The 72,089-nt window shown below is 39.3% G+C and overlaps 3 protein-coding genes across 12 annotated transcripts in view; all 3 read right to left on the reverse strand.

Annotated features, from left to right (window-relative positions):
• Window positions 1-570: 570 nt before the first annotated feature.
• On the reverse strand, window positions 571-50,312 carry LOC114554347 (voltage-dependent calcium channel subunit alpha-2/delta-2). 3 transcript variants are annotated; one of them, XM_028576133.1, is made up of 38 exons: window positions 49,938-50,312; window positions 36,180-36,261; window positions 31,441-31,557; window positions 30,667-30,726; window positions 24,284-24,328; window positions 23,936-24,071; window positions 23,676-23,807; window positions 23,480-23,537; window positions 23,328-23,378; window positions 21,339-21,438; window positions 21,042-21,203; window positions 20,796-20,906; window positions 20,604-20,682; window positions 16,442-16,491; window positions 16,166-16,255; window positions 15,947-16,012; window positions 15,242-15,316; window positions 15,051-15,125; window positions 14,783-14,854; window positions 14,492-14,563; window positions 12,959-13,020; window positions 12,749-12,825; window positions 12,576-12,636; window positions 12,392-12,489; window positions 12,209-12,299; window positions 12,018-12,080; window positions 11,811-11,914; window positions 10,868-10,966; window positions 10,592-10,683; window positions 10,435-10,482; window positions 9,426-9,497; window positions 8,861-9,013; window positions 8,707-8,759; window positions 8,460-8,515; window positions 7,904-8,027; window positions 7,690-7,799; window positions 7,491-7,573; window positions 571-6,213 (listed from the first exon to the last, which is right to left on the reverse strand). In XM_028576133.1, exons 1-38 carry the CDS (start codon window positions 50,051-50,053, stop codon window positions 6,118-6,120), a joined length of 3,291 nt encoding a protein of 1,096 aa, XP_028431934.1. In that variant the 5' UTR covers window positions 50,054-50,312; the 3' UTR covers window positions 571-6,117. The 3 variants fall into 3 exon arrangements, 2 of the variants coding, with proteins under 2 accessions (XP_028431934.1, XP_028431935.1); XM_028576134.1 differs by lacking the exons at window positions 571-6,213; window positions 7,491-7,573; window positions 7,690-7,799; ... (4 more) ...; window positions 9,426-9,497; window positions 10,435-10,482 and having other exon boundaries at window positions 10,652-10,683; window positions 10,920-10,966; XR_003692407.1 differs by lacking the exons at window positions 571-6,213; window positions 7,491-7,573; window positions 7,690-7,799; ... (12 more) ...; window positions 12,576-12,636; window positions 12,749-12,825 and adding an exon at window positions 14,647-14,663 and having other exon boundaries at window positions 12,970-13,020.
• Window positions 50,313-55,692: 5,380 nt separating this feature from the next.
• Window positions 55,693-66,219, reverse strand: LOC114554745 (aminoacylase-1). 8 transcript variants are annotated; one of them, XM_028576753.1, is made up of 15 exons: window positions 66,139-66,219; window positions 65,197-65,343; window positions 63,883-63,947; window positions 63,660-63,764; window positions 63,472-63,566; window positions 63,203-63,279; window positions 62,535-62,624; window positions 59,909-59,965; window positions 59,719-59,792; window positions 59,558-59,607; window positions 57,817-57,961; window positions 57,527-57,595; window positions 57,362-57,441; window positions 56,448-56,508; window positions 55,693-56,328 (listed from the first exon to the last, which is right to left on the reverse strand). In XM_028576753.1, exons 2-15 carry the CDS (start codon window positions 65,321-65,323, stop codon window positions 56,164-56,166), a joined length of 1,260 nt encoding a protein of 419 aa, XP_028432554.1. In that variant the 5' UTR covers window positions 65,324-65,343; window positions 66,139-66,219; the 3' UTR covers window positions 55,693-56,163. The 8 variants fall into 8 exon arrangements, 7 of the variants coding, with proteins under 7 accessions (XP_028432554.1, XP_028432558.1, XP_028432555.1 ...); XM_028576757.1 differs by lacking the exon at window positions 66,139-66,219 and adding an exon at window positions 64,682-64,757 and having other exon boundaries at window positions 65,197-65,280; XM_028576754.1 differs by lacking the exon at window positions 66,139-66,219 and adding an exon at window positions 64,667-64,757 and having other exon boundaries at window positions 65,197-65,280.
• Window positions 66,220-71,747: 5,528 nt separating this feature from the next.
• Window positions 71,748-72,089, reverse strand: part of abhd14a (abhydrolase domain containing 14A) — a 7,816-nt gene continuing 7,474 nt past the window's right edge. Inside the window, exon 5 of the mRNA XM_028577074.1 lies at window positions 71,748-72,089. This exon is cut by the window's right edge and continues 1,079 nt beyond it. The gene's annotated coding sequence lies outside the window, so the exon portion shown is untranslated.

Consider the following 72,089-nt stretch of genomic DNA (forward strand, 5'->3'; position numbering starts at 1 on the left):
ATGACATTTTTACTATGACTATACTATGACTTTTTTATGACGTAGCCTACTATGATTTTTCTTCTAATAACGTTTCTATGACAATACTATAACGTTTTAATGACTTTTCTAATGACATACTAGGACTCTATGACTATTTTATTGCATACTGAACTATTAATTTTTTACAACATTTTTAATGGCATATGCATTATGACTTATGATTTTTTTATGACAAACCATAATATGCTTTTTTATGACATACTATACTATGAACCAGGGGTTCTCAAAGTTTTGAAGACTGAGTGCCAATTCAGTGAGCCACCATATGATTGAGGGTTGCACAGGAAAAGTGCATAGGCCTAAATAAAACAAAACATCATTTCAGGGGGAAGTTTGACACAGCAGCCGAGTAATGTATTAAATAAGCTCTTAAAAGTGAAGGTATTGAAATACACCCCGGATGATTAAAATATAATGCATGCGTTTCATGTCACGTTCAGGGGACAAACAAAATCTTTCTGAGGGCCGCCATACTTTAAGAAACTAATAATGGAAAACAATTGATAAAATAAGGAATGAGAGCTGAAGTGAAAAATATCAACAGCATTTAATCACCAAAGATATAAACATTTAAATATCCATTTTTGTAATGTGACTGACAAAATCTTTACAAAGTTAGCCTTCATCTTCTGCTGACTGCTTCACATTGACTGTACAAAAATGAGGTGGCATTGGAGACTGTCCCAGGTAAACATTGTCAGCAAAATGAAAAGCAAAGTTACAGCAAAAAACATTAACATTCTCATGTGTTGATACTCGGTAAATAAAAGTACATGGACATACGGTATATATATATATATTTTTTTTTTTTTTTGTCTGTTTTGCAATTTTCTTTTAAATTGCTTAGTGTGCCCACTCAAGCTTCAAACACATTCAATTCCTTTCTGTCCAATACAAATATTCACAATACCCAAATAAATAAACAGACAAAATAATAATGAAATAAATTAAAAAAGCAACACTTAAATCTATTTCATAAACAAAGTTAATTTATAAAGGAGTGTCCCCACACATGCCACTGCCTTATTTGTCCGTTATACAGCCTTTAAATGCATAAATCATCTCCAGTGTGTTTGTGTCACTTTTTTCCTAAATAAACGACAAAAGTTTAATCAGGCAGTATGTTGCTCATACCTCTAAACTTCTCTGTGCTTTAACTTGCTGCAAAATACCTAAATTAAACACTGACAGTTATTGTAGGCTTCACTGAAGTCAAACTTTCCACTTCGTTCAGTTACACACAGCAAAGAGCTCTGAGGCCTTCACATCACCCCAAATATCCACAGAGGACGCCCTCACTTCTCCCCACAGTACTGGAGAGCCGGAAGTGGACAGGAATGTAAAATATTCATTAGACTATGTACACAAATCTGTAAACTGTTCAAAATATCATGCAAATAAATACCGAAACACTGACCTCAACAGTAATATATTGTAGGCTATAAAGAGTTCCACAAAATGTCTTTCCCTCAATGTACAACAGTGTTGTTGAGTAATGCAAGTAATGTTACTACTGCAGGTCTCAGAGTAAAAGCTTTTTTTGTTGTTTCTTTTTTTAAAGCAGTGTTTTTGCGGAGGTCTCCAAAACGTGATGAGCTTTTATCTGCTTCTCCGCGTCCCCACCATGCTCGGGTACAGCAGAGATGCACAACAGCAGGTATTACTGTACATAAACATTCACTCGTTTCAGTCAGTCCTAATGGAAAAGTACATGTTTTCAACAGGCTTCAATATAGAATATCCAGTGTGCAGATGGGACAAAGTAAATCTATGTCAATGGACAGTGTCTGTGCTTTGATTCGAGGCTTAACCACAGTGTAGAGATAAACGACACGTAGCAGAAGGGCAGCAAGTTTGTTCTCGTCGCTTTGACAAACATCTGTTCACGAGAAGGCAGGAGGGGAGGCCAGCTGCTCGACACACTTCTGTTGAGCTCTTTCAAAACTGTGCTATGCTCCTTTAAAATGCTTCATAAGTCCATGAAGAGCATCTTTTTTTACCTGACCGAGAGATGTCCATTTTAAGCTAGACCATTGCAACCCTTGAAATTCAAGTGTGTCGTTCGCATGGCCCTGCAGGATGAAGTTCCTGCCATCCAAAATGAGTGCAACAAGGCACTGCAGGGTGGAACACCAGGCAGACAGAGAGAAACAGCATTTTACAAATATTTTGTCAAAAAAGGTTTTTAAAAATACCCCCCTCCCATTAACTCTTTAACCAGATCAAATGATCAAAAACACAAGAAGACCTCAGGGGCTGACAAATCACTGTGGGAAAATGTTTTCAGGATTTTATCATGCAACTTCTCACGAATAAGACAGTGATACACTGTTCCAAGGCTCTCACTGTTCAGTCTTCTTCACTAGAATTCATTTTAATAATTGAAATTCCCCTATCAACTCAAAAATGTGTTTAGCTTATTGTCACTTCACTTGGATGCTTCAGCTTCACTTTGCAGAATGATGCATGTGTCGAGTTTTCACATTCATCTGCTGAAAGGGGGAACATTTTCTCTGTGCTTCAATCGGAGTTTACCATGTATTCAACTGTATGTACAAGCATGCTTTGTGACAGCACAAATAGTCAATTCTGGTCCAATATGCAGTAGGAGACATCTTGTGTCCAGCATTTAAACATTTTCTAGATGTCATTTTAAGCATTTTTAACAAGGTCATTTAGCCTTTTCTAACTCAACATATACTTTTTGTCTTAAAACATTATTTTAATATAGCACACTAACCCATTTATTTCCCTAATGTTATGTTGTGTTGAAAACTGTATGTTGTATATGTTCTGTTATGTGCTTATTAAACCAGAACAAAAAGAGTTTTAACCCTGACATAAATTAAATAAATTGTACAATCTAAAACATTTTTTAGTGCAATACTTCTAACTGAAGTTGTAATGACCTCATACAGGACTGGGCAGACATTTCATTGTGACTAACTTACTAAGTGGAATCAGATATCACCGCCACGACGAGGTATGCATGATACAATTAAAATATTTTACCACAGCGAATCATCACTTTGAACGAGACATCAGGGGAATCTCAACAGAGGGCCAAAAAGCATCACATATTGATAACACTGAAAGCTGTTCAGAAGCTACATTCCCCATACAGAAGCATACATAAGTGCATAAATTCAGGTTTGACAAATATTGGTGATACAAGATACAAAAAAGTTACAGAGAGCTTCCCTTCGATCAAACAACTAATGTTTAAAACGTGTCAGCCACACACTGACGTCTGCGCATGTTTTGTCCTATAAGTCTACAGAGATAACACTGCATGTAAATTACTTAAAATCTAAACTTGATGATAAAATAATGGTCATGGTAATTACTGCTAAAAGAAAGTATCAGATTAGCACATCATTATTGCACTAAACCATGCTGTGGTTTGGAGGATTCACTACTATATTTTTGTAACAAATCCCTGTTAACATTTGTTCATTCTGGTCTGTTTGTAACCGATTTTGCACCCTTCAATGATTCTTAACAACTGGAAGCACTTCAAGATCATACAGAGTATCGGTGGAAGCATTTCAGCAAAACAAACCTTGACTTTAACAATCCATTTTTTCCATCATACTGGCTTTTCTCACCTGTGGTCTCATTTGTCAAAGTGCTCTGAGAAAATATTTTTAGGGGAAATAAATACATCCAGATATACTGTATTTAGATTTAAGAGACAGAGCATAGGGAAATCATTCTGGGTCATGTCATGTATGATACAATTTATAGTACTGAAACTGTCTTGGCAAAGATCAGAGGTGGATTGAAAGACACTGAAGTGAATGTGAGGTTAAGGCCCGGATGTACTATCATGTAAAAACTGCTGTAGGTGCAGGGAGCTCCTTTATGTGCAAAGACATGTACTAGGACGGGACATGCAAATGAAAACTGGTGCAGATAATTCATTTTGAATTTCAGAAAGCCAACAAAAGCAGAAGTTGCCGGAAGCAGCAGCATCTGAGCTTCTGTCTATTTACATTTTCATGCTGTAGTAGTTAGCTTTTTGTGTGGTGTGCAAAATGTAAAACTGTCAGTTGTGTAAATGCCTTTGATAGCTTACACCCAGCAGTTGTATGAACATTGTGAATCCATATTAACAGCTAAACTATTAAGGTGGACTGCAGATATAATTATCTAATAAGCCATCCCAAACACACAAATGCTGTTAAATATACAGCTGAAAAGTCATTTAAATATATTCAGAGCTGATCAACAAGGTGTCAGACAGAGACAATGAAAGATCTAAAAACTCAGAATACTCTCTCCATAAAGTTGTTGTGTTAACAACTGTGTTTGGCCAATCACGGAGCTCCTCTGGATAAAACATGTGGTGGTGTGTGCAGCGTTGTATTTGAAGAAGTAATTAAAAGGCCCCCTCCAGCCAGTGTTGCCTGTTTAATGGTTAACGTTCTTTCTCAAACAGAGAATGGGTATGTGGATTATAGTCGGACGTAATCCATAAGCATGGCAAAAAGATTGCAGCTAACAATACAGCATTTTTGAAAACAGTGATATGGCACTTCATTTGATGGATTCACTGTTTATCAGACAAAGAGAGTGAGTGAGACAGTCTATTACTATTACTATTACTAGTACTATTTCTGCCGGTGGAATTTCTTGAATAACACTGCCTTGATTGCATCCATTCACTACACAAAGAAATGCTATTATTAAAATAAAACAACACACTAAACTAAGGTACAACTAAAATATGAAATATCATAAAAATGTAAAAACACACTGGAGGGTGCCTTTAAGTACATTTACTCAAGTACTATAATTGGGTAGAGTGTTGATGTTGCTTGTACTTTACATGAGTAATTATATTTTTTGCTACTTTAATGTACCCTGTGGAGTTTTGACCACTAGTAGTGCAATGAAGATATGTTTTTGAGTACACGCTATACAGTACAGTCAATGGTTTCACACTATTCCACTGACCTACAGGTGGCAGTAACGTGTCAAGAAATGCTGCAATACACCAGAAAATGCAGGGAAGAAGATGACTGCAAGCAATTAAACATGGATGTAAACAACGTGGTTTTAAAATTTTGGCAGAGAGAACATTCAATACGTTTGTTGGAGCTCAAGAATACACATATTGTGGTTTGGTGAAAAACATCGATTTTAAGCAGAACCTTTGTGTTTGCAAGAAAACTCCACAGAGCACCTTAATATTTCGACTCCACTATAGCGTAGAAGGAAATTTTGTCCTTGTTATCCCACTACATTTATCTGACAGCTGTATTTTCTTTCATTTTAATAATTTACATAGAAAACCTATGCTGAGTTTTTAAAATGATTGTTATACATAAAACAACCCAACAGTATATAAAGTAGTAAATATTAGCTCAATTTTGATGAGCTACAACATTAAAATGCATGCTTAATACATTAACAATATAATGCATATTATGATGAGATAACACTGGCAGGACCCATTCTGCTGTCAAATGAGTATTTTTTATACTTTAAGTTCATTTCGTTGCTAATACTTCTCTGCTTTTAAAATCTTGAACGCATGACTTTGACAGGAATTGCTAGAGCAACTTTACTTAAGTAAAAGATCTGACTTCTTTCCACCACTGTGTATTTATCACACAGCATATAAATCCAACTGAGTTTTTAGATCTTTTATCATTTCACCACCACAACTCAACCTAAAATTGTGATTGACGTCTGTTCCTGCTGTGTGATCATTTATTGGCCTGTTAAAAGTACATTTCAGTTGACTCCCTTACTTTTTGGTGGTTGCTTACATGGCTGAGCCCGTGTGCAAAAATGTTAAACATGCTTGTCCTAGTTTAAGTAGCATGCACACTCAACACATTCTCTTCCTATATTTTGCACTCGAGCCCTGAAACACCAACAAATGCATAAGCAATAAGGCAAAAAGCACTAAGAGCTGATCCACGTATTTTTTTCAAGCACAAATGCACTGTGTGCCGTTTGTAGATAAAAAAAGAATCATTTTGCAGTTGCTGTTTGATCTGACCTTCAGTAGATCCGAGCCTAAACCCAATGAGATGAAAGATGTCAATTAGAGTGTTAGACATGTCAGAGATGGAAAAAAGGCAGAATAAGCTGAATGAAGAGAAGGACTCCTATGGAGGACTGCAGTTCATGACCCCGCCCACACTCTGACGCGTTTTCCTGCAACGAGAGTTAACAATAAATAATTCTTCCAAATCTAATGATTCATAAATATGATTGGTTTTGCACTTCATATATGGAATTAGTGCCTTATTTCTAAGTGTGTGATGGGATTTGAACAGAGAATAAATATAGAATAAATATTATATTAAATTATTATAATTCAGTGTAAACCACAATTCCAGCCACAAGTAAAACTGGAGTATGTCGTTTATGATTGGCTGTTTTGTCTCAATCCAATTGCTAGTATAATGATTGTTAGGGTCAGGTTATGCTAAAAAAAAAAAAAAAGAACTACTTTGACAGATGTGTTGTCCAACCACGTCGGATATCAAAAGTGTTTATAGTACACTGGAAGGTGGAGTGAAAAGCTGGTTGTCATAGAGAGGGGGGACGTGCTATCGTTGAAATATGACGATAACGTTGCACATTTTAAAGACAGTCTCTGCTGGCACAAATTCATAGTGTTGCACTCCGTTGTTCACATGAATAGTGGCAGCAGAAAGAGAGAAGTTTAAACTCTGGTTCCTTTCCGTCAATCACGTTGTGAAGTTGTCATATTGTCTGTTTTGGAAAGTTATCAGAAATTGACCGACACGGGGAGTGGGTTCAACCATCTGACAAGCAGTTCTGATGAAGCATAATGGCAGCTTTACTCAGACAGAAGGGAATGAACCTTTATGAAATTCCAGTTAGTAAGTTAGTCTGTGCTTTATTTACCTAGCTATCTTGTTAGGTAGTTAGCTTACTTCTGCCAAATAAGCAGTAGCTACAGTAAGTAAGCTAGTTGGCTTGATAATTGCCAGCTACACGGTATGATGATCATAAATGTAATTCTATTACAACTAATTACTGTTAACCACCTTATATTGTGCTTTTAAAATCAGATGTAGCCCACTCGGTTGTAGCGGCACAAATAAAGTTATTTTTTCAATGAACTATATTAATGATTATAATGCTTTGGCTGTGAGGTTATCCAACTATCCTAGTTAACTACTGTTTATCTGGTGAGATTAGCTAGCTACCGACCAATTGAGCAAGGTAAAGGCTAATTTACAAGTAGAATTTCATAAAGATTTGTGAGTGCACGGAGCAGGGACACCGAGAGGGCACGTTTTCTTTTGTTAAAAACTAATTATTCTTTGTGTGATAATAATTTCTCTACAAAATATAGTTTATGTGCTTGCAAAATGTTTTTCTGTGCTTAAAATGTCCCATTGCACGCTCAGAATTGAGGCACAAATATAATTCCGTACTCATAGTGTATATCTACTTACTAAGGCACTGTAGTCAAAGCAGGATGTCGGGCCTTTACGATATCGCGCGTTGCTCAGTACTTCGCATGGATTCTCCTCCTGAACTGTTTGTTTTTAGTTAAGGGAGTTAGCAGTGAGCTTACCTGCCACACAAGATCGATGAGATTTCCCCCGTCAGCACAAATGAAAGCACCGCAGAGTGTGAGCATGAAAAGGATACATTCTGTCCTGATCCGTGTCAATCTCTCGATCTCACATGAGCTGCAGGGGAGCGTCTCAGCGACCACAAAGAGGAGGTTGGTGTTTTCTATGCGCTTCGTGTGGAACAGCCTGTGGGGAGACAGTGATGGATATTTAGCCAACTTCATACAGTATGTAGAGTGCAGGTATGAGAGCACAAACACATACTGCTGATGCTCTTAAGAAAAACCCACCGTGAGCAGTTTCCACAGTCCTGCAGCACGTTGTAGGAGTTGGTGGTGTTTGTAAAGTAGAACTGGCTTTGGATAGTCATACAGCTGCTTTCCCTCGTCTCAAAACCTTCAACCAGGAGATCATCTAGAACACAAACAACATTTTATATAATGTTTATTCTAAAAGCTCATTTGGATTGATTAATTTTTTAATGAGACTAAGATGTTCTAAAAAGGAGCAAACTGGTTTGAATTGATTTTCATCCAGATTTTATGTACACATTAATCTAAATGTTGTTGTTTCCAGATGCCCTGGTGCAGGAACGCACTTCATTGTTAACAAAACGGGGTCAGCTTATGACATGTTTACGGTAACAGAAGTGTGAGGCGAAAAATAAGGAATGTAAATGAGCTGCTTGTTAGATGTTTGTACAAGTGACTTTTTAAAAAATCTAATTTCTATCATTTTCAACATAAAAACAGAAAATAATGAGCATTAAAAATTCCTGAATCCATTAATCCATGAGAAGATATTCATGTTTGCACACAAAGATTGTGTTAAGATGTACAAATCCACCTTGGTAGAGCCAGCTGTTGTAGGCCAGTCCATACAGTAGCTGCTGGGTCACAGACCTAAAAAAGTGTTCACATTGCACAATGAAATACCATCTGTAAACATCAATAAATATAGTAAACACATGTCACAGCTACAGTAACATTGACCTAACCCCACCCCCTACCCTGGTGTAATGTGCAGAAGTCTGTACACAGTTAAGATTGTTTTAAAGGGCGCACATGTTCTTGGTGTCATCTCAAATTCTCACCATGCAACCGTGGAGCTCCACCAGGCCAAGCTGAGGATGTCAGCAATGGACGGCTGTAGAAACATAGAGTAGTTACAGATGAGAGCTTTCCACCGTATCAAAACAATGTATAATAAAATGTCCCAGAATCTAAAACCTGCAGGTGGTCTCTTACCACAAAGATGCCCCTCGGTGCTGCACCAGTATGGCTGCTGCTGACTGGTTCACATGCAGACTGGTAGTGGAAAGACTGACGGCGAGTAAAGATTGAGCTGTTGTAGAGTGCGTGCATCAGGTAAGGGTCCACATCACCAAAGAAAAGACCGATCTGTCATGGATAGAAAGGAAAGACAGCAACACAGAGGAGAAAAAAGTGTATAAGGGAAATATAAACTTTATTAATGTTTTCACTTCTTTCTATCGTTTGCATTTTGTTTCGTTTCATTTATTTGGCCCTGCAGTGACAACTGAACTGAACTCCTATAAATGGAGGAAAATTGAGATTAATTTAGTTTAGTTAAATACTTAAATGTTCCTGTGAACAAAACTATTTTTGAAATCAGCAAAACTGCTAGGTTGATAAAAACCTCAGAAATTCACATCTGCTTACTAAATATAATTAAGATTTTTATACCTTTATTTTGCATCAATTTTAAAACATAGTGAATAAGACATACTGCATACTAGACAGTGCATGAGATACAATAAAAGAGTAAGCACATTACCACACAAAGACAAACCTTTTTCCAGTGATCTCTCTGATTGGACATTACCAGAAATCCACCATCATCGATGAGGTAGCAGAGGAGGTCCTACAGACAACATGGCACAGTTTACATCAAGTGAGAAATTTTTAACTCTACTTTCATTGAACAGCAGCAGGAAACCGAAAACCTCAAGATACAGGTTTATGTGATCTTATAAGGGGAGATAGCAGACTGTAAAAACCTGCAGGCAAGTGTGAAAAGCTGAAAACCAATACAAGAAAAATATGTCTTCATACAGGCAGAGTACATGAATCTTTTCAATATAAAATACATTAAACTACAAAAAAAACATTTTCTCATGAGTCATTTGGTCTTAAATTAATCATGCTAGACTCCATTATCAAAACAAGCCAATTTATATTATATAAAGTAATAATTTATATAAACTTGGTCCAAGTTTTTTTTTGTAATTTAATGTCAAAACAGAATAAAGCAAATCACTAAGTATAAGATGTATAAGAAACTAATAAATAACCTCACCCCACGGCTGATTTTTCTTTTGCCTTTTTCAAAAAAATATGATTTTAGGGCTCAACATCTGACTAAATTAGTTGTTAAAAGGGAGAATTTTCACAGTGTAATATCCTACACCCCAATACACATAACTCCATGTTTGTCACATTGCTGACTTTTGCTGCTGCTGTTTTGCACACTCATTAGTTGTATTTCATAGTTATTAATAACCTGAAACACCGTCTTAATCTTAATCATGCACACCGGCAGCACTGTGGATTTGGTTAATTACACTGGAAACGTTGCTCGTCTGTGAAGTTGACTGACTGAAAGACAGCGCTGTTCTGGTCTATAAACTGGACGCAAAGTTTCCTCTAAATGCAAGAATACAAGAATATAAGAAACATATTTAACCTCTGAAGAACGCAATTGTGGTCACAAAGCTGAGGACAGTATCTGGCTGTAGTAGCAGGACTGCTACAGTCCCGTGGTTGTGTTAATGTGAGAATGAAACACAAAACATTCTTACGTCAGTGTTCACTTCACAGTCCATCTCGCAGCTTCTGGATGGTCCACACTGTTTTTAACAAAATGTGTTATGAGACATTAATGTCACGTTTGTTACAGTAAATGCAATCTAATTAAGTAATGAGTGATTATTAGTAATTAGTGGCACCGTGCAGTACCTTGTGTGAGCCCTGTCGACTGTCTGACACATTGCTGGCCAGGATCTTAAACTTGTCCACCCACGCCTCCAAGTCCAGCTTCACTCCGACCACTGAGTGACAACATCCACGGGACCAGAGCAAAGAGAGGAAGAAGAGGGTAAGCAACAGTGTTTTGGTAAGAAACAGTACAAAACAGAGGCAGCTGAAACATCTGAGTGATAAAGAGCATTCCTGGGAATCCCACACGACACAGGATACCACATTAAGTTTGCCACATAAAAGTATTTTTCTTACCTGAAGGTTTGAGCAGTTTTCCCCCTAAATTAACCTCTACAGCCGAACTAACCAGAATTCCAACGGTTCCATTTTCTGCGCCTACAGGGTCGTCCAATGCTGTTCACAAACAAAATGGATGTGAGGTCACAGTCTAATGGCACACACATACGAATGCTGAATTATCATTTCACAACCGTGACCCCTGTCTCAGTTCTAAGACGTGATGAAACCTGAGATAGTTTGCCGATTGAAACAGTGAGACTATTTTGTCCCACGTGCTCATCCCAAATCCAGCTTGCTTAAATCACTAAACATTTACAGTTAAGTCTCATTCGATGAACTGAACTCATGTACATTAAACCTGCATTATAGATTTGTTTTGTTTTTTTTTGGCCACTTTGGGGGCAGCAGAGACAAGCTGTGAACAAACCATTGACCAATCATTACAGTTGTGGTGAATTGTTCAAATGGTTGCTTATTCACACATTCAGCAGTTACAGACCAACATTATCATTCATTTAAAGTCATGTTCTTGGTCATTCACTCCATTTCGCTGTTTTTGGTCTCCACCAACTGCAGAGAAGATATTTGGCTCTTTAGCTGCTAAATGCTCATCTATGTTCACCAGCTAGCCTCTAACTTTGTTAGTTTGTCAGTTGGTGCAGAGCATGTAGTGTACAGTGGTTTTTAGAGCTTTTTGTGTGAAAACAGCTTCCTGCTGTGGATGAAAACGATCACAACAACCAAAACAGTAAAGTTGCGGGCCGTAAAACTAAAACAATGAACTAAAAGATCCTATAAAGCCCAGCAGTGCTTAAGTAAACTGCAGAGATTGGTGATAATTCTCTGTGGGTTCATCACAACGACTGACCGCATTCACATACACACAGTCTTTTGATCAATTGTTATTGTAAAAATCTTGATTGTAGCCATTTTAAGGTGTGTTTGCACAGTTACTCACAGGATCTCGATGGAGCTCTGAACATGTAGCCTTTGTTGTCGAGGCTCCTTCTGTAATAATTTGAATTGAAAGGTTCAGGATCCTCATCCCAAAGCTCAGCAGCTCTGTACAAACACAACACAAATCGTTAAATGTTTTCTGAAAACAGAATATCTGTGAAATTACTATATATTTATCTGCTTTATTAAGTGCATTAATCTTACTCACATGTTGGGAAAAACACGTGTTATACCTCCATCAGTGGATGCAAATACAGCCAGGAAGCCGTACCTGTAACAATTTGTTTTTACTTAGCCAACTCTGTGTGTTTTAACTGTATTACCATTAAAGAAGATTGCTGTTAATTTTGGTGAATGACATGTGAGAATCGTGTGTAAAGCAAGAACAAGTTGACTCACGAATTCAAGTCCTTGTTCTTCCAAACACGAGAGGCCAGCTGCCCGATAATCCTAGAATCCAAAATCAGGTTGTGGATGAGGCCTTGGTCACCTGAGACAAAAAACAACAAGTATATTATCTCATCGGTGTATCTGCAGCAGTGGCAGATATCACAAACTACTAAATGCTGTTAACACACTCACACTCATCAGATTCTGGGGAAATGTCCAGCATGAGCGTCAGGAAGTTCTGCAAAAACTGGGTGTTGTTGTCAGAAAGATGCAGACGTTTGCAGTATTCCCTGGAGAAACAGAGGACAGAATGAATAAGAACTTTCCCTTTACTAACAGATTGAAAAATCAAGAGAAAAAGAGAAATGGTAGTCACCTTGGAGCCAGAAACACATGTCCTGAGGATTCAAAGGAGCTGGGCAGCAGCGACTGCATATCTACAGTATAACAGAGGCATAGGGGGATGTTAGTTTTTTTCATCTCCTCTTTGTGTTACATCTTAATCTTAATACACACAGCCTCTTGAAAGCTTTGCCTCCCTGGACTCACACTGGAGCTGGAGCATCACATCACTCAGGTCTGCCTGGATGAAGTATTCATTGTAGGGGGGTAATACCAGACCAAGACTGCAGGTGGTGAGAGAGAGAGGGAGAGAGAGAGAGAGAGAGGGAGGAAGGGTGAGTGAATGTGCGCAGTCCTCATTAGGCCACAGCTGGTTAGTTTTTATCTGTAATTTATAACTTTATTGTAACTGCTCACCTATAATCGGTGCCGTTGATAGGAGTCCAGGTGTAACTTCTGTACACCTCATCAATGTATTGCTATTTAGAGGAGACATTTGAGAACACCCAAAGTAAACAGGCTACAGTTTACCCATTTTACTTTATGTAACGTGTGTGCAATATAGTTTTTGTGAGGTGTTTAGCTATGAGGATGCAGAAGTATACTACTTAGACCACAATCCTCAGAGAGCTCGATTTTATAGTGCTCATATTATGCTCATTTTCAGGTTCATAATTGTATTTAGAGGTTATAGCAGAATAGGTATACATGGTTTAATTTTCAAAAAACACCATATTTTAAAGATATATAACACAATAAAGGAAAGGGAAAAAAGCCAAAAAGCACAATATGAGCACTTTAAGACCTAATCACCACTTGAATTCAACATGGGATTTGAAAACTGTATGACTCTTTTAATTGCGGATCTAACACCAACTAAATTTAATAGCCTTAAGTTATTAACATTTTCTGACACGGACAGTTTGCTTACACCACTATTTTTCGTAAACACCAAAAAAAAAAAAAAAAAAACGGGCCTATATTTTCAACTATAATCAGTAGAAAGAACTGCTACTGAATGGACCTTGTGATATGCAAGTGTTTTTTTAACAAAATGATACGTTTTTAGATTAACTTTACAAATAGAAAATGAAATTAATTCAAATTCAATGCATATGATCAAATTGTCTGGATAAATGGAAGTACATCTCCAAGATATAGCCACTTCCTTTGCTTTAGGAATCAACTACAAACTTAGAGCTGAAAATGGCAAGTTTTGAAGAAAATTTGGATCATGCAATAAGGCAGGCCTGCTTGGTTCTTTCGCGGAATGATTGTAAAGATTTATTAAGAATATGTTTACAGAGGGGCGGCCTCTAGCTCACCCAGTAAGAGTGCTCGCCCCATGTTGGCTGAGTCCTGCAGCGGCTGCGTGTCATCCCCCATCTCTCTCCCCCTTTCATGCCTATCCACTGTCTCTATGTAATAAAGGGAAAAGCCCCAAAAATAATCTTAAAAAAAATAAAAAATAAAAAAGAATATGTTTACGGCATTTACTATCTAACTGGGACGTTTTGGGAAGGATTTGTGGGAACTGCTGTGGACAACGTACACACAGCAATACACTGGTAAGAGCAAATTACGTTTAACCTTGTATCCAGCTATTTTAAATAGCTCATGTTACTGTATTGTGTGAACAGTCAGCCAGACCTATCACCATAGCGCTGTGGAGATAGGTCTGGCAATGTGAGACTAATGGTCAAAATAATTATATCGTAATAAAATAAGAATTGGGCCTTTAAAACAGTTATTTGGAAATAAATACATAGTGAAATAACTTTTAACCCACTACCGCCCAGCCAGAACCCTAACATCAGCTGATCAAAACCTTTTAGCTTTTCCACCGTACAGACTGAAAACAAGGGTGGCCGTGCGTTTCCATGCTCTACACGACGGCTGCAGTCAGACTAAAGAAATGTTTGAATCTTTTCAGATGGTGAATTTACTTGCCTCATCAATCGACTTGACAAGAGTTTTGACCTGCATTTCACCTGGTCTTCCATCAATCATTTGTCGCCGGATCTAGAAAATGAAAATACAAAGCGGTTGGTTTTTTTCAGTCACAAACATGTAATGAAAACATGCTACGTGGGGCCTTCAGTTACCTGGTAGGCAGATTGTCCTGAGACAGATAGTTGTTCACTGGCCCGGTAAGAACTTTGAACAACAGCAACAACAACAAGGAACAGAAAATGCTTGAAACCAGAAACCTTTCAGTTCCACTTTCCACTAAGTGCTCACCTCCTCTTTATTGCTGTCCTCCACCTCTGCATCCAGGAAGTCCAGCGTCACAGGCTCAGGGAGGTTTACCGGCTGAGAGGAGTTGAGTAAGAAAAATCCATTTACATTAACATCAAATGTAGAACAGGTATACCAGCATCATAATTATCTCAAGAATATATAAACAATCAGAATTTGAAACCCCAAAGGGCCTGTATTCTCAACATGCCTTCTCATTCCTGCAACCCGCATAAATAAAATTAAAAAAGGTAAGTTAAATATACCCCACCTTTGGCTGAAGATTAGGGTGAAGGAGAAGATATCCATTTGGATCAATGGCAAATATGTATCCATTGGCTCCAAGCTGTTTAGGAAATAATAAAAGTAAGGAATAGCAGTGATGTGTCAGTCGGTACTCTCCATCACAAGTATAAATAAAGAAAAATGTGACTAATAATGGTGTTAATGTGGTGCACATACATTGTACCGTGGCGTTAGTCGCTTTATCTCATCTAGATGCACATCGACTCCCATGACACCTAATATCAGCTGATTCTGCTTGGACAAAATACATGCAGCTGGTTAAAGAAAGAGTTTGACATTTTGGGAAATATGCTTATTCGCTTTCTTGCTAAAAGTTAGATGAGACAATTGATACCTCATATCTATCTGGTAAATATGTAGCTGGAGCCAGCAGGAGGTTAGCTTAGCACCAAGAAGTGACTGCACCTGGCCAAGAAATAGTCAAGATACACACATATCCCGCCATAACACCAGATAGTGTCGTATCTACACTCACCCACGGGCTTACCACAAAAAAGATATAAAATGTTAAACGGTGAGCTAGAGAAGCAGTTGGATTTTGTTACCTAGGGACAGAGTGAGGCTAGACGTTTCCCCTGGTTTCCAGTCGTTATGCTAAGCTAAGCTTACCCTCTCCAGCAGTAGCTTCATATTTACCGTACAGTCATGAAAGTTGTATCGATCTTCTAATCTAAGTCATAGTAAGAAAGCAAATAAGCGTATCTCCTAAAAAGTATTCATTTAAAAGGTGGTCATTTAGTATTCTAGGATTTTATACAACACAGCTAAATTCTGCTTTTGAAAAAAAAGAAAGTGACCGTAACCTGCAACATGCAAACATAAAATGACCTTAACCTTTCTTATAATAACTAGTCATGTTACCTGTGAGTTTCCATCCATTGTGAGATTAAATACAGGCAAAGTCCCAGTTACTACCATGCCAAGACCCTACAGAGTCCAAAGAAAAAGTCAAAAGAATCATATATACGTAATATAATCGTAAATACGATCATATTTATTCAGCCTGTATATACAGTATGGTTGTTGCATTTACTATATTTGATCACATACAGTACAGCCAACAAGGTCATGCAGTCTCACCAAAGCATCCTGATATACATTGGTCCACTGAACCTGTTTGGCATCGCTGCCTGCCAGAACCATGGGGCGGCCCAGCACGTCGAGGTACTCCTGAGAAAACAAAAGAGATAATGTGACCGGCTGCAGCTTTAAAACAACCAACAACATCAGGCCACGGGGAGAATGGGTTCGCAAACAAATGGGTGTAGATGTTTTTACAGAGTGAGTGAGCACCACAAGGAGAATTCAAAACAGTGAACGGGGATCAGCTGTGTCAGAGGCACTAGACAAACCCACCTGGGTGTTAATCCTTATAGCACAGATGGAACGGATCTCAAAATAGTAACCTGGCAAGGAAGAGAGAAAAAAGACAGAGAAAGAGAGAGAGAGAGCGAGAGAGCATATGTGAGCAATGCCATCAGAAAAAAAACCACAAGTGGTGTTCATAAATATTCCAGATTTTACTAGATGTTACTCGACCAGTGACTCAGCCACTTAACTCCCACAGATAGGAAGCTTAGAGAGGAATACTACTGAGCTTTAAAACTATTGTAACTTTATTTGCACAGTTAAGTCAAGAGTCCAACGTAAAGCTCCTGTCGCTTGAAACCTTATTTCTTAGAATCTGCTTAGAAAATTATTTACTTAAATAAAAAACCCAAAATAAATTCATTTTTATCAATCATATATAATTACAGAAAAGTTAACTATTTGATATAAATTATGCTAAACAATGTCAGAAATTACTGTAGCGTCTTTAAATGACTTGTTTTGTCCAATTAACAGTACAAAACCCAAATAAATTCAGTTTACAATCATATATGACAAAGAAAAGCAGCCCAACAACTAATAAGCTGGAAGTTGAAAATGTTTTGTATTGAATTGAGTATTTTAAGCTATTCAGAAGGAGAATGTGCTTGCCTCATCAATCGACTTGACAAGAGTTTTGACCTGTATTTTACCTGGTCTTCCATCAAACATTTGTCATTTTGTAGTTTAGAAATGTATTTAATTTCTCAGTTATCAAAATAGCGGCAGATTAATTCTATGTTGAGTGACTAATCGATTTATTGACTAATAACTTACTTACAGCTCTACAATGCAATCCAATGATTATTAATATGTACACAGTATTCTGGGTGCCATTAAGTCACTGTCCCTGCATGAGCAAAAAGCATCATCATGAGTTCTCCTCAGTGTCTGACAGTGATGTAGTCAAGACCACCTAAACCGAGACCAAGTCATTACTAAGACCAGAGTGTATCGAGACCGAGTCAAGACCAAGACCACCACAGTCCCACACTGTGCGACACGATAAAATGTGGAAAATGCTTACCAAAGGCACTCCTCAAACTGATCTGAAAGATCCACATTCCCATAAAAAACACTCACAAAAAACAAATTAAGATTCTTCTTCATTCCCCTCTTTTATTGCCATAACATACAGAATATACACAACTAGCTAATATGCATAGATAGTATTCGTTTTCTTTTAGTTGTTGTTTTTGGAAATAAACTCCTTATGGTTTAGGAAGCCAAATTGTATTACCAAGGATTTGGCTGACATATCCCAGGCAGCCAGAGCTTCTTCTCCTGTCTCCTGATGTTAAGCGGGTGGGGAACGGGGGTTAACAGTTACAAATTTCAAATCAGAAATGATCTGATCTGCACGAGTAAAAGTGACCTCTGCGTGAGCAAACAGAGCCTTGTGACAACCAACACTGGTCTGCTCACAGATGTGAAAGGCAACTCCATTAGTAAGGTAAGTGCACTTTACATTAGGCTCAGCAATTTATTTATTTGTTCCTCTGTCTCAGCATTGATTAATAAATATACAGTACACAACTCTTTTAAAGTATGGAGCGGGGCTTTTATAGCAATGAATTTAAAGAGTATCTGCTTAGCTAAAAATACTCAATTCACTGTTGATGCTTTACACAAAGTCCAACAACAATGATCCTGTTTGGACACAGGACAAGAAGTAAGTACTCTAAAATTAGTGCCTGTTCTGACCTGGATTTAACATCTGTCCTGAGTGATCTGATCACAAGTGGACAGGTCTAGGTGTGTGTGTTTTCACCTGTCTGTAGAATGTGTCTCCAAATGCATCCTCAGTGACCACTTATGATCGAAACTCATTTCCCAGCTCTATATGCAAATAAACACGTAGCCTACATAATTTAGTTTGCATTTAGGCTGGTTGTGTGTGTTTATAATGTCAGTTCTTTCACATATATCAAGTGAAAAATGAAAAAGGGCTGCCCACTGTCTGTCTGTGTGTCTACCATAGACTGTATATAAAAGGGTGCCGACATGGATGTCTATTGACGGGAGGCGGGACCTGTGCAGGGGAAAAAAAGAGTTTTTTAAAAGTCTCAGTGTGTTCAGCTCTCAGTACGTTTGTAGCTTCTAACGGAATCTGAAGTTTAGTTTATATTCTAACTGCTATTTTACGTTTCATGTTCATTTAGGTGTTGCGTTACATTACTGCTGATGAAGACCCAACATTTCCTGATTTTTCTGCTTCATAATAAAAGCATTTCACTACCAAAATAACGGGGGGCTTAGAAGCTGCACTGACCGCTCACTTCGCTACTAGAACGTGGACACATTAGGGCTGGGCGATATATCGATATTATATCGATATCGTGAGATGAGACTAGATATCGTCATAGATTTTGGATATCGTAATATCGTGATATGACATAAGTGTCTTTTCCTGGTTTTAAAGGCTGCATTACAGTAAGGTGATGTACTCTTCTGATCTTACCAGACTGTTGTAACTGTTCTATTATTTGCCTTTACCCACTTAGTCGTTATATCCACATTACTGATGATTATTTATCAAATTCTAAGTCTGAAGATATTTCGTTAAAGCACCAATAGTCAACCCTAGAATATCGCCCTGCAATATAGATATTGAGGTATTTGGTCAAGAATATCGTGATGTCTGATTTTCTCCATATCGCCCAGCCCTACCAACGACATATATACAATATTTGCTGATGTTTTAAAGTCAACGTAGGGCTGGGCGATATATCGATATAAAAAATATATCGATATATTTTTAAATTAGATATGGAATTAGACCATATCGCATATATCAATATAGCTCAAATTTGATCCTTGCTCCAAGCAAGCTGCTGACTCCTTTTGGATTGGCCTCTTTCATTTTTTTTATTTAAGATATTTTTTTTTATTTAAATGTGCACCTTATGGAGCTTTGATTTAAAAAAAAAAAAAAAAAAGGTACTCCTGTTGTTATACAGTTTTTATGTTTACATTATATTGTTATTTGAACAGCTGAGCATTTAATCATGAACAAGGTGAAGAAACCGGTTTATTATTTATTAATTTGATTTTGCAACTGTTCACTGAAATAGCCGGTTTCTCTGAAACTACTTGTGACATGTCATTTTTGGCTTTGACTGAACTGCTCTCACTTTGCGGAAAGAAATATCAGGATATATATCGTATATCGATATTCAGCCAAAATATATCGGGATATGACTTTTGGTCCATATCGCCCAGCCCTAGGACACATGCAGACTAAATCACCTTTCAAATGTGTTTTTTGCAATCCGATCTCAATGCGTCCTGAAAGAGTTTTCACCTGTACTGTACTCGGAGCTGTCCCCTTGTGATCCGATCACTCAGGACGGATGTTAATGCCAGAGAGAACGGGGTCCTACCTTTTGATTATTCTTATAGTGTGGTACTGCTAGTGAACTACAGACTGTTGTGTTAACTTCTAAAAACCTATAGTATCTTTATAGTATTCTTTTTATAATATGGGGCAATTCCATTCGTATTGTGTAATTCCCTTGCTCTACTGCAGTGATTCCCAACCAGGGGGGTCCTTGGACCACAGGAGGTATTTCTGCAGTTGCAAGGGGGTCAGTGGAAAGCTCAACTAATTAACCAAACTCAATAAAAAACAGCAATTGCGATATGATTAAAACATACTGTATATCCACATATTTCACTGAAGAAAATAAACAGTCATACAGTATTACAAATTGGTTTTATGCTGGTCTTTAGTAAATTCAAAAACCAGTAAGATGCCCATTAACCTCAGTGTGTGAAAACTAGTTAGCAAACAGAGAAGTTGAAATAGTTAGCTAAAAGTAATGAATGAACTGTTGAGACTGTTAAGTAATAAAAAATTGTTAAAACATCCAACTTCTTCCACTCCACGTGGAACAAATATGAATGCAAACTTGACCAAAGCAACTAAACTAAACATTGACAATTAAATTGTATGAAAAAATAGTTATAATATCCAGTTTTATATAATTAATAGTTTTAAATAACATCCAGATTATAATCCATTAATAAGAACATATTTGAAACATGACGGGTGGTACCAATGAAGTGCTGTTGGGACAAAAAAAGGCTGGGAATAAGTGATATGGGGAATAAAATGAAATGAGTGAATCCCACTAAAACTTCAGCTCACCTTTATTGGTGCATGCGATCCACTGTAAAGGTGTGACATCATAGTTGTGTTGACCCACAGAAAAGGTGAAAACTCGAACCTTGGAGAAAATGAAACACAAAGTTTTCAGAGGATGACCAAATACCACAGTGCAAAAATGCTGGATGTAACTGAAAGGTGTCAGCTCAGAAGAGATGATAAGAATAAACAAACCGTTTTGTTGGGCCAGTTGTACTGCATGAAAACATCCTGAGCTCTGTCTTCTCCTCCATCAGTGAACAGCATGATTATTTTATTGCAGTTGGCCCGAGGAACATTTGTCTTCTGAAAAATACATTTAAAAGGGGGATGAATGAGAGTAAACAGTAGGGTTGGTCAATACAGTAAAATAATAATGAGTGAGTGGAGGCTTTAGTATTGACATAATCCCAAATTGATGTAAATAAATATGTGACTTACATTTAACAGCTGGTTGAAGGCAAAATGAAATCCAGACTTGTAGTCAGTGGTGCCTTTAGCCTGCATCTGCTGCACTGCGTCCTTGAAGATCTTTTTGTTGCGCACGTTAGCCTGGACGAGATGTTTGAAGCAGGGAACCACGGCCTCTGCCTTTTCGTTAAACTGAAACACAGCAGCAGACAGTTTGGGCCTATTATGTAAAGACTGAAGTGAAGGAAACAAGTAAACAAATCTAGAAGGATTGGGAAATTATAGAGTATCAGTGATGAAGAGTCAGAGAGTGTAGCAGAAACTAACCCTGGCCACGTTGACATAGTCATCATCAGACAAAGTGTCCAGCATTTCCATCACTGACGCTTTGATGAGTTTCAGGGTGAGTCCACTGACACTGCCGCTCCTAAGGAAACACACAAGTATCATCCCAACCACATGCTCAAATACATACACAGGGATAAAGGCACACACACAAGTAAAAAAATCATTTCCCATCAATGTCTGCAGAAGTATGCAGCTTGTTTTTTAGTTCAGCAGAGTATTTGCTCACACTGAAGAAGCCCAGTATATGATCCCATCTGCAGTTGATATGAATAAAGTGCTACTAAATATTAGCTCAACAAAAAGATCAGTGGCTGAATTGTAAAATAATCTCATGATTACGGGAAAATTAAGAATTAATGTAGAATATCTTTTGGTGAACTTTTAAAGTCCTTTGATGTGGTTGCTAAAATAGATTTTAAAAAATTTGACGTGTCTATTTTAATAAGTACTTTATAATTACCTGCTTCAATTACAATGCACCCTCTCGCTCTCCCTCTAAATGCCCGACCAAAGTCTTCACTAGTGCTGAGAACTTTACACATGCTTCCTTCAGATTTTCAATGATTTCCCCTGCTGCAGTGATTAATCAGCATTGAAAAAATCCTTTTCAGTGGCTATCTGTTTGTCTTTCCTTCTCCCATGTCTTGCAGTCCACAGAGGAACACACTAACTTTTTCCTAAACACAATTTGTAGCAGCACTGCTAAAATTGCAATCACACAAACACATCTCAGTGAAAATATGGACAAACATTATTTAGTAAATATACCCTGATGTCCCTAAATATTGTCTCTATGACTAAATGTAGTGCGAATGATTTCTTTTTAAGTTGTTGGCCTATAGTTTATTCAGCAGTATTTCTTCACTATGGTCGAATAATAATGCAATACAATTCTAATAATAAAAAAACAACACAAGGGTTTAGAAAATGTCCACAGAAAATGGCTGCCTCAGTGACTATCTTGATGTACATGTGATGAACCACGTTTATGAAAGGTCCTTCATGAGTTCATGAAGTATTTTTCATTCAACACAATAATAGGATTAACCTTGCAAAGAGGAAAGGACCCATTACCGCCACAATGCATAGTATCCATGGAGACAGTACAGTGACAACAGGCTGCTGTACTCGACTATGAGTTGGACTACAAAAAGCAAAACACACTTTAATAACTGATCTACCACAGAAACCGGAAGCAAAACTTGGTCTGATGATGTTTGAGCTTAAAACAATAGTTTAATCTGTAAAAAACTGAACTGTAAAAACGACAACTTGTTGCTGTTTTACTGGGGGGTTTATGTGCCAGACTTTGTCTTAGCTGGGAGCAGTGACTTCCTGGAGACTCTGCAGGCTGGCTGATTCCCCCTGTTCCTTGCATGTTTCCCAAAATGTTGTACTATTCCCTTAAATAATGTCTCATGTCTCATCAAATTGTTTTTTTTGCCATTTCTCCACTTATAGACTACAAAACAACATCTTGTACAAACCATTTAGATTTTGTTCTTGAGTCTGAATCATCTCCAACCTGACCTTTAGGCTGTTACACATGATAAGCAATATGATCTGCACTCTCAGCTGCTTTTAGTGCAGAGTCAGTGCCAGGTGCACTGTTTTTCCACTACAATTCAACTTCAGTCTGGCTTCTTTCTCTAATGTTGCTGGCATATAGGACCAGAAGCACCAAGAAGCTGCTCACTTATGTGAAATAACACCTCAGATGGTCATTTCACTTCAGTTGTGAGTGAGAAAGAAGTGCAAGGAAGGCTGAGGAACACTTTTTTTCAGTTCATTATTTAAAACTGCAAAGTGAGGGACAGTTTTTTGTTGTTGTTTTAATTCACAGGTACATGAGCAATAGTAGAAGCAACACACATGTACTTTTTGATAGTGTACCTACAGCATGCTACATTCACATGTAAGCCAATTACTAAACCAAAGAAACTTTTTTAAACGTTATTAATTACTTACACATCAACAAGAATGACCATATCTTTGGGGGATGAGGCTCCCTGGATGTACCTGTGACAAAGAAAAAGAGAGAATGCACAACGTCAAGCCTGTAAATGTACTGCACCTGTGATAGTCTGGCATGAAAAAATGTTTTAGGCAGCATATTGTACCATGGTCTCCGCCTGACGTCATACAAGTCGATTTTATCGGGGGCTTTCCAAGGTGAAGCTGAAAAAAATGAAAAGATGTTTCCCCTCATACTGTTTATGTAAATAGGAGTTAGCCCTTGTTCAATCCATTTGAAATGTCCCATCACCCTTCATATTCAACATCATCCGGTTAGGAAGGATGGTTGTTAAAAGCTACCTGGGTAGTAGCGAGTGACACCTGTCGCACTCCCAAATGCCTGCCACAGCAGTGACGGATCCTCCTGACTGTTCTCCATGAACACTTTCTCCAGAGCCTGCGTCCAGTTCAACTCATTCAGAATGACTGGAGCTGATGGGAAAAGAGTTAAACTTCTTAGATATGCTCTTTAAAATATGTAAAATAAATCAACTTAAATCACAAGCATATGACATATTTCCATGCTGAGTAATACATAATATAATCAGAACTTCACTTGCCTCCTTTATAAATATCTGTGGGAATCTGAACAGCTGTGTAGGAATAGTTGACATTGTTTTTGAAGTTTGGATCATAAACAAACTCCAGCTTGATATGTGAAGGGTTTTCCACCTCTCCTTCTCCATCCATGGAGTACTACGAGAACATCAGAAAGCACGCATGTCACATTAACCTTCATCTTTTCATCAGCATTATTATAATGATTACTGTAACTATCTAATTGCATTTTGACAACTTTTTGAAGTCTATTTATTTAAATCAGACACAATGAATCATCGTCCTTCTGTCAAATGGCCTCAGTAAATATAAACAAAGCAGACAAATCTGTTCATTTGTCCCATACTCACATAATCCAGCTCAGCCTTGGAGTCATAATAAGCCATGTCGAGCTCCTAGGAGAAAACAAGACACAGATATGAGGAGGCTGCAATGTTGGAAACCATGAAACAACATGAGGACTAGTAGTCATACAGTTTGTTCGTACAGGTCAAGTCAACCTCCAGACACATGGAGGCTACTTAATTATTGTTGCAAATAAAGATTGTTTTGATGAATCAGCAGCACAAAACTGCATTGTTGTATTTAGTAATGTATCTGCCTTTCTCTCATGACTGTAATGCACATGTTCTTTTAGGATAAGCCGGGCTGACCGACTTAAGGAATGTAGAAGTGAGAGTTTGCCTTGAAAAGTCCGGTTACAAAATGCATTTTATTATAATTCTAAAAGGTGTCAAATGTGACTTCTTTTTTTTAAAACTGAGACTATGAGCTTACAACAGCATCATAACCTATAAGTAACATACAGTGGGCTACTATTTACAATAATGATAATGAAATTGCTTGGATGACCATAGCAACACTCAAATATGAGTTACAGCCATGCATCATCGCTCATTTTCTCAAGAACAAGGTCTAGTGTTGATTGACAGTTCATGCGTAAACCTCACAAACATGATGGGACTAACATGGTCAATTTTGAGGAATTAATGAATCGTTCCATCTGTAAAATGGTAACACTCATGACAAATGTCCATCAAAAGTTACCACAAAATAAGTTCCTTATTTAAAAAATGTTTGGTTTACAATGATATAAACCAGAGAAAAGCCTCAAATCATTGCATTTGTGAAGCTGTAACCATCAAATGTTTGCTATTGTTTCCTGCTCATTACTGTCACATTATGTGTGGACAGGCTGTAAGGCTTGGATAGGACATTGCCATCTGTTAGTCTTAGTTTCTGAAGAGACCTAACATACTTCAGAATAAGCATGACATCTACTGACATGCTCCTATTTTTGGCCTGTTCTGATTACCAAATCTTATCTCCAAAGAGTGCCTTAGCCTATATTACATTTCAACTATATACAAGTCTCTCTCTGTCGGCTGTTTGTCTTCTTGCTGTTAGTAATAAGAATCTCCCATCCTCAGAGGAGTACAGCGCTTAAAACATCTAGCCGTTATCAGCCTGTGTTTTTATCAGTCAGTCCAGAGAAGTGACATTGCTCATCCTCCATGTTAACTTCTCCTGAGAGCCATGCTTTTTTAGACCTGACCCTGTTAGCAGTGTTTTAATCCTCTGGAAAATGTTTCACCTGTTGATAAAAATGTATTGATTTATTCTATAAGAACAAATTAGGTGCAGGGATCTTTGGCAATCTCACAATGCTCAAATCCAAATGACTCTTGACGTAATGAAAAGAAAGGGGGACACTGGCTCTTACTGCAGTGCCAAACCACTGACTCCTGTCTGTTCCCCACTGAGCCGCAAATAAAACATAACTGACAGTTGAGCTAACTATTCTTGATTAGGATCATTGTCTGACTTAAAGAAAAGAGCAGAAAAAAGTTTGTGAGTGCATGCAGTTTTTTTTTACTTATTTATTAAGCTAACTGCATTAACCACGATAAGGTGAACCATCACCTTATCGTGGTGGAGAGGTTTGTGTGTCTCTGTGAACCTGAGGGCTGTGTTGTCTGGAGCTTTGTGCTCCTGGTAGGGTCTCCCAAGGCAAAGTGGTCTCAGGTGAGGGGCCAGACAAAGAATGGTTCAAAAACCCCAATGAAAAAGCTAAGCAGAGATGGAGTGACCCTGCCCGGAGGAAGCCCGGGGCCCCCGTCTGGAGCCAGGCCCAGACGGCGGGCTCGTCGGCGAGCGCCTGGTGGCCGGGTTTGCCACGGAGCCCGGCCGGGCACAGCCCGAACAAGCTACGTGGCAACTCCCTCTCCATCCCATGGGCCCACCACCTGTGGGAGGAACCGTTGGGGTCGGGTGCGATGCCACATGGGTGGAAGTGAAGGTCAGGGGCCTCGACGGACCAGACCCGGGCGGCAGACGCTGGCTCTGGGGACGTGGAACGTCACCTCTCTGTGGGGGAAGGAGCCGGAACTGGTGCGGGAGGTGGAGCGCTACCGGTTAGATCTGATGGGGCTTACCTCTACGCACAGTCTTGGTTCTGGAACCATACTCCTGGATAGGGGTTGGACTCTTTTCTTCTCCGGAGTTGCCCAGGGTGTGAGGCGCCGGGCGGGTGTGGGGATACTCACAACCCCCCGGCTGAGCGCCGCTGTGTTGGAGTTTACCCCGGTGGACGAGAGGGTCGCCTCCCTACGCCTGCGGGTTGTGGGGTGGAAAACTCTGACTGTTGTTTGTGCATATGCACCAAACAGGAGTTCGGAGTATTCTGCATGGGGCTCCAGTGTCCTGCATGGGGCTCCAGTGGGGGACTCCATTGTTCTGCTGGGGGACTTCAACGCACACGTGGGCAATGATGGAGACACCTGGAGAGGCGTGATTGGGAGGAACGGCCTCCCTGATCTAAACCAGAGTGGTTGTTTGTTGTTGGACTTCTGTGCTAGTCATGGATTGTCTATAACGAACACCATGTTCGAACATAGGGATGCTCATAAGTGTACCTGGTACCAGAGCACCCTAGGCCGAAGGTCAATGATCGATTTCATAATCGTTTCATCTGATCTGAGGCCGTATGTTTTGGACACTCGGGTGAAGAGAGGGGCAGAGCTGTCAACCGATCACCATCTGGTGGTGAGTTGGGTCAGAGGGTGGGGAAGACTCTGGACAGACCTGGTAAGCCCAAACGTGTAGTGCGGGTAAATTGGGAACGTCTGAGGAGGCCCCTGTCCAACAGACTTTCAACTCACACCTCCGGGCGGAGCTTTTCAGACATCCCTGTGGAGGCTGAGGGCATTGAACCCGAGTGGACAATGTTCAAAGTTTCCATTGCTGAAGGTGCGGCGAGGAGCTGTGGTCTTAGGGTCTTAGGTGCCTCAAGGGGCGGTAACCCACGAACACCGTGGTGGACACCGGTGGTCAGGGAAGCCGTCCGACTGAAGAAGGAGTCCTTCCGGGATATGTTATCCCGGAGGACTCCGGAGGCAGTTGCAGGGCACCGGAAGGGCCCGAAGGGCTGCAGCCTCTGCCGTGAAAGAGGCAAAGCAGCGGGTGTGGGAGAAGTTTGGAGAAGACATGGAGAAGGACTTTCGGTCGGCACCAAAGTGCTTCTGGAAAACTGTTCGCCACCTCAGGAGGGGGAAGCGGGGAACCATCCAAGCTGTGTACAGTAAGGATGGGACACTGTTGACCTCAACTGAGGAAGCAATAGGGCGGTGGAAGGAGCACTTTGAGGAACTCCTGAATCCGACTAATACGCCCTCTATGTTAGAGGCAGAGCTGGAGGATAATGGGGGATTGTCGTCGATTTCCCGGGCGGAAGTCACTGATGTAGTCAAACAACTACACAGTGGCAAAGCCCCGGGGATTGATGAGATCCGTCCAGAAATGCTCAAGGCTCTGGGTGTGGAGGGGCTGTCCTGGTTGACACGCCTTTTCAACATTGCGTGGAAGTCTGGGACGGTGCCAAAGGAGTGGCAGACCGGGGTGGTGGTTCCCCTTTTTAAAAAGGGGGACCAGAGGGTGTGTGCCAATTACAGGGGTATCACACTTCTCAGCCTCCCTGGTAAAGTCTACTCCAAGGTGCTGGAAAGGAGGGTTCGGCCGATAGTCGAACCTCGGGTTGAGGAGGAACAATGCGGATTCCGTCCTGGTCGTGGAACAACGGACCAGCTCTTCACTCTCGCAAGGATCCTGGAGGGAGCCTGGGAGTATGCCCAACTGGTCTACATGTGTTTTGTGGATTTGGAGAAGGCGTATGACCAGGTCCCCCGGGAGATACTGTGGGAGGTGCTGCGGGAGTATGTACAACCAAAGCGAGAGCTGTGTCCGGGTTCTCGGTAGTAAGTCGGACTCGTTTCAGGTGAGGGTTGGCCTCCGCCAGGGCTGCGCTTTGTCACCAATCCTGTTTGTAGTATTTATGGACAGGATATCGAGGCGTAGTCGGGGTGGGGAGGGGTTGCAGTTTGGTGGGCTGGGGATCTCATTGCTGCTCTTTGCAGATGATGTGGTCCTGATGCCGTCATCGGCCTGCGACCTTCAGCACTCACTGGATCGGTTCGCAACCGAGTGTGAAGCGGTTGGGATGAGGATCAGCACCTCTAAATCTGAGGCCATGGTTCTCAGCAGGAAACCGATGGAATGCCTTCTCCAGGTAGGGAATGAGTCCTTACCCCAAGTGAAGGAGTTCAAGTACCTTGGGGTTGTGTTTGCAGTGAGGGACAATGGAGCGGGAGATTGGTCGGTTAATCGGGCGCAGCGGGTGCGGTATTGCATTCAATCTATCGCACTGTAGACGAAAAGAGAGCTTAGCCAGAAGGCAAAGCTCTCGATCTACCGGTCAGTTTTCGTTCCTACCCTCACCTATGGTCATGAAGGCTGGGTCATGGCCGAAAGAACGAGATCCAGGGTACAAGCGGCTGAAATGGGTTTCCTCAGGAGGGTGGCTGGCGTCTCCCTTAGAGATAGGGTGAGAAGCTCAGTCATCCGTGAGGAGCTCGGAGTAGAGCCGCTGCTCCTTTGCGTCGAAAGGAGCCAGTTGAGGTGGTTCGGGCATCTGGTAAGGATGCCCCCTGGGCGCCTCCCTAGGGAGGTGTTCCAGGCACGTCCAGCTGGGAGGAGGCCTCGGGGAAGACCCAGGACTAGGTGGAGGGATTATATCTCCAACCTGGCCTGGGAACGCTCAGGATCCCCAGTCGGAGCTGGTTAATGTTGCTCGGGAAAGGGAAGTTTGGGGTCCCCTGCTGGAGCTGCTCCCCCCGCGACCCGACACCGGATAAGCGGATGAAGATGGATGGATGGGATGGCATTAACTTGGAAGCACTTTACAGTCTTCTTCCTGTACAAAATAACATGAAAGTGTAATCTACTGACCAACATCACCGGTCGAATGTTTTTTTGTAAAACAACTAATGGTTTGTGTGTTCTGAGATAGGAATTGCAGGGAAATATTCTTACTTATAATATTTATTAGATCCTTTTTGGAATCCGATTTTCTGTCATCATAATGTACCTTTACTGTGAAATATAACAGCTGAAAGATAGATGAGAAGACCAATACAGCTCCAGCCATAAAATTGGTTAGCTAAGCTTAGCATAAGGACTGAAAGCAGCTAGCCTGGCTCCATCCAAAGGAAACAAAACAAAACTGGTTTTATGGTGGGTTACATGTGGGACTATTTCTTGGCCATGTGCAGTGACTTTTCAGAGGTATAACATGTTAAGTGAGCTTTTAGAAGTGCTATGAACAGAGCCAGGCTAGCTGTTTCCAGTCCTGATACTAAGCTAAACAAAACTGGCTGCTATGGCTTCATATTTCGCAGACAGGCATGAGAATGGTATTGATCGTCTTCAGCCAGAAACATTTTCAAAAGATTTTAGGTTGATTTACATACCGTACCTACTGGACACGGATCATATCAAGTAGATACTGAAAAAAACTGGAAGGTAGGAAATCAATCTTTTTTTTTATTTTATTAAGAGACATTTTTTGGATATTTCCATCTTTAATGGATAGGAAGCAACGAAAGTGGGAGAGAGAGGGAAATCACCCCAGGTCAGACTCAATCGCTGGACCTTCTGCATCAAGGTATAAACATCTGTATACATGCGCCCGTGCTACTGACTGAGCTAACCTGAGTCGGTAGCGTAGGAAATCAATCTTAAAGCTGATGGTGTACTTTGGAAAATGGTTGACAGAGTTGAAAAGTCTCAACATTTTAAAGAAATTAGCTAAAATGTGCAAAACCACGTGTCTTTTAAAATGACAGAAGCATTCAGCGCCTCAGAGAAGGATGTGAGAGGCCATGTGAGAAGATGGGGTTAACCCCATTTCATTTTGCTGGCCAAATGAAGCAGACCGAGTGGAAAAGTGGAATGCCAATGTGTGTAGGGCTCAACAGAACCACACGGCTGAGTGCACTCAGTCATCTGTTTCACCCAGCTGAGCGCTCAGGGATCTGCTCAGCTGACTGGTGTAAATGTTCTGTCTATTTCAAGTCGTCCCATTTAGAGTGACAACGCTCAGAGACATCAGACCCATCTGGTTTGAATTAACATCATTGGTTAAACTTGACTGCGTAACGTTTTCACTATGTGAGGAAATTATGAAACAAAAATCACAAAAAATATGGAATATGGAAGTTTTTGGGTTTACATACATGAAAAAATTATCAAGGGGTGTCAATAATACTGATCAGGCACAGTATTGTGCTGTGTATCAAAGGCTCTCAATAATGCTGACTATAGTACATATAAACTGCCACTCAGATCCAAATTTACAAATGCATTATTTTAACGACAAATATGTTATTTAAGAGTTTACCTTGATTCCATCCCGCCATTGATGCTCTCGCTGGAGCCGCTCTGCTTCACTGGCTAACCTCTACATGTTGAAAACAGAGAAACACTCAAATTAGAGGAGCAACAATGACAAATCTGATTTATCTAATCAAAGAAGGAGGAACACTGTGAAACATGGTGCTGAGAGTGAGACAGAACTGCGTTTACTGGCTTTTGCAAATAAGGTAGCCCTACACTTTTTGCTACAGGAGAGCTGTTCAGACAATATCAGGGATGCTGTCAATCAAATACTTTTCTATCAATGTTTTTTTTTTTCTAATTTTGCAAACCCTATAGCCAGTAGGTGATTTGTTCATTTTTAACAGGGTCATTCACCCACGACTAGTGAACCGCCCCATGAATGACTCTTTTGGTTCTGTATTTTTTAATACAATTAGCTGTATAGCTTTATATGTTAAAGAATATTATAGATCCAAGACCAAACTGAAGGATGGGAGGGACTCAGAGAAAAAGTCGCAAATACAAATCTGTTTGCTACTTCAGCACCATGAACAGTGCCATGGTTTTATCAATACACAGTTAGGGTTACTGATGTTGCAGAGCCATGGGCGGGGCCATAGATTCTAACTTGCAAAAATCTCAGTCAAGGGGCATGGCATGTTAAATATTAACTTAAAAACTAAATTAGCAGAAAAAAAAAACATTTACAGTTAAAAACATGAAATCATTAGCAGATACAATAGCAACAGTCAATTGTATCAACAGTGTTTCATATTTGTCAGAAACATGTACTTACATCGAGTGCTTTGCGCTTCTTCGCCAGGAGTTTCTCTATATCTGAGGCCGCCTTCTCCACAATCTTCCGAGGCTGATTCTTCACCAGACTAAACCGTCGTCTTTCTTCATTGTATATCTGTACATTTTTTATGAAATTAATTAAGGAAAAAAGTGAAAAACTTCAGAGCAATAACAATTAAGTTTGTTTTCTGCTGACCTAATGTCCTGCTAGTGACTATATGTAACCTTTGACAAATTGTCCAAGCTAATTTAACATCAATCCGTGTTACAAATTAATGCAGTTGATTTTTTATATATATATATTTATATATATATATATATATATATATATATATATATATATATATATATATATATATATATATATATATATATATATATATATATATATTATTATAAATTATATATATATAATTTATAATAATAATAATAATAATAATAATAATAATAATAATAATAATAATTCAAAGCTCATGAATTTGCAAAAGCAAATCCTTTTCATATTCAAATTGTATATTCAAATACTGGACACAGAGGAACAATCACTTGTGTTTGTGTGTTCACTCCAAATCTAAATATGGAGCCTTTATGTAATCTATTCACACACAATGTCTGTTGTCTTTGAACAAAGTTTTCACTGAAGAATCACTTTACTGGAATTATATACCAAAATTGCACAGACACCATGTGGCATTTATTCTCTTAAAAATTAAAAAAATGTAATGTCCGCACAACTGCTTTAAACTCCCATATTTAATATAAAATGCAACGTTTCGACCCTACTGGGTCTTCTTTTAGCCATGAAAAAAATCTAATAATAATAATAATAATATTATTTTACATACAAGAACAGGATGGTTGTTGACAGAACAATGAATGCAATTGCTCTTGAAAGCAGGGCATGGAGCATTTTGGAATTAAAAAAAAATAACTAATTAAAAAAACAACATATTTTGCTGCTACATGTTATTTAACTTGGTGTGAAAAAAATACACTCACTTAAAGCTGTTAACTGTGGCTTTTAACAACAAAAATAACAATGCAGAGACAAAGTGTGACTTTGTCCAATACGTTTTGTGTGAGATTTATTTACAGGATAATTATGATGGTTTGAACCACATTAAAAAGCCTGCAGAGCTAGCCAGTTGATAGTGAGACATTCAGCATTGTTTCCTCTAGTAACAATGTTTCCAGTGAAGTTGAAGATTGAGGTTTATTTTATTTTCTCATCTCTCATCTCACCTCAAAGATGACAAATATTGCCGGGACGCTTATAGTCTATTTAAACCATAATACAACAAAAATCTATTTTAATGCATGTAATGTAAATGACTGTTTGCACTCTTCATTACATTCTGACTTGGGAGTAAAGTTTACAGATTCACCCAGATTCTGTTCTTTATGCTCTTCTCCAGACAAAGTTAAATTAGACCACACATGGAAATGCATCAAAGTTATCTTTTGAAATGTGGCCTTTCAACATCCTTGCAAAGTATTCCTTTTGATTTCTTACACCAGAGAACTTTATAGGTCATCAGCAGACATCTGGGAATGACACTGAGCTGCGTGAGCAAATATCGGAGTATCTATTTTGTTTCAAACTAATTTCTACTTTGTTAGAGAAGGTTTGGTGAAGGGAAAGTTCTGCAACTTTTGGCATGAAATACTGCCTGTTTGCACATGCTCAGAACACATCTATTAACAAACAGGAGCACAAAGGGGAACATTCATAGCTTTAGCTTTGCAGCTGCCCACATTCAGACCTCTCCAAAAACAAATAACACCTTTTATTACATGCTTGGTTTTTCCAGCAAAATCTAACTGCACCAATAGTCTTTAGCTGTATATTATTACACACAGAAACCATGGTGACTAGAGGTTCAAGAGGCTCATCACCATCATCAGATATGCAGGGGACAAGATACCTACACTATCTTGCTATAAGCTTCACTGTCTGGTTTTAGACCATCAGACTCTACCTCATGAGGAAAGATGTCAGGAAGAAGACAAAAAGTGATCTGAATGAATATATTTGGCAAACCTGCTCTATAGCAGCCCTCTCCTTATAAATGCACCTCACCAAATGAACTTCAAGACTTTCCTCAAGCCAGATGCTTTATTGGCCCAAGCCACACAGATGGGAACTGGGTGCTGTCTGGAAAGACCCGTGTGGAATATTTTCAGAATCAAGCCGTACTACTGACGACGTAGATAAAACCTTTAGCAAACCAGCTAGAAGGCTGTTGGTTAGTCTGTCTCATGAACCTACACCCTTTAGTGATCTCCTGATTTTTTTTATCTGGCCCCACCAGCAGGTCAAAATGTGTATTATTCATAGACTGTAAAGAAAGTCTATGGTAGTATCCAGTGAAATATCTCAACATCTACTGGATGGGTTGCCATGAAATTTTCTACAGACATTCATGGTTACCAGAGAATAAAGCCTACTGACTTCAGTGAACAGCGCCACCATGTGGCTGACATTTGTAGTTTTGAGTCTTGACAACAACTGGGTGGATTGCGATGAAATTTGGTACAGATATCCACGTTCCCCTAAAGATAAATTGCAATGATTTGGTGATTCCCTGACTTTTCATGTTGTACCATCATTTATAACCTAATACCTGCAAAACTAATGGTATTCCCATCATCCTCAGCTGTATTTTGTCTTAATGCTAATTATCCAATTTTAGCCTGCTAACACGCTAAACTAAGATGGTCAACATGGCAAACATTAAACCAGCTTAGCATCAGCATGTTAGCATGCAGATACTAACAACTGATTTCCCCAACCTCCAGATAATCATGGTAGCTTTCTTTAGAATAAAAAACTGCAAAATTGAAGTTCTTTGGGATTTCATCGAAAAACAGTCCTGCCAAATTGCAGCCAAGCAGACTAAATGGTTTAAAAAAAAACTGATTTAGAACAGAGCTATATCAGGGTGGCCATCAATCTGCAAATGAAAAATCAGGTCTTTTTATTGGTCAAGGAATTGAAAATGACGTTTCATTTAAATTGCAAGCGTTTCCTCGACAAGAGAAGATTGCACTAAGCTTTCCGGGGAAAGAGGAACGATTTCTTTAACAGATCCAGATTGTTTCAGGAGCATGGAGGGATTAATGAGGACTCAATGAACAAGTGAGTCTCACATCAAGGCATTACTGCAGGCTGCAGGCTGACCATCTGCTCTGCTGTGACACAAACAGAGAGGACACGTGCCGCTGCTCTCTGCTGAGGGAACGCCCCCACACATCTTCACCAAGCAGTCTCTCTTGCCCCCTACAGATGATCTTTGGTCCTGTTTTTTGGCATTCGCTTTCTCAGGGACAACCCCTTATTATCAGCCACCTACAGCAAGGATGTGAAATAACCTTGATAACTTATTGGACAAAACAGGCAAATGGAGATATTTTAATGAATGTGAGTATGCAATGGATTACCAACATGACTATGTTTACATGCACGCAAGAAACCAGAAATCAGGAAAATTGGAAATTGGACATTTACATGCAGCGCAATAGTCAGTGCATTAGATAAGTATTAGTCTGGATCAACAGAAGTATATTTCCAAGATAAAGCCTGACATCTGGCAGGTGGCTCATACGCTGAATGTCACCTTCCGCTCTCTGTGCGTTGCTGTTCTCAAAATCCCTTTGCTATGGGAATCAATAACAAACTTCGAACTAGCAAGCTACATGCTGAAAATGGCAAGTTTTGAAGGCAGGCCTACTTAAAGCTTTAGTGCGTAACTTTTTTATAATAATAAAGGTCCATTACATTCAAGCCATTGCCAAATGAGTTGATACAAAGCTAATTAAGACTATCAGCTCCACACAATTCTATCTGTATTTCTCAGCATGGCTATGTTTAAAAATTGGTGTCTACCGGCGACTTTCGCTCGCAGAAACTCGGGTAAAGATAATAACCTCTTCTGAAGAGTTCATCATGTTTTTTCAATCCTCTGTGTCCTCCTTTGCTACTAGCAACTGCATGGAGGAGGGATGGGGGTGAAATACGATCACGGAAGGGTTGTTTCATTTGGATGCGCTGACAGAATTGTCATTACTTCAGATTTCTCATGAGGGAGATAGAAACTATAGCGACACAACAATTCCAAAACCATTTAGAGCGTGAGAGTCCGATGAAAGATATTGGTGCATTTATACAAAGTAATAAAACCATTAATGTAAGTGTGAATTGTTCCACTAGTAAAAGATAACAGACATTACATGATCAGCTTATGAAAGACTTGAATTAGTATGCATGAATGTAGGTGTTTTTAAGCTCATGACTTCATGAAACATTACACTAGATATTCTATATCTAACCAGTGTAGGAGTGTGTTCAGGCATCTCTTTGGATTTGTAGGAATCGTACAATGTGGGCATGATTGATAATTGTTGCAAGCAATGCACACAATTCACCTACGACCTCTAAAAAACATACATTACATTTAGGAAACTGATGAATATAAAAGCTATTAGAGTTTTATGGAAGAGAAAAACTGAGTTTTTGGCTGCTCATATCTCTGCAGGGAGTCATGAAAAAAAGAAACAAAGTGGTTTCTGAAAGGCAGACTGTAACTGTTTTCTTGTTTTATTCACCTACAGTATTTAGCTATAGCTCCTAAACTTAATGGATTTAAAACCACTTTGCCCGCTTGGTGCATTTCTTGTTGCGTTTATGCAGCACTATGATGAGACCTGTGTACTATAAAAAGAAGGCTACACACTCACCCCTTTCAACTGCTGAGCTCCAGTGATGTGCTGAAAGACTCTGTCAATCTCCTGCTCGATACGCCTGGCCCAGTGCATTATCCTGTGGATAAACAACACAGGCTGACTGTCACACAACATAAACTAGTCAAACAGATATTGTGTGTGTGTGTGTGTGTGTGTGTGTGTGTGTGTGTGTGTGTGTGTGTGTGTGTGTGTGTGTGTGTGTGTGTGTCTCACAGAGGTAAACAGCATGAATATGAGCGGAAATTCTTTGTACAAAGAATAACAGATTTAATGTAGATTTCTTTGATTAAAAGTGAAGTTCATTTTCAGTGTTGGCCATGCAAAAATTGCAATTCTGCTTTAAATTTCACTACAGTGCAATTGCAGTAATGTCATTACTACCTTGTGTGTGTGTGTGTGTGTGTGTGTGTGTGTGTGTGTGTGTGTGTGTGTGTGTGTGTGTGTGTGTGTGTGTGTGTGTGTGTGTGTGTGTGTGTGTGTGTGTGTGTGTGTGTGTGTGTGCGCATCTCACAGAGGTAAGAACTGATGTTGCAACAAAAAAAAGCAATCACCTGTGCATTGATTAAAACACAAATTATGAAAACGTGCATAATTTAACAAAAACTAAAACACATTAATATCTCTACTAAATATTGTTTCAAGATGTACTAAATGAATAAATAAGGTGCCTCCACCCTGCAACCAACACAATTAATAAGGCACCAGGTCCATGCCTGAGAATTTCACACCTTGGGAAAGCAACTCATATTTGTGCAACCCTTTGATAAAATATCTTTTCAAGAAAAAAACAAAAAACAAAACACTGATCACACCAATTAACTAAACAACAGCAGGAAAAGAGTAGAATCTCAGACTGTGGTCGAGTATAAGCCTTGAAATGTTAGCAATGCTACCTAATCAGCTTTGTTGACCCATCATCATAATTTTGTGAAAGGATATTTCAGGAGCAAAGAAAAATACAATTTGCTACATCATTATTATATAAAGTACGTATATATCAGGCACACCCCTGAGTGTCAAAGTATATGGGAGCTGTACCACTTTTAATTTGGGTATGACGTTTAGACCAAAAAGCATGAATTTCAAGTGTTTCTTCAGCCACTTCTTTCTACAACAGTCGAGAACCCTTTTGCAATTATGTAAGCACATAATGTAATCTGAAAACTGCTGCCCTGGTTAAAAAAAAACAATACAACTGATCTCAGCAGGTATTGTGTCTGGAATGGAGTGGAATGGAAATTTCTAAGTGACCCCAAACTTTTGACCGTTAGAGTAAATACGTAGTACATTGATATTCATGAAGAGCAGCAACTGTCTCTCTCATTGGACAACCTTGAACAACATCAAGCCTGTTGCAAGGAATCTTGGCGTCTGGTTTGGCAGTAACTTGAGATTTGAGCAGCATACCACACAACTGGTGCAATCAGGTTTTTATCATCTTAAAAATATATAAAAAATACGACCCATGTTAACTTTTAAAGACACAGAGACTATTTTACATGCTTTTATCTCATCACGCCTGGATTATTGCAACAGCCTTTTTACTGGTTTGAACCATAAATCTGTAAATCGACTCCAGACTGTGAAGAACTCAGCCTCACACGCTAACATATCCTTTTAAATTGATGTGGCGAACATGTTGGCAAACAGTTACTATTTACACATCCAATAGTTACAGAGCATCATTCTCATTAATTCCGAGTCGTGTTTCACTCTCTTTAAGCCCTCCTCCAGCTTTTTTTTTTTTTTTTTCTGGTTTTGGTCTCTGCCAACACCTGAGGTAAATATGTGGCTTTTTAAATGCTCCACTATGTTCACCGGCTAGTCTCTCTGTCTGCTGTATGCTGCTGAGCAGGTAACGTACAGTGGGTTTTAAGAGCTTTTTTGCTTAAAACAGCTGCCTGCTGCACCTGGAAGAAAACACTATGAGAGTAAAAAAACAGTAAAGTTGTGATCCGAACAGCTAAATAATTAGCTGAAGCTGACTAGAAAGCACCGTAAAGCAGAGCTGCAACTTCAGGTGATAATTCTCTGTAGGTTCATTGCTACATGCAACCCCTGTCACACTGTTATTTGATACATTGTTATTATAAAACTATAATTTATAGCTGCTTTAACATATCTTTGTACTACTTTTTTACCCTAGTACCCAGAACTACACAAATCACACAAATTATGCTGTATTGAGCTTTCAAGGTTAAATGTCAACTCCAGAAATCACACCCAGCATTGACTGCACACCAGAACCACCAGCACATGTGGGTCCAGCCATTAATTCCCTCCTAGCCCATGCAAACCAATACTGGTTCTATTACAAAAATAGGATGAGGAGAAGGAAGAAGAATAGGAAGAAGAAGAAGCAATTGAAGATAATGTGTATTATGCTTTGGGACACTTTTACATAGACCTGCAAAGAATCATGCCCAGAAAACTAAATTAGCCTTGTTTAAAGTGTATGGACTTCATATCTCCTTTAGAAACAAAATCTCTTTCCTCCATGACCAATTTCATTATGTTTAAGAGCACAGAGTGAAACATTAAGCAGAAAGGTGTCCTAAAACAAACTTGTTTTGATGAGACTGCACATATGATTTTACCAAGAGAGACATGCTGCTACTGATCAACAAGCTTACGGAATTTACTTTACTCTGCTAGTGACCAGTGCCTGAGGTGAGGGCTCTAAATGATCACTGGTTAAACACAAGCTGAGGTCAGATCAAACTGAGGTCAGATGGCAATGGGACAAAGCAAACAACAGATGGCTGTATTGTATTGAGGAAATGAGTAGAAAACAACATGCACACCACTTGCTTTTTCTCCTTTGTGGTGCAGGGAATTACATAATTCCCCCAAAGATCCCACACATTTTTCACCTGCATTGGTTTATTGGTCATCAACGTTTTGGTCACAAGGAACTTTCTCAAGACATGAATGCAGAGGTGTATTGTATTGAGGCTCATACAATTCGGTCCAGTTTTTAACGTTTCTCTGCACTTTGGAAAGCTCCCTCCAGAGCCACAGAGGACATTATAGAACTGTTTTCATATGCAGGCTGAATGGTACTGCTCATGAATAGTGCCAATTTTAAGTAAATGTTGTGGCTGTCAGTGTTTCCTCTATATTGATTTTATTGTGGCGGCCCGCCATGGTAAAATTTCTTCCGACACGGTATCACGGTAGCCTTGACTTTTAAATGATCAGACATAATGCACCCCCCGTTGGCTGCCGCTCACATTGCAATTTAACAAAAAGTAGAACTATTTCAAAGTTATTGGGCCCGTCCAGTTTAACTCCACATACTGTTCTGTTGCTGTAGTTTATTGTCAAGATGGCTTTGAAACGCAGACACCAAAATCAAGGTAAGAAATAAATAACTAAGGCTAACATTACAAGAAACATAAAAAGGCTAGATAACTTTTCTCGATCTCACGACGTGACTTTTTGCCCAAATACAGCGTTGTGGAGAGGAGACTAGAAAAAGGCGTCCAGGTAGTGTGTCATTAAGATGGCTACAGTAAATCATAGGCTCCTGTTATCTAAAAGATTTTCAATGTAATGGCTCAATAGCTAAATGATTTCGACAATGTGGATGAGGTCGTTATAATTGGATGACCTGCAGCTTCAAGCACAATTTTGGAAGATAGATGGGATTCTGAACAGAGATGCTCGCGCTGCAAGCACATTCATACACACACGCACGCGCACACAACACACACAGCAGAGGTGTATTACAACACGCAGCACATGCACCTGACTGGGAAAGATACCGCTACGCTCGTTACTGTAAGTAGGCCACAATAAAACCTAAAAGTAAATACAGTAAGTATCAATACCCACTCACCTGTCTACAGGCATAAACATGTAGGAAGCGAAATATATAAATCTGATCTGTCTGGGCAGTCCACTCTCGTCCACCATTACACAAACACAGCTCTACTCTAGCCTACTCTAAATAGCGAATTTTGACAAACAAGCTAAAACAAAAGCTGTCGGTTTGTAGTCTAACTGTTTCTTAGTTTACCACAAATCTTGAAATTTGGACAAATTCTTGTAAACTTAACTGCTGGCTAAACTAACCATCCTCTCTGCTGGAGCATTTATGGATGTATTATAAGACCAAAACAAACCAACATGCTACTTAACATGCACGTAGCGTTGTTTTCGTCAACGAAAATTATTACTAAATATTGTCCTAACCTTTATCAAGTGATGAAAACAAGACGAGATGCAACGTAAATGCTGGTCATGTGACGATGACGATAATTAAACGTATAATGCAATATTGTTGACGAATAAAAACGAGACTAAATGTGGTTTACGAAATAAAAACTATGCTAAAATGTCTCTTCATTTTCGTTGACCAAAACGAGACAAGACGAAATGTTATAACGTTATTTTGTCTTGTTAAGTTGCGTAATTATTATTCGGGTCGCGCTGCGCAGACGCAGGCGATGTTACTTCCTCAAGCCCTGTCGCAGCATTATTTAATTTAGAAGATGCAGAGGTGAGTTAGAGAGTGAGACGAGCATACACGAAAACAAACAAAATTAAGTCTGTCACAGAGAAAGCTGGGACCGTGGCAGGCCACCCGGAGTTCGTCTTTGGGAGAAAAAGAATAAACGGCATTTGGAAAAACTTTCATTACATAGAAGTGGAAAAGAAAACGGAATGTGTTGTGGAAAAAGATGGGGAGAAATGCGGCCACAAAATCACAGGTAAAAAACACCACAAACCTTAAGAGACATCTCAAGCCATTCCATAATGAAATTGAGGTAAGTCAAGACATTAACGTAACGTTACTTTCTATTTTAGAAAGCTAATGCCAACTCATGAGGCTGTGGTCAATGTGTCTCATTTTAGGGTAGGGGGGGTTGCTGTTCAGACAGACCTGCCCCCACTGCTAAAAATAAATGCTAAAGGAAACACTGGCTGTAAGGTGGTAGTATAGCAGCTGGTTTCTGCCATCTTTAGGCAGAGTGCAGCGCTCATTAATGCAAGAGGCAATTTAATGTTCAAACATTTGTGTGGAATATTTGTTTGATAAATAGGCCAGCTCACTAATTAATAACTAACAGTATCAAACAACCAATCAGTGAGCAGCTCTGGGGTCACTGCCTTCATTTAAATGAACCCATATTTTAAAGTGCTCATCTTATGCTTTTATGGCTTTTTTCCCTTTCCTTTATTGTATCATATATCTTTTTTGTGCACGTTATAGGTTTACAAAGTGAAAAAGCCCAAAGTCCACCCCAAAGGGACTTACCATCTCCAACAGAAAACATTGTTCACAAACTGCTCCAAACAGCTCTATTGCAGTCCAGCCTTTACTTCAGTGACGAACGTGCGTCTCGTTGTAACACACGTTATAATGGCACGCCTCTGTTTCTGACTGGCTAGTAGTCCTTACCTAGCTACTGCACATGTGCGACTCCTAACAAAGATGGAACAGAAGTGTGATGCCTCACTCTGTAGCTAAAACAGAGAGCTCAACACACAGGGTGAAAAGAGGAGTTACAGCAACATGCAGTACAACAAAAATATGGTGTTTTCTGAAAATTAAACCATGTAAACCTATTCTGATATAACCTCTAAATACAATTATGAATAGGGTTGGGCATCGTTTGGATTTTTACGATTCTGATTCTGATTCCAATTCCGATTCTTCCTTTCGATTCCGATTCTTTGAGGGGTGGAGTTGAAACGCGTCACATACCTATTTTCACAAATAAGAGGAAAGTTTTATTTTGATTCAATAGTGGTTTGCAGTTTTACAGCTTTTTCAATGCAAAATAAAGCCAGACTAGAGCTCCGCTTACTGTGCTGCATGGCTGCAACACAACAAGCGTCTGGCTGCTACAGAAACCAAAACTTGCGCATTAAATTTGGAACCTACAGTATGATCAGATTTCAAACCAAATCCTCCAAACGATTCCAATAAAGAAACGATTCCGATGGAATCATAATTTTTGAAATGATTCCGAGTAGGAATCAGTTCTCGATGCCCAACCCTAATTATGAACTTGAAAATGAGCGTAATATGTGCACTTTAAAGTATTCTTACAGCTGAGTTAGGCACTTTGTTTATGGCGTTGTTGGGCAAAGAGAGAGAGAGAGAGAGAGAGAGAGAGAGAGAGAGAGAGAGAGAGAGAGAGAGAGAGAAAGAGCATTCCTATTGGCTGTTCTACCAATGCAGATGCACGTTAGCCTAAAATTGACTCGTTTGCCATTTTTAGGTTTCCTCTCACACCGCCTCAGGTGTCTTCTCGTTTGGATGGCAGCAGTAGATGGTACCGTGGCTTCGGCCTCTAGTCCTCGTTGCCATCCAAACAAGAAGACACTGGAGGCGATGTATAGTTTAGCCTTCTGCTAACCATAGACAGAGAGAGAGCTACAGGAGAAAGAGGTCTCACTCTACTTTAAATTTACTTCACATGTTTTGCATTCTGCCTCACACAGCTATAACTGATCATTTGACTGAGAAATCTTTCACTCTAATGAGCCTTAAACTTCACTCTAACAGCCACTGGACCAGAGTTGGTGGAATTTGTTTTCAGTACTGCATGGGAAAAAAAACAGTCAGTACACATTGTCAGCAACACAACATATAGTATGCAGTGGCTTAGTAGCTGGGGCATAGTAAAACAAAAATAGGTTTCAAGATTATAAATGCTGTTGACGTCAAATTCCTACCCTACCTATGTTATGCAACATAAAAATGGTAACATCGGATTTTTTATATAAAATAGGATGTAGGCTCTATAGGATTATTTTTTTCCCTTGGCAACTATCATGTTTTTTACTAAACTATGTACAGGTTTTAAAGTACTAATTGTATATAGTGCATATAGCTGCACTGTGAGGATGGGTGGATGCCCCCTGGACCTCTCAAAGTCCTGGATGTTTACAACATCTGGCCCTGATCCTGATAGTATGTGCTCTATATGTATTCTTCCTTGTGTTCTCAGTCATAAACAGCATATCATACAAAACTGCAATTTCAAAGCAGCACATACACAATTGTACACAATCACAAAAAAGCAACATAATGCAGTGTAAGAAGAACTAGTGTCTTTCATAGTGCATCAATGCCATGTTGAACCGTATGCTATTAGCCACAGGAAACATAATTGCTTAAGATGCAAAATATGCTTTCAAAGACTCCCTGTATGCCCAGAATTTGCCACCCTATCCTAAAGAGACCAGGAGGACCACTGAATGAAGGCAGTCTCAATATCTTAATAAAGATATTAAGTAAAGCAGGTGAACATGGGGAGATGGGAATCTTTATTAAGATATTGAGACTGCCTTCATTCAACTGGATTCATTCACAACATGCAATCCTGCGGTTCAGCCTGGCCAAATGGATTAGAGAATATTTTGTGGAGAGGGAAACATTTATTTGAGCTTTCTAGCGAAATTAGTTTGAACCAGGAAATAAATCTCAATACCCAGAAAATGTCCCGAGAAAATAAGTGCCCGAGAGTCGATTTATTATCAGTCAGACAGCTCACAGCAGAGTTAAGAAGAAAACATTGCAGATTAAAGTCTTGTTGGGGTTGCTTCAAGCGTTGGAGGAGCCACAAATCTCAGCTCAACTGTCCAAATCCACAGAAAGATAATCTTCACAATGAGGACCCTATATTTGACTATTATTGATTTACCAGCTTTTTGATTTTATTATGAGCTGAACACAAGAGAAAGACTTTTAGACCTGCTGATGAACAGACATCCCTTGGTATGCATGCTTGACTTTCAGGTAGTCATGTGCCAAGTTAATGGAGTGGCCTGGAAAACTAAGATTTCATGCAGCAACAGGCAGGACTTCATTTTATATTTTATTCATTCTATTGACAACTGCGAAGGTATGAACAATATGTATTTTTTTTTGTGTAAAACACTTTTGAAAATACATTTTGGTTGTCATTAAGCTTCATTTTCTACCAATCTGTCATAGACCAATGTGTTAAGACCTAGCCTGATGTCGTCATACTCAGATTCTAGTCAGAATATGAGTCTGATACTGCTCCATTGGGCTGTGATTATGGGGCGTGTTTCAACCGAGCCAGGAAAGAAAATGCCTCTGTACTCAATTGGATAGACCTACAACCAATCAGCAACGGAGACAGACGTCACAGAAGCTGCAAGTCAAAGGCAGGCTGTGATAGAGCAAAGGCAGAGGCGGCAGTTTCCGTGTCGTGCGGACGGGTGTGGCAATGTGTATACATACGTGATCACGGTTCTCTGTTTCTCTTTTAAAATGAATGCGCTGTCAATATCTTCTATAACAGACGTGATGGCGGAATCTACACATCTCAATTTTCCAGCGGCAGCCACCTTTGTTGTAAACAAATTCAACCCAAGTGCTCTTTGGTGACGTGGTTGATTACGTTACTGTTGATCATCTGTCCATCATCGTATAAAGCCCGCCCTGACTATTTCATTGGTCCGAACAGCTCTGGTTCGAGCATAGTTGCTCCACAACAGATCAAGTCCAGACCAATTTTCCCGACCTCAAATGTTGTGGGCGGGGCTAAATTTGGCTGGCATGCAGGCTAACCAAGACTACCTCGGCTGATCAAATGAAAATGTTTATGAAAATGATAACTGCAGTTCTTCTAGCTACAGAGACACATTTCCGAATATAAAACATTACGCAGGACAACGGTGAGTCAGCATCTTGTAATTCTCACATAATTCTTAAAAAAATATCATAAAAACATCCTTGATAGAAAAAGGCATACTTGCAGATGGAATCTTGGGATTATTCTCAAAACTGACTTTATACATTCTGTTGCTCTCTAATCCCATTATGCTTTCAGATGTGTTTTGGGGATACCACTAGTGATTCTTACAAATGAGCAACACCATAGGGTTAAACATAAATGTACATAGAGCGCACAAGTTCAATGACTTTGATTAAAGTCAAATGTTTATTATTCTTAACAGATGTATGTTGCTCTTGCTTCTTTAAAGTCCAGATACACTGTGCGATAACAGCGTTATCAGTGTTGCAGGTTCATTGCATGTTACACTGTATGAGATGGTTCTCATAAAATATTTGCCACAATCTGTATCAAACTGTAAGAAACAAATTTTGAGGCATTTCAAATTAATGTCTGGTGAAGTGTTGCGCTGATTTAATTTGTTTTAAAGAATATAAATAAAGCAGAGAACCTGATCATCAACTCATCTATCTGCACTGGTCATGTTTTAAAAAGGCAGTAAGCGTAAGTTTACATTGTTGCATTGGCCAGCCTATTCTACATAATTTTATGGCATATTTGAATTTCTCAGTTTGTAGATGTGGTTTATAGCAGCAAGTTACTTCATTAGGAATTTAGTCCTAAATTTCGGACATTATCTGAATTCGGTGGCCATTTTCGGTTGCCAAATCTTTTGAAAAAGACCAGAGTCAAGAAACCTACTGAATCACAAATTAGTTTAAGTGTTGTAAAAATCCTACTGCATAAATAAATCAGGTTTGTTACATGACTGTAGCCCACAGAACTGCAGCTTTCACCATGTGAGTCAGTACAACTGAAGCCCAATCCTAAGTTTCTTACTGTGTGCTCCATTTCCTCTCCTCTCGAGCCCTGTGGGACATCAGAAAACTCTGTATCGCAGTGCTGCAAAGAAGCGGCTGAACAGCACAGCGCGCTTGTGTCTCTACTCTGTTACCTGCTTTAGTCACACACCCCTGGGATGAGATAGAGAGAAGCACTATGTGATGTGACCCATATTCACTTACAGCAGAGAGAGCGAGAGGTTGAGAGGGTGGAGTAGCAAAGCGATAGGTGGCGCATAAGAAGCAGAGAAAGGAGACATTTACAGCTTTATGTACATATCTATCTACATTATCTATCTATCTATCTATCTATCTATTTATCTATCTATCTATCTATCTATCTATCTATCTATCTATCTATCTATCTATCTATCTAGCACTATAGTCTTCTAAATATTCTGTTTATATACAACTAATTTGCAATAGCCAGTATGTGTAATTTCATCTATTTCCGTACAACTAAAGTATGATTAACATTTTTATAGTTATAATTATGCAACTCAAAGCATTTAGCTAGGGGAAGGGAAAGACCATGTTTGGGTTAGTCTGGCTCAACAGATGTGCCTTGCTGGGATAAAGCCTGACATCCAGTGCATCTTTCACGTGTCAGATGTCCCTCCCCTTCCGCTATCTCTGCTATCTATTTTACATGGGCACCGTTGCTGCAGCCCAGGACGGTTGTGATTGGTTTAAAGAAACAAACAAGCCAGAACGTTTTTTCCTTATCCCCAAATAGATAAGCGGTGTAGCCAGACCATACTCCAGCACTGACACAGTGCTGTGGAGATAGGTCAGTATATGCAAGACTACATTTGGGTTAAATTTTTGATAAAAAGCCAACACTGGTTTAAACTGAAAGACTTTTTGAATATTCAACCAAAAACATAGCCTAGAAATGTAGACGTACCCTAGCGGCAGCAAATTTAATTTGCAGCCAGGGGGGTCTAGGCACTCTCCGTTGGCTTGCGAGCTGGAAAAAACAAATTTTGGTCAGGCCAATCACATCGTGTATAGAGTCGGTGGGCGGGCTTATGGCTGCTGCTGCTGCTGGGAACAGCGGACTTCTGGAAGACTTGGAGTTAATCTTTTCTTTGAGAAAAGAACAAAGAACGGCACAGAAATCATTCTTAAAAAAGGAAGATGTGTTCGGAGTTTTGCCGACCGGATACGGCAAAAGTTTAATCTATCAACTAGCTTCGCTACCTTCTTCTTGCTCTGCCTGGTTGTAGCGCTATCCTATTGCGTGCAGAGGGAATTTGAAAGACAACCGTTTATCCCGCCCCTCGGATTGAGCCCTGTCAATGGGGAGTTCCCAGACCCAAAATCTTGATGTGGGTCTGGCTTGTCAGGCTACCAAAAACAAGTAATGCTAAAACAATTAGTAGATTTATTGGTTAGTTGATCATGGGGAAACTAATTGACAGCAGCCAACAAAATGTCCTAAAAGTTAAAGCAAAAGTGGAAAGAAATTTGAGGATCAGCTTCTCCTCTCTGTTTTGGATCATTGTAAATTGATTACATTTGGGTTTTGGTCTGTTGACCCCACAAAACAAGACCTTTGAAGAGTTCCCATTGGGAACGTTCCCTTTTCTTTTATGTGCTGTTTTCTACTTTTTTACTAAGCTTTGCATAGCCAGACCGCCACAGCACTGTCAGCGCTGTCTGTAGAGGTCTGGCTACACCACATATCTATTCTGGGATAGGGCTCTGGCTTGTTTGTATTTCTTTAAACCAATCACAACCGTTCTGGGCAACGCTAAGCCCCAATAGCGAAAACAGTGAGAGGGTTGGAGGCCAATCCATTGGTTCTCAAATGTTTTCTTTAAAAGGTCCAGTGTGTAACGTGTTTAGTTGTTCATTATCAAAATCTGTGTTGCCCGTTCACAAACTTGTCCTTTTTCATGAATATGTACCTCCACCATCAATTCCAAGTATTCCGTTTGTCTTGAAATTTTACATTTGCATTCGCATGAACTGGGGTAGACTCTCCAGATTCATGCGTCATCTTGAAATACGTTAACCGGTAAGGGACATACAGGACATACTGCTCCACCTTTCGCTGTCACATGATAAACTCACAGGTGCTGCTAATGCTGCTAATGGGTATCTTAGCTTCCCGGCCCCGGCAAGTTTGAAGAAGGAAACATGGACCACACGTATTCAAAATCCAAATGTCAGGAACAGGAGTAAACTTCTTCTTCGCCCAGAAAAAGAAAAAGGATATTGAAAAGAGCAAGAGAGCGGCTTTTTGAAGCGTGAAGGCTACCATAGCTGTAATACGTACATTGAACAGCCTGGTGCGAGAGAGTTGATTGCGATATATGATCTCAACGCTAGATGGGAGAAATTCCTACACATTGGACCTTTAACGCTTTCATTTCAAGCTAAAAGCAAGCAAACATTATCTTGATATAACATTGTATAGAACATGAACTAAGTGTGGAAAACTCCAACCTCCGGTGTCATAGTCCTGCTCTGTGTCTGAACGTCACACATCCTAAATTAGAAAAGAAAAAGCATTGCCAGTGAATCTGATCAAGGTAGTAATTACTCTTCCACAACTTACTTGAAGAGCAATTAAGTAGTATATAAACATATTCTGTAGGTGACAAGGTTGCTATCTATCTATCTATCTATCTATCTATCTACCTACCTATCTTTATGCAGAGACAGAATGCAACGGACAGAGTCAAGACTAAAGGGGCGGGAGTGAAAAGGGCGAAGTGAGAGAGGGCGAAGGGAATAAATCCTCACTGCTGCAGTATTAATTCTTAATTGGAAAGCGATGCTGTTTGACAGCGTAGAGATTCTGCTTCATTTAGCTTACATGAAGAGACCCAGGGCAGAGGGCTATGTAGCCGTTTCAAAGCACTCAGCAGAAAAATCAACGGAAAGGAGGAGGAGGTGGAGAAAACAACGGCTATACCCTACTTGAATTCATCATAAAACACTCACATTCACACACCTCCCTGATTCATAGACCCCTTTCCTAATTGGTAAATACACCTCGAATCGCCAGTTGTGATTGGCCAGAAAGCCCTCACTGTGAGCCCCGAAGATGAGTGGACCATCTGGCCTGTTCCTCCCTCCAGAGCAGCCTGATTGCAGAGCCTGGAGGTGGGCCCAGATAACTGTAGTCTCAAGTTAAGTGCCAGCTGTACTTAACAGCAACGAGTTAAAAGGTTAATAATTAAGAACTAAGCATTGGATTGATTAAAATAGAGATAAAATGCTCATTTTAAAGCCATTCTCAGCTGAAATTCACAGTAAAACCACACCTTTCTTCTTCTATGCAACATGGTAGGCCTATACTGCTACTGAACATGCTGTACTACTAGAAGTTGTTACTGCACTGTTGATTTTCTCAGGTTGCAAGAGAAGCGAGTGTTTCACAAAATAAAGAAACTTGAAAGCCTGCATGGAAAATTCTAGTACTGGCGCACAAGAACAGCCAGGGGAAAGCTGGGGGGGGAAAGGCCTTTTCAGTTTCACAATAACTGCACACTTAATGTTGCCTGTTTAATACATGAGCCTCTGACTGCTTTAACTAATAAAAGCAATGGCCAGCCTCACCTATAACTTCATGGCATCACAGGTGTCACAGGGAAAAGATCTCTATATCGTTGCCATTGTTTTTGTTAAAGAAAAAACGAGTAATGAGATTCATTTGGCATTACATTAACAATCACATTACATTAACATGAATCTGATTTGAGGCAATAGGACAATATATCTATAGCGTTGAGTGAGACAATTTAGGCATAACTTATCATTAATAATGGAGAGGCTACATTATTGTTGAAAAACAACAAACATTTAATCTGATAAAAAAGGCCAACTTGATAAAAAAAAAACAACAACAACAACAACATTGAGGTATTCTGTTTAACTGAGACACTGATGTGATTTTTCACATATAAATATATCCCTGTAAATGATCTGAATAGCTTTCCCATAGATATGAGCTTTCCTATGTATGCCCAGCCAGACAGTGAACTACACCTTACACAGCAATGAGCTTCAACGTTTACATGGATGTAATCGCCAAAACTGTCAAATTATATAACAGCAGAACATAAAACAGGATGAGTGAAGTATCTCTTGACACCAGAGCTGAGTGGACAAGCCCGAAGTTGTCTCCCATCAAAAGCCCCGGTATGTTTTCAATCAGGGTAAGCGTCACTTACGTGTATTGCTGGGGGAATGTGAGACCCGCTGCTCCAGGCCACGATGCGCTGGAAATCAAGATAATCTGGATAGATACCAAGCAGACGATGCTGCAAGACCCTTTGCCTATCGCCATTTTCCATTAACAATACTCGTCACGGTGTTTCTGTGCTTGGATGAAGCGCTCCGGGGAACGGGGCATATAGCTAGCTAGCGAGTGTGAAGTGTGAGTCCCGGCTCAGTTTCCCAACGAGTTCATATCGGTTTCTGTTGTCAAGTGGACGCGGAGGAGGCAGGCATTGGCCGCGGAGGCATCGCGGACGGTGGGAGATGCACTAACGCAGCTGCCAAGACACTGCAGAGTCTCTCCTCCTGCTCCTACATATACACCACCACCAACACACACAGGCCGGCGCGTTCACGACTGCTCTCTCTCTCTCTCTCTCTCTCTCTCTCTCTCTCTCTCTCTCTCTCTCTCTCTCTCTCTCTATCTATCTATCTCATCAGCAGCGCGTAGAGAGTGGAGACAGGCGCGTTCACGCTCACCAGGCAACAGAGGAGCAGAAGAATAATCTAGTTTAGGCTTTATTTATCTCTGCAGAGCCACGTGGGATTTGTCATCGGCATACATTTAGTCTTTATACAAGACTGACCGCTGTTCTTCTGTGTGGTGTACTGTAAGACAGGAGGATGCAACAGTTTAAAATAGCCTACTAAAGGGTCCGTGAATGCAACAAAATAAAGATAAATATGCTTTCACAACCCCTCAAGGCTGCATTAGGCCTACACACCGTGCCCCGAACCCGAATGCCAGATGTCAGAAGTCAGCTGGTTTAGTAATTTTCATTGATATTGTTACTTACAAACTACAAACCTAAGATTTGGAATTAAAATCATATGATAAGCTTATAAAATGCAATGCAGTGATAGGCTATCAAACCTCCTTGCTTTGTGACCCTACAAAAAAAAGCTCTGTCTAGTTGGGGCCCCTGTTGGATGTGTAACTGAACAAAATGCAGTAAAAGCTTACCAGACAAATCAAAAATATAACTGAATCAATAAATAATATTGATAAGTAAACAATTGGTGTAAAAATAAATGTAAAGCTTCATTCTTTTACCTTAAACTTCTCATATCAGTTGATAAAATACATTAAAACGTTTTATTTCATTTAATTCTTCTATTTATCTTTCATTACCACATTTTATATTTAATCTCCAGTCAACAAATATTATTTATTGATGTATTCAGTATTCATTATTTTTGACTTGTCTGATAAACCTTTAGACCATTTTGCCAGTTTTGGGGAACCACATCCCCAAAGGACCCAAAAGTCTAGTCTCACCACCTAATTTGAATAATTGTGTACTAAAGTAGCTACAACTGTCATAACAAATTATACCACACACAAATTCTAAGCAGAAGTATAATGTGTTCACATTGAAATCATGACAAAATAAAATATACTAAAGTATAAATTTATTGAAGTATGATGTTGCACATACTGATAATTTCCTGTTTGTATAAAATAGTAAATTATTATACCCGCTAAAATGGTAATCCATGACAATTAGTGGTACATACGGCATAAAATTAGTATGAAGTAGTGTGAATTTCGGACATATGACTTTTTTTCAGATTTTAACTGGTGTGACTTAAAACATTAATGATCCATTTAAGTGTCCAGAAAGCCAGTATAACACTAGGGCCATGAAACTGGGACACCTAAAACTGAAAGCAGGCATTGTTGTTGTTCCATTTGGGCTTCTCCTACAGTGACATGTCAACATGCCTGCTGTAAAAAAAAAAAGACCTATTGAAACTGCTATGAATAGTCTGCTGTGGGCATTGTACAGTAAATGGGAACTTGGAGGCGACAAGTACACATGTGGTAGGTAGGGTGTCAACAGGGGACCCAACAGCAAATTCTTCTCCTGTGGCTCTAACAGGTTATTCCACCATGTACTCCACCATGTACTCCCCAGAGGTGAGCATGTAAAGGACTAAATTATGGAGACCCAGATGTGAAAAATGTGGCAATATAGGGTAAAAAAGTATTAGTGAATACATAAGTGCATATACCTGTACATTGCTTTTCAGTCCAGTATGGTTCTGGGAGTGTGTAGATGAATTGGTTTACCTGCATCTGGCCTAAATATAGGATGAAAAGTGCGCACACCTACCCTTTTGCATTATTACATATAAATACAGATTGTGTTAAATTATTTAAGGAGATTAAAATTAAAAACTGTCAAAATGTCAAATTAATAGTGAATAGCCCAAAATCAAAGTGCTGAAAGAAAAATATTAAAATAAACGAAGGCCTGCATAAAAAAATAGCATTATATAAAAATATCAAATTGATTTCTTCCTTTATTTTCCTATCATTTAAAAATAATTTACTTTTTCTCTCCTACCTTTTACTAGGCCTTTCCATTCGTCCCCTCCTTACTATTCCTAGCATACATTTAATCAGTAGACATTTTGACTTGTTAAACACAGGTGTAACTAATAACATCAATAACATCCATTTAGCTGCGACAGTGCTTAGGCGCTGGTGTTGAGCAGGTTGACTCAAATGGAACAGAGGCATTGTGAACGTTATTCGTGTGAAATATCTTTATCTATTTCTCATTTTGACTCTGAAGCGTGCCGGGATTCCCACCCCGGCCACAAACTCTTTGAGACACGCCCCTTTGGCAGGAGGCTGAGGTCCATCAGGACCAAAACCTCACGCCACATGAACAGTTTTTTCCCATCTGCCACTAGCCTTATTTACAAGGCCCGGAAACTACCCTGACTCTCTCCACACCCCACCCCTGGCCGAAGAGCCACTGTACTCTCTCTGCTGTAATGCTCTTTTTATTTTATTTATTTTTACTTATATTGTTTAATATTCCATTTAGAGAATGTGTGATGTGCACCAACAACACCAAAAAAAATTCCTTGTACGTGTTAAAAAACGTACTTGGCAATAAAACCCTTTCTGATTCTGATTTTGCCTACATATTATTATATTATAAAATATTTAATAATAAGGACATGTCTAAGTATGTCTCTCATGTCCAGCCTGTTATAGTCAAACATCAGTACATAATCCAGATTAGAGCAATTGCAAGGGTGCTGAAAGTGGTAGACAACATTTGGTTGAATATTTATAATATCACTCAACTCGACTAATAATAATAGTGGCTCTGATCGTTGTACCCAATGATCTCACTGCTGTGCAGGAACAACACAAATGGAGCTAAGAGATACATCTGGCAATGGGAGACCTCAAAATAACCTAACACATACTGCATTCGTCAGACATTTTAGACATGCTATGCAAAAAAGAAATTGAGAAATGTTGCATGAAAAATAAACAATAAATAAAAAATAAATAAAACATGTAGTAGGACAAAAAAAACATAGGAAACAGAGGAGTTGAAAATAAAAACAAGTGTGAACATGAGAATGCCATTTATTCAACGGCTAAGGAGGCAATAGAAAAATATAAATGTTTTTAGTTCTTTCACAACCCATTTAATTATTGAAGTCAACTAATGTACTTAATTATTGACCTATTTAGGCTATCCATGGCAATCTATTTCTCTATCTTTATCTGTTTTTCTGCTGTAAACTTTCAGATTATGTGAAAAAAATCTTAACTAAAACAATGACGAAAAATTGTGTAACAGGACAACATACTGACCACAGTATAGTGATGATGGAACTGCAATCTCTGACAGACTACAATTAATTCCCCCTTCAGGGAGAATCGTTGGTTGTAATTACCTCCAGATGACAGTTGTAGTTGCACAGCAGGAGAGCACAGTAGAGAGAAATGCCATTCAGCTGAAGATTTACAATATGCATGTTTCTTCCTTCATACACTGTAGCATCTGTGAACATAAACAGCTCTACCCAGAAGCAAGAAAACCAGGGAGCTGAGACTCAACACTGTAATGCTGAAGATGTAAAATAAAGCTGCTGTAAGTTCAGTGACATCACATGGAGATTGATTTTTGTGGATTTGGATTGTTTCTGACACTTCTATGTATATGATCTGTTTTATTTCACATCCCTAATAGTCACAGCAATTTTAGGCACAAGTCAGACCTTTGTTGCCATATGTCTTTGAGAGCTGTTTGTTTGTAAATTATAATATTGATGTGGATGAGACCACAGTAGGGTATATGTGGAGACTGCAGGAGTCTGAATAAATCTCTCCATGTGGGTAAGCCCCCTGCTCAGGCGTCCTTGACCGAGACTTGAATCCCCACCTCCCCTTGCCTCAGAGTTGCTGTTATTGAATGTGATCCTGACCCCTGACCGAGGCAGCGAGAGTAAGAGGGAGCAACTGTCAAGGGAATTTTATTTCCTGAGAAATCACATGCATATTTAATCACATTGGCCTAAAACCAGGACCTGGTTGCAATTTTGCAGTGGAGATGCTTGTACCAAATTCATGAAAAGCCCTCCTGAAACAGTGACTTTTTCTTTGATGAACTGTTTAACAGCACCTCTGTTTTCCGCAGCCAGGCATTGAGATGCTCGACAGCTCACCCAACAGGATGACTGCACTTATTCCTGCCTCCTCTGGGAGGAACGATGTGGGTTCAGCTTTTAGTCGTCTCCCTGACGGCCTCATGTGCTAATACTGCTGTCATGTCCTAGGGAGAGAGAAGACTAATTACTGACTGCACAGTCTTCCTGCCAGTCCCCCTTGGAGAGCCATACACTGTTAATTGGACGACAACTCCAAAGGGAGCTGAACTGTAGATGAGACCGACCTTTTCCTCATGTAAACAGCGTTACATAGGATGAGACATTTTCAATTTCTCATTTCCCTTATTGCACCTCCATTACACAACATCCTTGTTCACAACAATTCTCCATTTTATCTATATAATTTAAGGCACGTTCTCTCGAATAAATGTAAATGACCTTTTGTTTAGGGGTTTTGATGTAGTAACTGGTTTAGCTATAAGCAGTGAGAGCACTCCATGTTTTACTAAATATTGGATATTTGACTGCATTAATATTAGTATAGTCTTAGTCTGGCATTGCCAGACCTATCTCAACCATAGACTGTTACAGTCTATGATCTCAACAGCGCTGTCTAAATGCTAAGGTTAACATGCTAACATTCTCAAAATGGCAACGCTAGCATGCTGATTTTTAGCAGGTATGTTTTCCATGTTCAAAATCTTAGTTTAGCATGTTAGCATGCTAACATTTGCTAAATAGCACTAAAAGTACAACTTGGCGTTAACGGGATGTCAGTAGTTTTGCAGTTATTTAATTATAAACCAAAGAGAAATAAAAATGTGGCCCGGATGATGGCGCTAGATGAAAGTTAAAGGTGTCACCAAAGTGATTAGAATTCATGATAAACGCCTGTGTCAAAGTTTGTGGTAATGCATTTGGAAGATGTATAGAAATTTCAGTAAAAGCCAAAAATGTCAACCTGCCGGCAGTAGAGAAAAAGTCAGTGGATCACCAGTTACTAAGATTCATCCTCTGGGGAGCAGATCCATCCAATAGTTGAGATATTTCACTCTGGTGGTGAAGCAACCAACACTGTCATCCATGGAGCCATGTTGCTACCATGGCTAAAATGTATTTTATAACGTTGTAGGCTATTCAGCCTCTCTGCTTCCTTTAGGACACTTTGTGTAATACTAGCTAGCTTTAATTCCGACTTGCTCTTTGTTAACAGCTGGTACATAATGCTGAAAGTCATTTTGGTGCGTAGGCTGGACTCTCCATCACAACACCCAAACATGGAAGTAATGAACAAATATATTTATTCAATTCCAGTTTATTAAATAAAAATGATATCTGTGGAATCAAAGTTTCAAAATCAAGCTAAATTTAAAAAGCGGCAACTAGACGTTTGATCTAAGAGTTGATCAAAGTCGTCTTCACATTTTAGTAAGATGATTTTTCCATATGGAGAAGACATTGTTTACACAATAGGTGATTAAGGTATTTTTAAGACTGCATAGACACAGGCAAACTAAATCAACAATGTTGACATGCAGTAAGTATGTTCAAATTCTGCCATAATACTGACTAATGCAAAGCTTACTGCGCCTATATCCTAAGAATCATCAAATAAAATAAAAAAAAGGCTAGGTGCTCAGTTTGGCCTAATGGTATACATGTTATTATTCTTTGGTAATCTCTGCAAAATGTTCAAGTAAAATATTCAAAACATCATTGAAATACATTTTAGAGAGGATTAAAATTAAGATCTGTCTAGGTCTCATCAGGAAAGGCAGGAACACTGGTGAGAGCTGAGATGAGCCTCTCGAACACGCTGATGCCTTTCAGGAAAACATGCTCGTTCAGATACTCGTTGTGATCGTGCAGCAGAATTGGCGTCCGGTTCATTGGGGAAAAGCCGATAGCAGGGATACCCACCTAGATTCAACAAAGAAACCTATTACCGGCCACAGAACTGCAGGAGCGATATGTCATGATAAATCGTGAATAAAAAGTCTAATTGATTCCCTTTTGTCATATCCAGTTCTTATACTCACCGCTCGAATGAAACGGCTATCTGTGGCAGCTGGAAATATCTCCTTTTCCAGAGTAATGTTCCTAGAGTGGAGATATTGATATACTATTGATATTGAAGTTTTCATGATACAAGGAAAGATTCAGCACAGTCCTTTGCTAGAATTATCTGAATAATCATTTCAAAAACATATCCTAAAAGTGCTACAGCCTTTGTTAGACAGGCATGAACAAAATGTCCTATATACATTTACAGTAGAATACATATTAAATGAAAAAAGAAAACCAGCTTTTCTTCAGATACTAAGACAAGTCACTGTTGACAGGACAGACGTCGCAGTCCTTTCTAAACTAAAAGAATTACCGCCTTACAGTTGTATGCCTCAGCCAACCAGTCAAGTTGCAGTTTACATCCATGTCTGTCCAGACTCATATAATGTATGTAGTGAAGACTCTGAAGCAATTCAATAAAAAGTATTATTAACGTGGATGCTTCACACACATCTTTAACCAGCAACATAGAAGATCTATACAATCACCACAGTTTCAAGATTAGTGTTGCCAATTCAGTATCCGACCAAATGTCTCCCCTTCTGTTCCTGAGAATGCCGCTGAATAATGGCCAGAAAACTAGACAGAAGATTTTATTCTTAAGAAATCTGAGTGTTTGATTGCTCATCTACTGTAAACAGATGTAAAATTACTCAGCAAGACTCAACAGAAAATGCATATACACACTGATGAGGACTGTCGAATTAGATACACTTTTAGGTGTAGATGGAGTCTTAATTAAGTTGTTACAATGTATTATAGCTTTTACTAACTTTCATAGTGGACAGTGTCAACAGAAAATTGTGCACAAGCACAAGATCGGACATCTGCACTCTAAGGTGCAAAAGAAAAGTTGAAATCACATTCAGATGTATGGTGTACTCACATTGCCTTGCAGGCTGCACTGAAGGCGTTCCACCAAGGATCACTCTCCTCTGTACAAGTCAAGTTCTGGTTCATATGTTTCTGCAATGGATGGCGGCTAATTTAATCTCTTTGACAACAGGAACAAGGCAACAGCTATTTTATAATTGAGTGGGCGCTCACTGACCTGAGCAAATTCGTAAGTGACATCTTCTCCTGCTTCTTTACACCACTCTTTGATCTGTCTTTCAAACTCCTGGTAGGATTATAATAATGTAGAGTTAACATTGAGCTGTAGGTCATTTCACATGGATCCTGCCTGTAGATCAGATGTCTGAGTCACACACACACACACACACACACACACACACACACACACACACACACACACACACACACACACACACACACACACACACACACACACACACACACACACACACACACACAGACACACACAGACACACAGACACACACCTGTAGGTTTACTGTAGGTGGTATTCTTAGGTCAAAGCTGACATCCATTTCAGCTGGGATGACATTGTAGGCCACGCCTCCTTTGACCATGGTCATATTCACTGTGGTGACATCACCAAGAGTGAAACACTCACTGGTATTTAGCCTGAAAAACACACACAGACACACACACAGACACACACACACACACGGTGGTAAGGACATTACTGCAATTACACTGTAATTAAATCTAAAGCAGTATTGCATTTTTTGCAAGGCCAACACTGAAAATTAACTTTTAATCAAAGAAATCTACATCAAATCTGTTGTTCTTTGTAACAAAGAATTTCCGCTCATATTCATAGAGGCAATGTTCTAAAACTGGTATTTTTTACTGAGTTCATAATTTCCTGGGAATAAATAAATTACAGCCCTGTAAAATAAGCATGTCACATGTCAGCAAAACAATAACTATTTACACACACTAGCACACACACAACCTGCATAACATAATCACTATTTCATGAGTGTCACTTAATCTTTTGTGTCATTCTGTTAAATGGGTTTTAGCACAGGAGGCAGATGTACAGGGTACAGTACAGGGGTAGTCCATACATCAGGACATCCTACATTCTTAAGCTTTGAATGTGGCATTTTACCGTACACATTGTTCATTAAAACATCTCGGTAGCCATAAACAGACACAAAAGCCATTCAGAGCAACTCTTGCATAAATAGAATACTGTAGTCTAAATGACAATATGTTTACAGCCATAAAGAGATGCTTTCAGCATATAATTTGTATCTACTGTATGAAAAGCAGCATAGAGGACATTTAATACTGGGACTTCATGTAGGTAATCAAACCTTAAAGCTCACATTTGGAGAATAACTGGACCATGCAGATCCAATGTCAGTAAATATGGTTATGATTGAAGAGAAAATATGTCTCGCCATAAACATTACGTGATAAATCAATAGGGTTGGGTACCGAAACACGGTGCCAATAGGGAACCGGTGCCGACGTAAACGGTAGTAACGAGACCGAATAAGAACGAAAGTTTCGGTGCCTCATTTCGGTGCCTGACTTTACACTACACCTGACAGCATGTAACGTTAGCCTACCTTTAGCAAGCAGCTGGATTAATCACGGTTAAAATGCTGACAGCTAACGTTAAACAGTGTAAAGTGTGACTGTATTTCACTGTGGAGGACTTCAACAGCGGGATGTAACAGTCTGCTCTGCAGCGCAGCAGCTGCCGTTGTCGCAATTCATAGATATACAGTATGTTTATATGGTCGGAATTAAACAACACAGACGGTGCGTTCACTTGCAGCTGCCGTTGTCGGAATTAAACAACACAGACGGTGCGTTCACTTGCAGCTGTCATTGTCGGAATTAAACAACACAGATTCACTTAAAACTGGTAGCCTCGTGGTGCATTGACAGTAATTGTAAAATACCCTTTTCCCATCTGGGGTTCAACAGCAATTTACAGGTGAAATAAGTTATTGTTATTGTTATAGTTATTACGTTATTATTAAATCTTTAATTTTGACCATGGCCTTAGCAATAAACAAGTCACTGACTGTTGTTTACTACCCTTTATTTTTTATTTTTATTTTTTTAACTTTATTGAAAAGTACCGGTTCAGGCACCGGCACCGTTTTAAAAGTATCGATTTAGCACCGGAATCGAAAAAAAAAAAAAAAAAACGATACCCAACCCTATAAATCAAGATGAAAAACAGTTCAAGCTCACCTGTGTTTCTCCTTCTGTCTGAAGTCCAGGAAGGAGTTTATGACATGGCGCTGAGAAGTATAAGGCAGTATGGTCACTGATACTGTTCTACTTAGTCCTTGTAACAACAGGTTTTATGATGAAACAGTTGTATTAACTGGTTGCATAACATTGACACTTACCAGCTTCTCAGCAGCTGTGTTCTCCACAAACCTCGACCCATGGCCTGGACTGCCTGGGCAGTGGATTGTAATCCCTGGAAAGAGTAAATAATTCTGCTTGATTCATGTTCGATTTTATCAACCTTATCACAAATCCTTAAATGTGATAAGATGGATGGAAGTTTTTTTATTGTATGTGTTTTATACTTACACCAGGGGTTCCTCTCTCCATAAAACACAGTGAAGGCCTCGCCAGGGTTGGCCAGACCTACAGAACGCATGCAGACAGATAAAACACTTAACATTTAACATGAGTCTAGTGCATGAAGAGAACTACAAAAAGGAAAACTCTGGAGCAAAGGACAGAAGTTGATGATGTACAGATTAGCAACTAAACCACAGGAGGATTTACGAACCTCCACGAGCAGGGACTGAAATTCAGCACACATTTGCCGTTGGCTTCAAAATCAATAAGGGTCATTTGGCGGTAACATAATAACATCTAAATATTTGGTTGTCAGACTTTGACCCCAACAACCATTGCACATCCAACATCTGACTTTGTGCACATCAGAACAAATCAAATACTGGCCCTGAATCAATATCAATATGCGGACAGCTTCATTTTGGACACGTCAAACATTCGCCTAGGGATAGACAACAAACACGTTTATCAAATTACTGACATTACAGATTTCTCACAGACCTAAATGTATTCCTATTGCAATTTCTTTTTTTTATAAATTGTCTCAAAGACATCCAACCAAAATTTTAACCATCCAATTACCTCCTCCTTTATCTGGTCATACTGTAATTAATTAGGATTAACATCACAAGTAAACTCTCACAAGGAAATAAAAGCATCTCTAAAAGAATAAATAAAAGATGGTCTCCCCAGGGGTCAAGCTGCTAACTATGAGTTGCAATGTTCCCAGTTGCAGTTCCAGCTGGGGACCTTTGCTGCATCTCTCTCTACCTCATTTGCTATGCTCTCTCCACTATCTTTAATAAATGCCCCAAACTACTTTATATTTCATTTATTTTATTAAGCAAATGTAACAAATTATGGTTTTATAGATTTAAAATCTTATCACCCAGCCCTAGTTTAGTCTGTATGAATAACCCATAAGAAAGTGATAATGCCTTTTTATCTCCTTTATTTATTTATATTTTATTTCTTCTTTCTTTTGTATATGTATCTGTATGTATACAGATGCACATATGTGCGTACATGTGTCCTATATATTCATCTTATTGCATTATGTGTACAGACATATGTAGTACGATATGGAGTAAAATTATTCCCACTGTTGTTATACTTGCAAAATGATATGTGGGACCTGGGGTTGGGGGTGAAAATGCAAGAAAAAAAGGCCTTTGTGTTTATTGTAACATTTCCTGTTAAAAAAAACATTAAAAAAGGAAGGGAAAAAAAAGTGATAATGCCTGACAAGATGTCTTGATATGGGAATATGATTAATGTTGAGGATGCCACAACAATAGGTGAAGTACAGTTTTCTTCTTTGAATCCTTCATTTTACCTTGGATGGCAATAAACCAAATAGTCTTACCAAAGGGGAAAAAAAGGAGGTTTAAATGTAGTCACTTAATTTCACCAGTGACTGGTAATGTAGCATGAAGCAAATGTGTTCTTGCTACTAATAACCTGCAGTTTAATAAACTGTACCTTGCACCATGACCTAAAGTGATCATTCAATATTGGCAGGAGTGTTTTGAGGTGTCAAGATGTACAATTTTAAACAGACAACTGCCAACTAAACAGAAAACTGAATTTCCCATGGTCATAGTAGAAACTCAATAACTCCACCCAGTTTCAACTTATTAAAGTGATGGTTCGGAGTAATTTCAACCTAGGGTCCTTTGCACCATGACCTCGAGCCAAACACCCCCGAGAAGCTTTTTTCACCTGGGTCGAACATTGGGAGAGTTAGCGTAGAGTAGCGTTATCAGCTGAATAGCTTATTAGCGCAGGGGCTAATGGACCCACGTTTGTATCTCGTAAATGACCCCACTAATAATGCCCGAAATGATACCTAACTTCTACACTAGTACAAATAGGTTATGTACTCATAAAACGATGGATTGGAAAGTTTGTAAGTACACCAGAAGTTTATGAACACTTGCCTGCTCTCTTCTGCTCTCTGTTGCTTGTGCTGCTGCTGCTGCTACCTGCAGTAAGACGAGTGCTTAGGGCCGTCTACAAATTACTACACCGAAAAGAGATACAACAAAAATATGTATTAATTTAATGATTAAATAAGGTAATGTCTCCAAACTTATCTCAGTTATTACTTGTCTCCTGCTAGTTATACTACAGCACTTACTTAAAAAAAAAAAAGTTAAATTAAAAAATATTTTTGTTGCATCTCTTTTCGGTCCCTAAGCACTCGTCTTACTGCTGGCAGCAGCAACAACAGCAGAGAGCAGAAGCCAGCAGGCAAGTGTTCATAAACTTCTGGTGTACTTACAAACTTTCCAATCCATCGTTTTATGAGTACATAACCTATATGTACTACTGTAGACGTTTGGTATCATTTCGGGCATTATTAGTGGGGTTATTTACCAGATACAAACGTGGGTCCATTAGCCCCTGCGCTAAGTTATTCAGCTGATAACGCTACTCTACGCTAACTTTCCCAATGTTAGACCCAGGTGAAAAAAGCTTCTCGGGGGGGCGTTTGGCTCGAGGTCATGGAGCAAAGGACCCTAGGGTGAAATTACTCCGAACCATCACTTTAAGTAACTAAGTGACCTGCAGAGTTTGGACCCTTATTCATCACATTTTGAAACGATGATGCAAACAGTTATTTATTTACCTTCATCAAGCGCAAAGCCAATGTTTAATTTTTGGAACTCCGGATGCTTCACAAATGTTTCCATTCCCTTGTGACCTCCAACTTCTTCATCTAAAAATAAAGAAAATATATTTTAGTTGTTAATTTTCATTTGCCAAAATGCTATAAAAGGATATACAGTAGCTTGACTTCTGCTTAAGCTGTAGTAGTGTTAGTAGTAGTAGTTTTGGAGAACAGATTATATTTAAATGAAAGGCTCTGAATACCTACACAGGTGTTTTCAATTATTCTGTCTGATTAGACCTCTCCTCAGGCTGGGAATTACATGAAGTCACCAAACTCCACATACCAATAGGTGCGCTCTTAAACCCAACTCACACAGTGCTGGTTTGTGCCGGTTGTCTACTTCAATTGGGCAGGCAAAACAGCACATGTTGCTTATGCAGACATGAATTGAAGGCTTTGTGCAGTAAATAGACAAAAAGATCACACGTACCAACAGCCTTAAAAGCAATATAGACTATTAAACACATATTTAACATGGCTGTAGTGGTCAAATCTAAATGGAAAAGTACTGTATTTAACAATTCAAACAAATTGTAAAAAGATTAAAGTTCATATATCATCTCCACCCCCTGCTGCTGTTTGATTATCAGCTGATAGAGGAGGAATGCAATCAAATATCTTACCAGGAACAAACATTAAGTGCACAGTGCGCATCAGTTTCCGTCCTTCTGCCTTCAGTCTTCTGACTGCCTGGATGTACCTGCAAAGAACAAAAGAAAAGACGGCAGAGTTATGACAGAAATCAGAAATGTCTGAACTGACAGTATGCAGGTTGAGTGAGTGGGTTTTAAAAACCGGTGCTTCTCACAGAACATCATTTAAAGTGAAGATCACAACACTAGAGTACAAATCCTGTTTAATAAAACAAGTTATCAAGGCAGTTTATACCCACTGTATAGTTACACATTTCATGTCCTGTGATCCCCGGGCATAAATGTTGCCCTCTGCATCTTTGAAAGCACTGAAAGCATCGTATTTCCAATGTTCCTGGAGAAGAGATTGATATCAAATCTATTTTTTTCATGTCTATTAGAAATAATAACAGGATTGTAACGCCATGAACAGAGACAGAGTGCATACCTGGTAAACGGGTACAACATCTGTGTGGGAATTCAGTAAGATGGATTTCAAGGTCGGGTTCGTCCCTTCCCATGTCATAATCGACACAACTCTGCCTGGACAAACCTACAGGGAGAGGGAAGAGCAGATAAGGCCCACTGTTTTAGTATTACTAATGCATGTAGTGTACAGCATGTACACAAATGTTTGCTACATGAATTATATTATCATCACTGACACACACCTCAATCTTTCTCATGGGTAGATCAAGCTCATCTGCTATTCTGTCCAGGAACCGAAGAGCAGCATCTATAAATGAATAAACAGAGTAGAACCATCTGTTTAAATACTAATAATTGTATGAAACCTTCACAGGACAGTAGACAGTAAGAATTTCTGCTGCTGCTAGTTGTGTTAATACTGTTGGACTTCAGTAAGGTCACAGAAAACCAAGAATGAAAATCAAGCTCTAAATCACCAATCCATTTTGAGCCACTTTCAGGTCAGGGTGAGGGTGAGAAACGTAGCCTAAAACGTGGGGTATACTCGCCGCAGCCGAGCTGTCGAGCGCCAGTGTGATATCATGGTAGCGCCGTAAGTGTTTATACTTGCACGTGTTGGTCGTGACACTAGTTGCAGTCTTCTCCTGAAGGTGGCACTAATGAGTAAAAGCTACCGACTTTGCTATTTCTACGGACTAGAAGAAGAAGAAAAAGGTAAACAACGGCAGAACTGGCGGCAGCATTGACGTCAATGCTTCAATTTGATTCGATGACCTACTTCGTCGGATCAAGCCTTTCATTCGCCATAAAAGAACTCATCTTAACCCAGTAAGTTTACAAGAGAGACTTGCAGTCTGAGAGTCCTGGCATCCGGTTGCTCTCGAGCTCGTTCATGCTTCCTGTTTCCGCTTTGTCGCGCACTCAAAATCCTGGCGCACCAGCGAGATCTAGGTCATTTTGACGACACATTGGCGTGCGCAAGCTCGGCTACAGCGACTGTAAAACGGACTTAAAAAGGTCCTTTACCTAACTAGCTCTTACTCTTCTGGGATCCCAGATGCTCCCTGGCCAGCTGGAAGATATAGTCCCTCCACCATGCAAGGTCCTGAAAATGAACCTGAGCCAACACAAATGGCTAAGGGCTATAATGAAGAGGGAGGCCAAACTTACTGCAGACAAAACAATCTCAGCTGCCACTATGTGCAATCCCATTCTGTTGGTCAAGGCCACACTTTGTTTTGGTTGACCAGTGAAGTGAGAGCCTTGCTCAGCAGCTCAGCTTTCTTTTCAAGACTACGTGTCTTATACATAACTGGAAATATTTAATGTCTAACTGACCCAGATTAGAATTGGACTTTGATACATAATAGAACATAAGATGATACAAGTGATACAGGCAAATACAACTCACATTGGACTTAGAAGGTTTACTTTTAAACCCATCTACAAACATTTGTTTGAAGTAAAAATACTGTGAAATGGAGTGAAGCACTTTTGGGGCATTTTATTAAAACAGCTGTTTTGACTCTGATCTCCAACAAACCTGACTATCTCACCGTAGTCAGGGTCTGGGTGGACAGTTTTGAGACGGAGGTACTCTCTGAACAGACTCACAGAGAGATCCTCTCCCTCAGGAAAGCTCTTCCCGCCTCCAACAACTGGACCATCTTTGTCAGGCAGCATGGTGGGATTTATTTACTCCTCTGAGGACACACAGATAACACCATTACAAAAACAAGACATTACAAATCAAACCTAATAACCAACATGCCAGGATCAAATGAGAAAATATAGATTCAAAGATTCAAAATCCTTTATTGATCCCACAAGGGAGAATATAACTTGTCACTTTAACTTATCACTTACCTTCTAACTTTAATACCATTGCTCTTATATAGTTCATATATTGTGTTTTTCTTCTACTATTACCTATTACTTTATTTATTCTTATATTGTATTTTATTTGTATTTCTCTGTTTATCTATTTCTGTCTTTGTGTTGCTGCTGCGACATCTGAATTTAAATAAAGGCTTATCTTACATCTACTCATTGTGTCTTTTCTCTGGCAGAGTAAACCCACAGAGCAAACGCGCGGTGACGTTAACTAACGGTAGCTCCAGCTGCTGTCTCAAAGACCAGGCCAGCTGCCACCAACGTTATGTCGTCGTTACCTGCTTGTCGAAGCTAGGTGGACAAACAATGTTATGCTAAAATAACTAACGTTAGCTTGCTTTGTAACGTTAACGTTAGCTAGCTAGCTAGTTAACTTATTCGTCATTAGTTGTAGAAGAAGCTATGACTGCGTCTTAACCGCTGTGTTACTTAACGCTGTGGTAGTAAACAGGGATTAGCGCTACACGACAGCGAACAACGCAGATTTTTTTTTAGCTAACGTTAGTTATTACCACAATACTCACCCTGTCCGTCCAGTCAGGTAAGCAGCACCAGTTTGTGTTTCTTTTTTAAGCTAACGTTAGTTATTATTGCACAATACTCACCGTGTCCGTTCAGTCAGGTAAGCAGCATCAGTTTGTGTCATAGACAGGTTTGTGTCACAGTGTGTCAGCTGACCGCGGCTGACCGGGACTGTTCCTGCCCTTCAAAATAAAAGACCTGTCGTCTGTTTTGAGGCATTAACATATGAACATATCTGGAATTATGTACTTAACAAAAAAGTGTGAAATAACTGAAAACATGTCTTATATTTTAGATTCCTCAAAGTAGCCACCCTTTGCTTTTTTATTAACAAAGCACACCTGTGAAGTGAAAACCATTTCAGGTGACTACCTCATGAAGCTCATTGAGAGAACACCAAGGGTTTGCAGAGTTATCAAAAAAAAGCAAAGGGTGGCTACTTTGAAGAATCTAAAATATAAGACATTATTATTATTATTTCACACTTTTTGTTAAGTACATAATTCCATATGTGTTCATTCATAGTTTTGATGCCTTCAGTGAGAATCTACAATGTAAATAGTCATGAAAATAAAGAAACACATTGAATGAGAAGGTATGTCCAAACTTTTGGCCTGTACTGTATATGCATTAACATATATAACATATACACAGTACTGAGTAAAAGTTTTAGGCAGGTATGAAAAAATGCTGTAAATTAAGAATGCTTTCAAAAATGGAAGTGTTAATAGTTTATTTTCATCAGTTAACAAAATGCAGTGAATGAACAGAAGAGAAATCTAAATCAAATCAATAGTTGGTGTGACCACCCTTTGCCTTCAAGACAGCATCAATTCTTCTAGGTACACTTGCACAAAGTTTTTGAAGGAACTCGGCAGGTAGTTTATTCCAAACATCTTGGAGAACTAACCACAGAGCTTCTGTGGATGTCAAATCCTTCTGTCTCTTCATGTAATCCCAGACACACTCAGGGCTCTGTGGGGCCATGTCATCACTTCCAGGACTTTACGCTGAAGATAGTTCTTAATGATCTTGGCTGTATGTTTGGGGTCATTGTCCTGCTGCAGAATAAATTTGGGGCCAATCATACGCCTCCCTGATGGTACTGCATGATGGATAAGTATCTGCCTGTATTTCTCAGCATTGAGGACACCATTAATCCTGACCAAATCTCCAACTCCATTTGCAGAAATGCAGCCCCAAACTTGCAACGAACCTCCATGCTTCACTGTTGCCTGCAGACACTCATTATTGTACCGCTCTCCAGCCCTTCGGCGAACAACCTGCCTTCTGCTACAGCCAAATATTTCAAATTTTGACTCATCAGTCCAGAGCACCTGCTGCCATTTTTCTGCGCCCCAGTTCCTATGTTTTCGTGTATAGTTGAGTGGCTTGGCCTTGTTTCTATGTCGGAGGTATGGCTTTTTGGCTGCAACTCTTCCATGAAGACCACTTCTGGCCAGACTTCTCCAGACAGTAGATGGGTGTACCCTGGTCCCACTGGTTTCTGCCAGTTCTGAGCTGATGGCACTGCTGGACATCTTCCGATTTCGAAGGGAAATAAGCTTGATGTGTTTTTCAAGTTTCCTTGGCCGACCACTGCGTCTATGATTCTCAACGTTCCCTGACTTTTTGCAAATGTACCTATAAGAATTGATGCTGGTTTGAAGGCAAAGGGTAGTAACACCAAATGATTGATGTGATTTAGATGTTTTTTTGGTCGCTCACTTTGCATTTTGTAAATTGATAAAAAAAAAAACATATTTTTGAAAGCATTCTTAGTTTACAGCATTTTTTCCACACCTGCCTAAGACTTTTGCACAGTACTGTATATATATATATTATTTAAGTATAATCAATAAAATGTACTAAATGTATCAAAAGTGAAAAATAAATCCTGTTATGATAACTCATACATTGATGTAAAGAAGGATTTACACTTGGTTGAGGTGGATGGTGGAGGTGGTTTTTTAACCATTTTCTATGGGACATATCTGCAACTAATGACTTTCTTTTGGATTGATATTATTTTTCTTGAGTAATCGATTCAATTGATTGTTTGATTTGTAAAATTTCAGACAATTGTGTCCCTTTCACAATGTTTGTTTTGTCCAACCTGTCCAACATTTTTAAATGATTAAAAATACATTGCAATTATTAAAATAATTACAAGGAAAAGCAGTAAATCCTCAAACTGGAAGCTGGAACAATGACATGTTTTTGCATGAAAAATGACTAAACAATTGTGAAAATAATTGTAGGGTAGTAACATTTTTTATTTTACTCTGAAATGCAGTGGGGTAGAAGTATCAAGTAGCATGAAAAAAAATACTCAAGTAAAGTACAAGTACCTCAAATTTGTACTTAAGTACAGTATTTGACTAACTATACTTAGTTACTTTTCACCACTGAACTGACCAAGCAAAAGGGTCACCTTTGAAAATAAAAACAGATTTAATTTCATTCTATAGGCTATATTATGGTAGCAACAATACATTTTAAATGCATTTGTATGTTTTTTTACAGTATGTATATATATATATATATATATATATATATATATATATATATATATATATATATATATAGAAAGGAGGAGGAGGAAAGATTATTTAATAGATCATTTAAATGACGGTGGGTAAACAAAAAAAATATTTTACAACCAATCACTTCTTGGGCAAACACTTTATTTTGAAAATATTTGGTGGCAAAAGTGTGAATCCGTTTCGAATAAGGGTAAAACCAACACAACACCGAAGGAAGCCAGAACGAAAAACAGCAACATTTAAAAACAAACATTGGTTAGAAATTATCAATAATTACCCGCTTTACCAGAGGCTGACCTGGGTCCTAATCCTCTCCTCCTCATCCACAGTCAGCACACCATCCCTGATCATCTGGTCCATCAGGTATGTCCTGCTCCTGCTCAAGTTAGCACAGCGGACAGCTCCTTTCAATGCCATCTTCGCACAACACTCCAACCGTGCAGGATCCTGTTTGCACTGCAAATTAACAGCGTAGACATGGCTCGATGGTGTTTTAAGCCCCCAAAGTCAACTTCAAGGCAGCGCTGCGACCGTCGACTTCAAGGCACCTAACCCTAACCCTAACCCCCTAACCCTAACTATTATTACCTAATCCTAGTACCTAGTAGACATTGGGGGCTTAAAACACCAACCACCATAGACATGGAGGTTCGATAATCTTTAGTGAAATATAGGCCTACTACATGACCAAAAGTACATGGATGCCCAAACATTACAGCCATACTACATACACCACCATACAGCCTCAAGGCTTTCCACAAGATTTTGGATCCTGGCTGCAGGATTCATCAAACCACTTCACTTTTTCACATATTGTTATGTTGCAGCCTTTTGCTAAAATCAATTACATTATTTTTCCCACATCAATCTACACTCAATACCTCATAATGACAAAGAGAAAACAGGAACTTATTAAAAACTGAAATATCACATTGATGATGTGATGAGTGATCTGTTAAAGCAGTGTAGAGGCTCAGTTGTGTCTGGTGATCCATCCCACCCCCCACTCCGGGGGATGGAGCAAACATTGCCTCCAGACAGTGGAGCCAACAAGACACTCAAGATATCAAAGCAGACAGATTTCTTTGAGTGTATTTGGTTTTATGTGTGTGTTATTAATAGTTAATAATAAAGGGCAAATGGTTTCCATGGATACCAAATACTGAAATGTTATAAAAAACGAAATGCATCAACATTTCTGAAAATAGGTTGCGTATAACTTATATATACGTATAGGCCTATACAGCTCACTCTCAGCGTGAAATGTAGTTCTCAAAGTTAAGTTGCACAACTTAATGTATGGCAACTATTTTATTCTATGTCATAATTTCCTGATATGTAATGACACCTGACAATGTAACGCCATTACCGATGTTGTTACCGATGAAATTAAATCATGGATGCAAACCAACTTTCTCAAACTTAACTGTGACAAATCATCGGTCCCAAATTCCGCTTCAAAACATCGCACAACTTTTGCTTCACCATCTGTAAATGCAATCTGTCTCCCTCCTCACACATCCACACCATCAGGAGTTATGGACAGCAACCTGTTCTTCGAAAAGCATGTCATCAAAATCACAACTGCCTTCTTCCACCTTAAAATATGTATCAGTATTATCTTATGGTTTATATGTTTGTATATTTGCACACTTTACATTTTAGAGAAAGAAGTATAGCCTACTTTATTTATTTATCATTTTTGTATTACATTATCTGCAGAAATTATTATATTTGGTGGTGACAAAACCCGTATTAAATATGCAGACCTACAGTTAGGTGATTTTGGCTTTGCAAAGATGCCTGCTCGCTGTCCGATTGTCTGATATGAATGACCACGTTCTGTCTTACACAGCAAACTAATTCTTCTTCACTGGTAAGACCAACATACTGTAACATACATATAACATTCAAATAAAAAAACATAACATCTTGTGAATAGGCCTAAGCAGGGGTTAAATTGGGATTTGTTATGCCCGGGAATTATTTTTTTTAAATAAACCGGTAAATGGCACTTTCTTTGTGCAAAGAAATGGAGAAATTGAGTCTTACATATGTGCAAAACTGCAAGGTTAAGAGCTTATACTTGCATTTACATTACTGTTAATCAGTTATCACTTGATTACACATTGTATTACCTTGTTATGATATAAGAAGTGACCCATACAATGTGCCAAACATAATGTGCCACATGAAGAAACAGTGCAGCATATGACAGTAGCAACATCTGAGAAGATTTGGGTCTGTGGTGAGCAGGTCCACCTCACACAAACTTCCTTCTCCCAATCTCTCTCTTTACTACAGCACACACACGCACGCACGCACGCACGCACACACACACGGCACAGAGTGGGGCTCTCGATGATCGGTTCTAAAATTATTAAAAACAACAAAGCTATACTTCACCGATTCTCTGCAGTGAACTGACGGAAAAAGCAAAAGATATAGGCTCCTTTTAAAATATGCATGTGAAATATGACGTGAAAGTGCCCTCAACTAGAGAATGACACCCACATATGATGCATTTTAATGCGTTGATAAGCTTAGACCGCGTTTCTTGTCATAAAAATGAACAGTCTATCAATACAACAACGTTACATGATTTAAAAAGCAACCTATCATATGGGGAGAGAGCAGAGGTGCTGGGCTCTAGCTAAATCAGAAAACAATATTTATTTAGGTGGGTCGGTGGACGCAGATTCGGAAGGCTTTGGCGCCGATCGGGGTAGGCCTATCTATAATAATCAGGGTGTTTAATAAGTGGGAAAAGTAGTAGATAGACCTACATTTTGAGGCTGTCACCGGCCCAATCGGCCCTGTGGTAAATCCGGCCTTGGGTGGTATAATTCAATTTTACTGAATATATGTTGTGCAACTGTATGGTTGTCATCGTACCTTTAGGCTCGGGTGAGAAGCTCATCCGGGCCTATGATGACGAAGCGCTCTGCTGTGACTTTTCCCATAGACAGTCTCCTAGCAACCTGCAACCTGCTCATGACAGGATAGTTTAGGTAAGCAGTAAACTGTCCTCTCAGCAACTAGAATGGAGCAACAAACAGGCAAGTAAAATACACAGAAAAGCACACCAGCTTTTTTTTTTGTAATTTCTCTGTAATTTTAATCATACAATTCTTGAAACTGCGTCCCTTCCTGCAAGTGTGCAACGTGGAGCGAGCATGGACTGTTAATGGGAGCTAGCCATGCTGCTTTGAGGAGCATAAAGAGCCATTGCCAATTTACCAACACGACACGCCCACTGCTGGCCCCTGCTGCAACGACAAGTTCTTGAATGTCGAGGTGTGCGAGTGCGACGGTTTTGCAAGCAAGTAATTGTGACTTGCTTTTTGTCATTACCTTCCCTCCTTTGCTCGGTTTCCTTTCTAAATAGGTATTTTCTTCATAAATTGCCTTCTAAAGAGTAAAATATACAGTGGTCCTGAGAGTTCAATGCACTGTAACTTTAGAAAAACATAAGCAGCAAATAGATA

The sequence above is a fragment of the Perca flavescens genome, chromosome 4 (assembly GCF_004354835.1).
Source record: "Perca flavescens isolate YP-PL-M2 chromosome 4, PFLA_1.0, whole genome shotgun sequence".
Classification (NCBI taxonomy): Eukaryota; Metazoa; Chordata; class Actinopteri; order Perciformes; family Percidae; genus Perca; species Perca flavescens.

What these genes read in the sequence shown, in the direction of transcription:
- LOC114554347 (XM_028576133.1), bottom strand. Translation starts at nt 50,053, where the DNA reads ATGGCGATAGGCAAAGGGTCTTGCAGCATCGTCTGCTTGGTATCTATC. An exon ending in CTATAAGGATTAACACCCAG is followed by an intron (nt 16,256 to 16,441) that starts GTGGGTTTGTCT and finishes TTGTTTTCTCAG; the next exon opens with GAGTACCTCGACGTGCTGGG. An exon ending in GTCGACAGGGCTCACACAAG is followed by an intron (nt 10,483 to 10,591) that starts GTACTGCACGGT and finishes TGTTAAAAACAG; the next exon opens with TGTGGACCATCCAGAAGCTG.
- LOC114554745 (XM_028576753.1), bottom strand. Translation starts at nt 65,323, where the DNA reads ATGCTGCCTGACAAAGATGGTCCAGTTGTTGGAGGCGGGAAGAGCTTT. An exon ending in TCACTTACGAATTTGCTCAG is followed by an intron (nt 57,442 to 57,526) that starts GTCAGTGAGCGC and finishes CATCCATTGCAG; the next exon opens with AAACATATGAACCAGAACTT. An exon ending in AGTGCAGCCTGCAAGGCAAT is followed by an intron (nt 56,509 to 57,361) that starts GTGAGTACACCA and finishes TCTCCACTCTAG; the next exon opens with GAACATTACTCTGGAAAAGG.